Source organism: Aricia agestis, chromosome 11 (genome assembly GCF_905147365.1).
Source record: "Aricia agestis chromosome 11, ilAriAges1.1, whole genome shotgun sequence".
In the NCBI taxonomy this organism is placed as follows: Eukaryota; Metazoa; Arthropoda; class Insecta; order Lepidoptera; family Lycaenidae; genus Aricia; species Aricia agestis.
The window spans coordinates 26,034-98,122 of NC_056416.1; the positions used below are offsets into that span (position 1 = coordinate 26,034).

General features: G+C 41.7%; 6 protein-coding genes across 7 annotated transcripts in view; 3 read left to right on the forward strand and 3 right to left on the reverse strand.

Annotated features, from left to right (window-relative positions):
- Window positions 1–8,347: 8,347 nt before the first annotated feature.
- On the reverse strand, window positions 8,348–13,770 carry LOC121731828. Its single transcript, XM_042121493.1, has 2 exons — window positions 11,539–13,770; window positions 8,348–11,455 (listed from the first exon to the last, which is right to left on the reverse strand). Exons 1-2 carry the CDS (start codon window positions 13,768–13,770, stop codon window positions 8,348–8,350), a joined length of 5,340 nt encoding a protein of 1,779 aa, XP_041977427.1.
- Window positions 13,771–25,227: 11,457 nt separating this feature from the next.
- LOC121731979 lies at window positions 25,228–36,962 on the forward strand. Its single transcript, XM_042121694.1, has 3 exons — window positions 25,228–25,581; window positions 34,486–34,686; window positions 36,356–36,962. Exons 1-3 carry the CDS (start codon window positions 25,295–25,297, stop codon window positions 36,924–36,926), a joined length of 1,059 nt encoding a protein of 352 aa, XP_041977628.1. The 5' UTR covers window positions 25,228–25,294; the 3' UTR covers window positions 36,927–36,962.
- A 4,404-nt stretch (window positions 36,963–41,366) lies between these two features.
- On the forward strand, window positions 41,367–43,459 carry LOC121731932. The gene is made up of 2 exons (XM_042121630.1): window positions 41,367–41,568; window positions 41,649–43,459. Exons 1-2 carry the CDS (start codon window positions 41,446–41,448, stop codon window positions 43,230–43,232), a joined length of 1,707 nt encoding a protein of 568 aa, XP_041977564.1. The 5' UTR covers window positions 41,367–41,445; the 3' UTR covers window positions 43,233–43,459.
- Window positions 43,460–47,014: 3,555 nt separating this feature from the next.
- On the forward strand, window positions 47,015–50,370 carry LOC121731829 (ubiquitin-conjugating enzyme E2 S). Its single transcript, XM_042121494.1, has 2 exons — window positions 47,015–47,440; window positions 49,862–50,370. Exons 1-2 carry the CDS (start codon window positions 47,293–47,295, stop codon window positions 50,368–50,370), a joined length of 657 nt encoding a protein of 218 aa, XP_041977428.1. The 5' UTR covers window positions 47,015–47,292.
- Window positions 50,371–52,692: 2,322 nt separating this feature from the next.
- Window positions 52,693–57,410, reverse strand: LOC121731817 (aquaporin-like). The gene is made up of 4 exons (XM_042121478.1): window positions 57,334–57,410; window positions 55,712–56,262; window positions 55,128–55,208; window positions 52,693–52,925 (listed from the first exon to the last, which is right to left on the reverse strand). Exons 1-4 carry the CDS (start codon window positions 57,344–57,346, stop codon window positions 52,785–52,787), a joined length of 786 nt encoding a protein of 261 aa, XP_041977412.1. The 5' UTR covers window positions 57,347–57,410; the 3' UTR covers window positions 52,693–52,784.
- A 14,551-nt stretch (window positions 57,411–71,961) lies between these two features.
- LOC121731818 (probable aquaporin TIP4-2) overlaps window positions 71,962–72,089 on the reverse strand; it is a 7,428-nt gene continuing 7,300 nt past the window's right edge. For both annotated transcript variants that reach the window (XM_042121480.1, XM_042121479.1), the window contains one exon: window positions 71,962–72,089. This exon is cut by the window's right edge and continues 67 nt beyond it. The gene's annotated coding sequence lies outside the window, so the exon portion shown is untranslated.

Consider the following 72,089-nt stretch of genomic DNA (forward strand, 5'->3'; position numbering starts at 1 on the left):
TGGAGACACGTTCGACTATCCCGTGTCGAGGACATTAACCAGGTGCCGCGCGCGAACACCTTTGGTTATGCTTAATGCTCCCGAGTTCCCTCGAATGCAGGGTAGCACCGCGCGCGTCGCGAAGCAGCCACCGGTGGGCTGCCGATACCATCGCCGGGACGCTCCCAGGCGCAGACAGTGATATTGGTGAACAGACAGTGGAATTAGTGTTAGTGAGTCGCAAGTTAACATCCGCGGCCGCGTGGAGTGATACACGGTAACGGACGTGTCTCCGGTAGACATCGGTTACACGCGGTCACAGATGAGACCGAGTGTAGCCGGGTGTGACCGACTTCGGTTACATCACAAATTTTTAGTAACCTTCTTAAACCCATGGAGACACGTTCAACTATCCCGTGTCGAGGACATTAACCAGGTGCCACGCGCGAACACCTTTGGTTATGCTCAATGCTCCCGAGTTCCCTCGAACGCAGGGTAGCACCGCGCGCGTCGCGAAGCAGCCACCGGTGGGCTGCCGTTACCATCGCCGGGACGCTCCCAGGCGCAGACAGTGATATTGGTGAACAAACAGTGGAATTAGTGTTAGTGAGTCGCAAGTCAACATTCGCGGTCGCGTGGAGTGATACACGGTAACGGACGTGTCTCCGGTAGACATCGGTTACATGCGGTCACAGATGTGACCAAGTGTAACCGGGTGTGACCGGGAGTGACCAACTTCGGTTACATCACAAATTTTATGTAACCTTCTGAAACCCATGGAGACACATTCGACTATCCCGTGTCGAGTACATTAACCAGGTGCCGCGCGCGAACACCTTTGGTTATGCTTAATGCTCCCGAGTTCCCTCGAACGCAGGGTAGCACCGCGCGCGTCGCGAAGCAGCCACCGGTGGGCTGCCGTTACCATCGCCGGGACGCTCCCAGGCGCAGACAGTGATATTGGTGAACAAACAGTGGAATTAGTGTTAGTGAGTCGCAAGTCAACATTCGCGGTCGCGTGGAGTGATACACGGTAACGGACGTGTCTCCGGTAGACATCGGTTACATGCGGTCACAGATGTGACCAAGTGCAACCGGGTGTGACCGAGTGTAATCGGCTGTGACCAACTTCGGGTATATCACAAATATTTTATGTAACCTTCTGATACCCATGGAGACACGTTCGACTATCCCGTGTCGAGGACATTAACCAGGTGCCGCGCGCGCACACCTTTGGTTACGCTTAATGCTCCCGAGTTCCCTCGAACGCAGGATAGCACCGCGCGCGTCGCGAAGCAGCTATCGGTCGGCTGCCGTTACCATCGCCGGGACGCTCCCAGGCGCAGACAGTGATATTGGTGAACAAACAGTGGAATTAGTGATTAGTGAGTCGCGAGTCAACATCCGCGGTCGCGTAGAGTGATACACGATAACGAATGTGTCTCCGATAGTGACCGGTTACATGCGGTCACAGATGTGACCAAATGTAACCGGGTGTGACCGGGTGTGACCAGGTGTGACCAACTTTGGTTACATCACAAATTTTATGTAACCTTCTGATACCCATGGAGACACGTTCGACTATCCCGTGTCGAGGACATTAACCAGGTGCCGCGCGCGCACACCTTTGGTTACGCTAAATGCTCCCGAGTTCCCTAGAACGTAGGGTAGCACCGCGCGAGTCGCGAAGCAGCTATCGGTCGGCTGCCGTTAACATCGCCGGGACACTCACAGGCGCAGTCAGTGATATTTGTGAACAAACAGTGGAATTAGTGTTAGTGAGTCGCGAGTCAACATCCGCGGTCGCGTGGAGTGATACACGTTAACGGATGCGTCTCCGGTCACACTCGGTTGCATGCGGTCGCAGGTGTGGCCGGGAGTTGCCGGATGCGACCGACATTGATTAAATTACAAGTTTTATGTAACCTTCTGTAACCCACGGAGACACGTTCGACTGTCCTGTGTCGAAAACATTAACTTGGTATCGCGCGCACACACCTTAAGACTCACAGTCACCTAACGGCTTGAGCAGTCCAAACCAGAATGCAATAACCCAAATAACTCGTGAATTCCTTAGTGTTATAGCCACCGGAATCAACACTGACGCCCCAGAGGAACAGGAGGCGGTCTCCGCTAGGATGCCTGACGAAAACAACGAACCAAAGAAGTTGACACAGAAGAATCAAGATTCAACATAGCATAAATGACATTGTAAACAATTGATATTGTATATTATATTACAAATAAAGAAGACAAAAAAAAAAAAAAAAAAAAAAAAAAAAAAAAAAAAAAAAAAACCCAACCGATATCACAACCTACCAACCCAATGCAACCAAATGCAACCAAATTATTATTCTAACACGCCACGCCACTACTACTATATACTCAATACCATATACAAAACAACCAAAACACAAACACCCAACAACTCAGCACTACAATCAAAACTATCCTATGCACATCAAATCTTATTTATATATACAATCAAAACACAAACATCCAATAACCCAGTTACATTCGGATACACTCAGTTACGCTCGGCTACACTGGGTCACACATGGTCACACTACCAACCCTATACAAACTACGTCACTAACCCAACTCATATTCATTACAACCAAAAACAAAAATAAAGCAATCCACACACACAACCTACCCAACCCAATACAAACTTTGTCACTAATCCAAATCGTATTAATTACAACAAAAACAACAAATAAAACAAACCAATCTCACAACCCAGCAACCCAACACAATTACCATTAACACTCAAATCACAGTAATTGCAACAAAAAACAACAATAAACAAACCAATATCACAACCTCATAACCCAATCCAAACTTCATCACTAACCTAACTCGTACTCATTACAACCAAAAACAAAAATAAAGCAATCCACACTCACAACATACCCAACCCAATACAAACTTTGTCACTAACCAAATCGTATTAATTACAACAAAAACAACAAATAAAACAAACCAATCTCACAAACCAGCAACCCAATACAATTACCATTAACACTCAGATCATAGTAATTGCAACAAAAAACAACAATAAACAAATCAATATCACAACCTACCAACCCAATACAAACTTCATCACTAACCCAACTCGTATTAATTACAACAAAAACAATAAATAAAACAAACCAATCTCACAACCCAGCAACCCAATACAATTACCATTAAAACTCAAATCATAGTAATTGCAACAAAAACAACAATAAACAAACCAATACCACAACCTACTCAACCCAAAACAAATCTTCTCACTATCAAACCGTGTTAATTACAACAAGAACAACAAACAAAACAAACCACAATCATAACCCAGCAACCCAATACAAATACCATCAACACTTAAATCATAGTACTTGCTACAAAAACACTTATAAATAAACCAATATCAAACCTTTCAACCCAATACAAACTTCATCACTAACCCAATCGTCTCAACTGCAACAAAAAACAAAATATAAAACAAACCACACTCACAACCTACCCAACCCAATACAAACTTTGTCATTAACCCAAATCGTATTAACTACAACAAAAACAACAAATAAAACAAACCAATCTCACAAACCAGCAACCCAATACAATTACCATTAACACTCAAATCATAGTAATTACAACAAAAACAACAATAAACAAATCAATATCACAACCTACCAACCCAATACAAACTTCATCACTAACCCAACTCGTATTAATTACAACAAAAACAACAAATAAAACAAACCAATCTCACAACCCAGCAACCCAATACAATTACCATTAAAACTCAAATCATAGTAATTGCAACAAAAACAACAATAAACAAACCAATACCACAACCTACTCAACCCAAAACAAATCTTCTCACTATCAAACCGTGTTAATTACAACAAAAACAACAAACAAAACAAACCACAATCATAACCCAGCAACCCAATACAAATACCATCAACACTTAAATCATAGTACTTGCTACAAAAACACTTATAAATAAACCAATATCAAACCTTTCAACCCAATACAAACTTCATCACTAACCCAATCGTCTCAACTGCAACAAAAAACAAAATATAAAACAAACCACACTCACAACCTACCCAACCAATACAACCATTACTCAACCAATTCTTATTAACCCCAACTCGGCTCACGTTATAAACTCATACCAACCAAACAATTCAACAATCAACCCAAAACCAACCTCACACCTATCAACCTAAAACAGCCCGGTGGAATGTGTAAACCGATAGCGCTGAACACCGGGTTGCACTCCCAATGACTAACCCTCAAAAAAAAAAAAAAAAAAAAAAAACCTAACCTAACCTAACCTAACCTAACCTAACCTAACCTAACCTAACCTAACCTAACCTAACCTAACCTAACCTAACCTAACCTAACCTAACCTAACCTAACCTAACCTAACCTAACCTAACCTAACCTAACCTAACCTAACCTAACCTAACCTAACCTAACCTAACCTAACCTAACCTTTTTTTTTTTTTTTTTTTTTTTTTTTTTTTTTTTTTTTTTTTTTTTTTTTTGAGGAGGGGAAATACGTTACGTATCCCCCGCCCCCTCGGGGGAAGGGACGGGGGTATGTGGGACTCCCTACACGAGGTTTACCCACTAAAACCCCCCCATGCCCTCCTTCTGGCTATCGTGGGGCGCGGGCACTTAGCTGGACTTCCGCACCCAACACGGCCGTTCGCCGCATCCGGCACTACTCCACTGCGGCGGCTGGTGTTCTGCCGCCGCCTTTCTTCACCGAGAGCTCCCCGGGCATCTAGGGAGCTTCCTTCTCGGGGCCCTTCGCGCGGGCGGTGATCCCCCGATCAACCGCCCACGGGCCTATGGCTCCACCTCCATGGCGGGCTGGGGCTGACTAACCCCAGCACCACCGGCTCCAGGCTCTTTTGGCCGAGCCTTGTCGGAGGGAGCTCCGCGTCTTTTCCGGTGCTTGGTGCTGGCGAGCGGCTTTGCTGTGACGCAGCCGCTACTACCCAGCACGTGGTCCTTCTCCTTGCCGAGTGCCTCACAGAAGAAGCAGTTGGGATGCTTCTCCCGGCACTCGGCGGCCTTGTGCCCCGGTTTCCCACAGCGGAAACAATTCCGGCTGCGGTCCACCGGGCACTGGCATGTCGTCGCCAGGTGGCCGGTATCAAGGCATCGATAACACCGCTTAGGCCTCGCGGCCAGCAGTGTCACCTTCGCCGAGACCCAACCTACTCGCAGCCGCCCCAAGCTGAGCAGCTTTTTGGCTGCCGCGACGGGGACGCTCAGCCAAAGCGAGCCGTCGCCCCACCTTCCTTTCGTTATGGGGCCCGACCTAATTGAAGTTGTCGGGCATCCCCCTTCTCTGACGACCGCCTCGATGACGTCGGCGGTCGTTGCCGAGTCGTCCAGCCCGGCGATGCGCATCTCTACGCATTTCGCCGGGCGGCCGATCTTGACCACCTCCGGATCCAACACCTCGCGCATTTTTGCGGCCAGTACATCCGCCTTCTCTTGTGCGCCCTCGCCAGGGATGGTGAGAACGCGAGCGCCGGTCTGTGCCTGCCGGAAGCGAAACCCGACTCTGTTGATGCCGAGTTCCTGCACTGCCCCACCGACCGCGTCCTTCGCCTTCAGCAGCACGTCCTTGTACGTGACCCCCTTCTCCGCAGCACTCGCCTTCAGTGTGACGGTGATTGCCGCGGTGTTGGGGGCACGGAGCTTGGCCTTCTTCTTCTTCCTAGGGGCGGCTTTAGATGGAGTAGCCGCCCCTTTCTTCTTTTTGGGCCTGCGCGGACCGACGGTGGTCCACGGGGCCTCGGCGGGAGGGGCGTTGGTGTTCTGCCCCCCTTTTGCCGCCTCCTGAGCGGCCATTGATGGCCGCTTCTTCTTCCTCTTTTTCTTCGGCTTTGCAGCCCTCTCCTCAGTTGGTGCGGCGGGCGGCTGTAAAGGAGCCGCCGCGTCGTCTACCAGACTCTTGTCCGGTGCCTTTGCCGTCGCCGCCTTTTTCGGCTTCGGCGTCTTCTTTGCAGCCGCTGTTGGTTGGGCGCCGGCTGATGTACCAGTACCGTCAGCCGCCAGCGGCGGTCTCCTTCGGGGCTCCGGCAAGAGCCTGTCCTCCAATCCGGCAATTCTCGCGTTGAGCATGTTACCGAAGGTCTCGATGTTGGAACGCGAGACCTCCGATAACATCCGCTGCAAGTCATCGGGTGCGGGTCCAGTCACGCGACGACGCAGCTCCTCCAGCTCCCGACGCATCGCGTTGACTTGGCGCAGGAGGCGGTCGTTCTGCGCCTCTAGTGCCCGCATCTCCTCCGTCTGGCCGCGACCTCTAATCTCATTGACGGCCGCCTTGATGGACGCGACCGCCTCCTTGAGGGCACGCTGGTACGTCCCTTTCAGATTTGAGGACCTTGTGGCGACCATCGTCACCATATCCAAGGCCCTCTCCACGCCTGCCGCCAGGGCCGCGCCTGTCTCTTCCGTGTCCTCGGCCGGGGCAGGGCTTGCGCGAAGGGCGGCTCGCGCCTCCCTCGCCTCTCGCTCCTCCCGTGCCCTCCGGGCTACCTCCTCGACTTTCGCCCTGAAGGCAGCCCGGCGTTCCTCCTCCTTCTCCTTGTTCAGCTCCGCCTGAGCTTTTCCAAAGCCGACGTATTGGCCGGTGGTTGGTGGTCGGCCACGTCCCTTCTTTGCTTTGGGCACCGCCCCTTTACTGATGGGCGGGCCCGTGTCGTCATCGGAATTGCGCCTTTTCAGGCGCGTCCTGTCCGGTGTTGAGGGCAGGCCCTCGGAGTCCATCGATATGTCTGAGGCAGTATCGTCGGAGTCCGCGGGCCAGTCCTCACTGTCACGTCCGGTGGAATGGTCTCGTCCTTGTGGAGGCGGTATCGAGAATTCGCGCATCACGTCGCGCAGGACGACGCGAGGTGAGCGCGTCAACTCTCTACCGACCTCTTCGTCATGTCCAGGTGTGTCGGGTTTCGACTCGTAAACGTCCCGCCACTGCAGCACAGGCGGCAGGTTGGGTACGTCTCGAATCGGACAACCCCGCTCCTTCTTCCTTTGCGCCAATCTCCTTACCCGCTCCGAGCCGTTAGGCTGGTAAACGGAGAAGTCAACGTCCTCGTCCGTGATTGCGTCCGCCGCCGGCGCGGTTAGGTGCGCCGGTTTTGGACTTTGGCGCGTTGTCGCGCCCTCTCCACAACTCGCCACCGCAGCGGCCTCCTCAACCTCCAACGTATTTTGTGCCGGCCCCGTATACGTCCGACAGACCCCCTGGTTAGAGGGGGTGTGGGATTCCCTGGTGTCCACCGGACTACCAAGACCCACCCGGGGAGTATTTTTCAAAGTACGTTCCGCCATGTTTCGATCTTTAGAGGGAGATTCTGCCCTAGTGCCCTTGCGACGTAAGCCACCTGCTCGCCACGCATCCCAAGGCCGGGCACCACAAACCGGGGATTAGGGACCCACGGGCCCATCCATCCACAAACACACACACATATAGACGCAGAATCACACGCTGATGTAGAGAAGAGTTAACCAAAATGAGAAAGATAGAGTAGAGAAGGTGGTGAAAAGATAGACAAAATTAAATAAACAACAAACGAAGAGTAAACTATAAAAAGAGAGAAAGACAGGAAAGACCGGTGTTCAGCCATCCTGGATACGTCGCTCCGTGTAAAGGGCGGGGTGGCGTACCCAGGCGCCCAGGGACACGAACGTGGACGGACCGGTATCGCCCCCAACCTAACCTAACCTAACCTAACCTAACCTAACCTAACCTAACCTAACCTAACCTAACCTAACCTAACCTAACCTAACCTAACCTAACCTAACCTAACCTAACCTAACCTAACCTAACCTAACCTAACCTAACCTAACCTAACCTAACCTAACCTAACCTAACCTAACCTAACCTAACCTAACCTAACCTAACCTAACCTAACCTAACCTAACCTAACCTAACCTAACCTAACCTAACCTAACCTAACCTAACCTAACCTAACGCATCTCGCGGGGATTGGGGACTCCCCAGCGAGTATGTGGGGCTCGCTGCGGTCGTGAAGATGGTGAATTGACCGCAGCCCTACCCACTAAAACCCGACGGTACTCTTCATCGCACCACTTTGCAGGGTCACGAGAACGCGCGAGCTCAACTCCGCGGCTCTGCAAGCGTGTCTGCCCGCGTGCTAATAGCAGGCTCCTCTTCGTTAGAGCGAATCAGCTCCTACCGCCGAACAGAGGCCCTACCAGGGCTTGCATAGGCAGTCCGTTCTCTGGTGTCGCGATGCGCGAAGAGTACATAGCGCATCGCGACCCTCTCAGGGGCTCGTTCGTTGGGCGGCGGCATCCCCATACCGTCGCCCGAGCTCCCCATCTAGGGCGGTAAGTCGTCAATCTGAATGACATGTTGTCGCCTAGTCCGTCTTCGTCGTCGGGGGTCGAGCGCCTCTCTCTCTCTCTCCCGCTCGGCCTCCTCCTTTGCGGCGATTACTTCCTCCGCGAAGTTCTCGACCGCCTTCCACTCCAGTTCACTGCGTAGCATGGCGCGAACCATAGTTGGCAGTGATATGTCCTGTCCAATCGCGGCCGTTAAGGCCGCGCGTTGTAGTATCCATGAGGGACAGGCCGTTAAGGTGTGCGCGGCCGTGTCCCTGTCCTCTCCACAGTGGTGGCATCGCGTCGTCTCCTCCCTCCCGGCGATCTCGCACAGGTACCGACCGAAGCAGCCGTGCCCGGTCAGCACCTGCGTGAGGCGGAACGAGAGTGCGCCGTTCTTCCGACCCAACCACTCCCTGAACACTGGGCGGATGGCCAGTATCAGGTCCACGCTCACTCTTGGCTCCGCGAGCCGCTCTTCCCATTCTTCCAATGCCCTGTCGTTGGCCTCTTCCCTCCACCGACGCACGGCTTCCGGGAGGGGGTTGCTGCCCCCCGCGCGGACCTCTGCGCTACGCCAGTAGACGTCGGCGAGGGTTTTGGCGTCCAGGTCCCATGGGACGCTACCGGCGAGCAGGCACGCAGCATCCCTGGAGATGGTGCGATACCCGCGCACCGCTCGCGTCGCCATTATCCGTTGTAGCCGTCCCAGGGCCTGCCTGTTCACAGCTGCCAGATCTTCGGCCCATATCGGCGCACCGTACATCACCATAGAGCGTATCACGCCCATGTACAGGCGCCGACAGGTAAGGCTCGGGCCCCCGAGGTTCGGGAGCAGCGAGGCCAGGGCTCCTGCTGCCTTTGTCACTTTCTCGGATAGCCGGCGGAAGTGCTCTTTGAAAGTCCACCGGCTATCGAGGACCAGTCCGAGATATGTCATGGTAGACGCAATCTGGATCGAAGTCCCTCCAACTATTATTGCCAGGCCAGGCGGCGGCGCGTTACGGGGCCCGTGGAAAATGATAGCCTCCGTTTTGTTCAGCGCCACCGTCAGGCCCAGCGCCTGGATCCTGCGCACCACCTGCGCTACCGCTGCCGTCGCCAGGATTGTGGCTTCGCGGTGCGTTTTGGCGCGACAGACCACCGCAGTGTCGTCCGCGTACGCGACCAGTTCGACGCCGGGTAAGTTGGCACCGCGAAGCACATGGTCAAATCCAAGGTCCCACAGTTCCGGACCGAGAGCCGAACCCTGTGGGACGCCGCAGTCTACCTCCTGCTCTTCCCATCCATCTTCGGTAGGGTACTGCACCGAGCGCTCCGACAGATAATCACCGATGGTTCGGCGTAAGTATCTGGGCACTCGGTGGTACCTCAGGGCCTCCTTTATTGTTTCCCAAGGCAGGGTGTTGAATGCGTTGGTGATGTCCAACGAGACAACCAACACCACCCCGCCTTGAGAGATTTCCTGCTCCGTGATTGACCGAATCCGTGCCACCGCGTCTATTGTTGATCGACGAGACCGAAACCCGAACTGAGCATCACTCAGGTTGGGACCAACGCTCTCAAGATGACGGTTGAGGCGTGCGACGATGATCCTCTCAAACGTCTTGCAGATCTCGTCGATCAACACTATGGGACGATAGGCAGACGGCTGGTCTTCTGGTCGCCCGGCCTTTCTGAGTAGCACGAGTTTGCCCGTCTTCCAGCGACGTGGAACTCGCCCCTGTACCAAACACAAGTTCAGTACGGCGAGCACACGCGCTTCCATGTGCTCCATCGCTAGCACCCAGACACGACCGGGGACTCCATCCAAGCCAGGGGCCTTATTCTGAAGGCTCATCTTATGTACCGCCGCTGCCAGTTCTCCGGCTGAGACTGGGGGGATTTCCTCCTCCTCTTCGGGTTCCGCAGTTGGTGGTGCCATGGATGGTGGGGACCACTCGGCCCTAGGTGGAAATAGGGCCGAAACAATGGATCTGCAGAGATCCGGCTGCAAGGACTGAGTGAGGGGTGGGGCAGCAGGGCGAAGCTTTTGCCTCACCCATTTGTAGGGTCTGCCCCACGGGTCCTGCTCCAGAGTTCTCAGGAAATCCTCCCAAGCCTCTCTCTTCGCCGTTCTGATGGCGTCGCGCAGGTGGTGTCGCGCTGAGCGGTATCCATCATAGATGGCGTCTTCCTCTTCCGCATTTCGGATCCGCCGTCTGCGGTACCGTAGGTAACGGCGTCGGGCCGCTACACATTCCTCTCGAAGGCGTTTCAGGTCCGGGCTCCACCAGTATGTCTGGCGTCTGGGCGGAACCGGGCCAGCGCGGGGCATCGAGGCGTCGCAGATGTTGTGCGCCGCCTCAGTTAGCCACTCCACGCACTCCTCTACGTCCTCCGATGGGAGAGGTGCCCACGATGCGACAGCCGCTGCCTCCTTGAGGATGTCGCGGTCCAGCTTCTTCAGGGACCACCTCGGGCCAGCACCAGGTGAAATTGTGCGGCCTTGCTCCGTCAAGTGAGAAATGACGAAGCGAATGTAGAGGTGGTCCGATAGAGTCTCAGTACGACTCAGGACCCTCCATTCTGTTACGTGTTGAGCGATGGCAGGGCTGACTAGGGTCAGGTCTACTATGGACTCTCCCTGCCGCCGGACGCATGTGCTGGTCGCCCCACGATTCGCCAGGACCAAACCGGTGGCAGCCAACCATTCCTCCATCAAGCGACCTCTCGCATTCGTCGCCGGGGAGCCCCACAACGGTGACTTCGCGTTGAAGTCTCCGGCGACGACTACGGGTTGAGTCGACCCCTCTACGACGGCGGTCAGGCGGAGCAAGAGCGCCTCTAACTCGACGATCGGCCTATTCGGGGAAAAGTAAACCCCCACTACGGTGAGGGTCCCCAAGATGGCGACAACAAATCCACGGCCCCTTATCGAATTCCTCGACGAAGGAGGCACGATTTTGGGACCAAAGACCAAGGCGACCGACGAGTTGACATCTCCCAACCAATCACCCCTTTCCAGGACGCGGTACGGCTCTGCAATAACGGCCACGTCGATTTCCCACTGCAGAAGAGCCTGAACCCAGAGATCCTGCGCCTGGGCGCAGTGGTTCAGGTTGCCCTGAAGAAATCGTATGGTGGCCGTTATTGGGCTTCCATAGGGTCCGCTCTGGCACTAGAGGCCGCCGTAGGTGTTATGGCGGCCTTTTCCGGTGCTTGGCTCTTTTCAGGGCCTTTCCGTTTCTTCTTGCTGGGAGGGGCAGACTTGTCGCAGCGACGACTGCCTACGATGTGGTCCGCCGGCTTCTCTCTTGCCTCGCACAGTGCACAGTGAGGAGGATTCCCACAATGCTTGGTCGAGTGGCCCGGTTGTCCGCAGCGGAAGCAGAGCTCACTGCGATCGATCTCTGACGAGCACGTCGCCCGGGTGTGGCCCTCTTCTTGGCACTTAAAGCACCGCATTTTTCGCGCGGAGAGCAGAGTCACCTGCACTACGGTCCAGCCGACATAAACTTTAGCGTTCGGCGCCGTCACTTGTTTTGCGGCCTCGACCGGGCATTTGACCCAGGCCGAGCCGCGACCTCTCCTGTCAACGCGAATCTCTCCGACTCTAACATCTTCAGCGCGACAGCCGCCCGTTCTCGCTACGGCAGTCGCGATTTCTGCCGCCGACGCCGAGTCATCGAGACCCGCAATTCGTAACTCAGCACATTTCTGTGGCCGCGATACGTGTACCATGTCCTCTCCCACTATTTCTTTCAGTTTACCCGCCAGAGCGTCTGCCTTCTCCTTGCAGGCAGTACCCGAGACCTCGTACATACGGGCCCCGGTCACGGCCCGCTTGAATTTGACCGCTGCTATGTCTAGCGCAGTCAGATCCAGGTGCTGCTTGGCTTTGTCGATGACACTCTGGTAGGTGACACCGTTCTTCTCCGCGTCCGGGCGCAGCGTTAGCACTACGGCTGCAGTTTTTGGAGCGCGGAGCTGTTTGTCCTTCTTTTTCTTCTCCTTTTTCTTTTGCACCTTTTTCTTTACTTCCACCGTCCTTGGTGCCTTGCCTTTCCCTCTTTTCACTACCTCTGTCCATGAGGGAGTGGCGGCTGGCTGTGACCCTGCTGCCGTTGTCACTGTGTCGCGCCTCGCGGCTGCAGCCTCAGCGGCGGCGGCAGACTTTCGCCCCTTCTTCGTCCTTTTCGGTTTCGGACCCGGGTTCGTCGGAGGCATCAGGGTAGAAACTGATGGCTCCGGCGGAGGCGGAGTCTCACTTTCTTTTCCAGCCTGCTGGGGCCTAGTGCCAGATAAGGTCGAAACGGCACTATCCCTCTTCTTGTCTGCAGCTAACGGGGGCCGCAGGCGAGGTTCCGGCAGGAGCCGAGCCTCAAGCCCTTCCAGTCTCGCGTCCATGCGGGCGTTCATAAGAGACACCGCCTCGCGCATCGCTCGCTGCAGTATCTCCTCCATATTCGGCTCTTGGATGGTCTTGGGAGCCGTATGTGGTTGTGCGTCAGCGAGCTTGCGCTTGACGGCCTCCAACTCCTTCTTCATCTCGTCGAGCTCTCTGGAGAGGCGGGTGTTTGCTTCTACCAGGGCTCTTGTCTCCTCCGATGCTGACCTGCTGAGGAGGGCGGAGCTCGCCTCCCGTATAGTGCAGGTCGCCTTTTTCAAGGCCGCAATCGATGTCCCTTTTAAGTTTTTGGACTTTTGGGTCACCGCGAGGATGGCATCCAGACTCTGGGTTATGGCCGAGCCCAGTTTCGCCGCCGTGACCACTTCGTCCTCTGTCATCGCACAATCGATAAGTGAAGCCTCCGAGAGCCGGTGGGACCGTAGCTCCGGTAACTTCTTCGTCATTTCCAGGACCTCCTTCTCCGCTTCCATCGCTATCTCCTTCTCCTTGAGTTCGAGGTACTCCCTCTTAGACTTGGCTAGACCAACATATTGCCCTGTGGTGGGCGGTCTGCCTCTTCCTCTTTTTGATGAGGGCTTTAAAGCCACTCCTTTGTCCTTTTCAGGGCTGTTCTCCAGATCACTTCCACGCCTCTTGCGCCGGTAAGTGGCCCTTATCTTCTCTCTCTCCCTTTCACTGCCTCGGTCCTGGCTCCGAGAGGCGGCGGTCTCGTTGCCGCTCTCGTCGCTTCCGCTCTCGGGTCTTCCATAAAATCGCGAAGGACCCGCGCCAATGGATGCGGGCGTTACCGCTCGCGATCCACCATCACCCTCACTCGCCGTCGTCATAGCAGCCAAGTCAGATTGCCTCTCATCGTCCAGTGATACATTGCCAAAGTCGTTTTTCTCCTCACTCCTCCTACTCTCCTTCATTGCAGCGGTGGCGCCCCCCGTATACATGGGCCAGACCCCCTCCTCTGAGGGGGTGCGGGATTCTCCAACATTGTTGGTACCCGCCCGGGGAATATTTTTGTCGATGCAACCTTCCATGTTTTGATCATTGAGGGGTGAGTCTGCCCCACGTCCTCGATGCGTAGTCACCGACTCGCCATGCACCCCGTCACCGGACGTTACCAGTTTAGGGTTCGGGGCCCACAGGCCCATCCATCACAGAATCACACACAGATTTTCACACACAAACAAACAATAATGTATAGAAGAGTAAACAAAAATGAAGGACAGGGTAGAAAAGATGGTGAAAGATAGTAATACAAAAACAAAATAACGCAAGCGAAGAGTATACTATAAAACGGGAAGAAAGATAGGAAAGACCGGCGTTCAGCCATCCTGAGTGCCTCACCCCGTGTAAAGGGCGGGGCGGCGCACCCAGGCGCCCAGGGACACGAACGTGGACGGACCGGTATCGCCCCCAACCTAACCTAACCTAACCTAACCTAACCTAACCTAACCTAACCTAACCTAACCTAACCTAACCTAACCTAACCTAACCTAACCTAACCTAACCTAACCTTTTTTTTTTTTTTTTTTTTTTTTTTTTTTCCGGAGGGGGAAATGCATTACGCATACCACCCAGGCGCAGGGGGCGACCCGAGCGGTTATGTGGGACTCCCGTAGCTAATGAGACCACGGTATACCCACTAAAACCCCCCCCCATCTTCCGCCACGCCGCATATTGACGGGGCCACAGGAACGATACACACATCTGCGACCCCGCCAGCGGCCCGAAGACTTCACGATGGGCGCACAACACATGCGCCCTCCTCCTCGGCCCCCACCAAGGCTGTAGCAGACGCCCCCCGAGTCTGCTACTTGGAGGCCATGTGGTAGATCAGGTCTGTGGCTCTGCCACCGACCACACCTCGGCCGCAGAGGATAGGGCAAGCGGCGCACCGTAATACCTACTTGCCTCTTCCTCTGCGGCCCCACCAATGCCGTTCAAGCGGAACGGCCCCGCCAGCTCGCAGGGGGGGTAGGGAAAGCGGCAACCTACCACAATGCCTCTCCCCCCCGCGATCCGTCCTCGGCCGCAGAGGATAGGGCAAGCGGCGCACCGTAATACCTACTTGCCTCTTCCTCTGCGGCCCCACCTCGGTGCGCATCCGCAGCGGACTCCTCCAGTCCGCTGGGAGCGCCCTCCTCGGGCCAGGCGGCGACACCGGCCGGCCCTGGTTGCCTCTTTGCTTCACCGCGGTTGTCCATGCCGCGGTTACTAGAGCCCCACCGCCACGACAAGGCGTGCAACCATCGGGGGGAACCTAACCTAACCTAACCTAACCTAACCTAACCTAACCTAACCTAACCTAACCTAACCTAACCTAACCTAACCTAACCTAACCTAACCTAACCTAACCTAACCTAACCTAACCTAACCTAACCTAACCTAACCTAACCTAACCTAACCTAACCTAACCTAACCTAACCTAACCTAACCTAACCTAACCTAACCTAACCTAACCTAACCTAACCTAACCTAACCTAACCTAACCTAACCTAACCTAACCTAACCTAACCTAACCTAACCTAACCTAACCTAACCTAACCTAACCTAACCTAACCTAACCTAACCTAACCTAACCTAACCTAACCTAACCTAACCTAACCTAACCTAACCTAACCTAACCTAACCTAACCTAACCTAACCTAACCTAACCTAACCTAACCTAACCTAACCTAACCTAACCTAACCTAACCTAACCTAACCTAACCTAACCTAACCTAACCTAACCTAACCTAACCTAACCTAACCTAACCTAACCTAACCTAACCTAACCTAACCTAACCTAACCTAACCTAACCTAACCTAACCTAACCTAACCTAACCTAACCTAACCTAACCTAACCTAACCTAAACCTAAACCTAAACTTAAACTTAAACTTAAACCTAAACCTAAACCTAAACCTTAACCTAAACCTAAAGCTTGTATAGGCTTCTGACATTTGTCTTGTTATCATTGTATAGAAATCAGATTTCTCACTTGGTGGGTATTTTTTTTTTTTTTTTTTCAATATTGAAATGTAATCGAATCTCCCAGATTAAGATAGGGGATGTTTAGTATACCCCAAATAAGCTTCCATAAAAAGCAATGACGATTCAAAGGTAAGCCTGTAGGGACATTTTAAAATATAAAAAAAAAAAAAACAAAAAAAAAAAACATATTTTCGTAGCTAAGCTTCGCAGACATTTTATTTTGCACTAAACTAAATGATTTAGTTCTTGTTGTCTTAAATATATTTATAATTAACCTAAATAAGGAATTTTCTGGACATATTTTCTTTTTTAAAACTTTAAAATGGCTGCAGTTTCTGAACCCACCGCTAAAATAAAAAAAAAATAAAAAAAAAAAAAAAAAAAAACGCTCTCTATTTTTTTTATCAGTTTTACCTAATGTAAAAAAAACCTAATAGGTCTCCATGACGCTCGAGTGACTACAAAATTAGCACCTTCCCCTCCCCTACTACAAGTAGTGTGCGTTTATTTCGTTTTTTTTTATTTCTATTTGTCGATCATTTCGAAGCACATTATGATACAAAAAAAAAAAGATTTGTTCATGATATCGATAAACTATATTTCAAGTAATGAGAATCCGTAAACACATGTAAAAAGCTATGCAATTTTTGTAGCCAAATTATTAATTGATGTGACATTTTTAGTAGGGTTGTTGAGGAAGTGATTATGAGGAAGAGGAGGAGGAAGAGGAATTTTCACGCGCAAATTTAGAGGATGTGGATGAGGAAGAGGATATTATTTGAGGAAGAGGATGCGGATGAGGAAGCGGAAGAGGAAGCGGATGAGGAAGAGGATGATAGGAAATTATAAATACTAGCGGACCCAACCCAAAAGTCTTTGTTCTGTCTGTACATAACTAGGTACATACATTACACAAAAAAATAATTAAAAGGGCATTTTCCAGTGGACCAAACTATGAATCTGAACCATTCTCACACACACAATAAAGAATCATCAAAATTGGTCCAGCAATTAAGGAGGAGTTCAGTAACATATAGAATGGCTTTATACAGCCGTAGTGAGACCGATTACCGCATATTATGGCTGCGTAGTGTGTCAAAAAAAGGCTGAACAAGTAAACTGTCGCAAAAATCTGAACAGCGTCCAGAGACTGGCATGCCTAATAATCACGGGTGCGCTTTCGTCAATACCCACCGCTTCCCTCGAGGCCCTGATCAACCTAACTCCGCTTCCTCTGCTTGTTCAGATGGAGGCTAGAAAGGCCAGGGCCAGGACGGCGGGCAGGACAAATTAGGCCTCCACCCCATTTAGACATCTGGAACAGTCTCTTCGTGAATCACCCATCATGGACAGACTAGGCTTGGGGCCGAGAGTCTCATATATGGCCCAGAACCGGTCTGCGGAATATCTCCCAGTACTACAAAGCAAGTGCTCGAGGAATTGGTTCGCGAACTAAGCAGAAAGCAATAATAATAATAATAATAATAATATCTATGGACGCTTCACACCACGTCAGTCTGGCCCCGTGCTAAGTACCTGAAGGACTTGTGTTACAGGTACCAGACAACGGAAATATATTTAATACTTTTATACTATACATATATTTAAGATTTTTATTATATCATACACATATTTAATACACATCCAGACCCGGGAACATTGAAAACTTTTTGTTCCGTCGGCGGGATTCGAACCCGCGACCCCCGGCTAGAGCTACCAACGCGCTCACCACTGAGCCACAGAGGTCGTCAAAAAAAAAGGCTTGGGGCCGAGAGTCTCATATATGGCCCAGAACCGGTCTGCGGAATATCTCCCAGTACTACAAAGCAAGTGCTCGAGGAATTGGTTCGCGAACTAAGCAGAAAGCAATGGGTTGAGTCCCAGGCCTTGAACACTCCAAGGCACTAATTGCTGGCTTTAACAAGAAACTATCAAAAATAGTGCTCACCATGGGTAGGAATCAATTAAGAATCCTTACCAGAAGCCTAACTGGGCACTGCAAGCTCAATAAGCACCTTAGCAGAATAGGTGTTAGTAGCTTAACGACTTGCAGATTCTGCGAGGAGGAGGATGAGACACCTATACACCTTCTCCTTGACTGTCCTGCTCTACTACAGAGCAGGAACAGGCACCTTGGTCGCTACGAATACTCATCCACAGAGGAAATTCGTGGCATCAACCATAACCACATCGTTCAATTTATGAGCAGCATTGGGTTGGGGACCGTACTCTAATGCGAAGGAGTCACAATAGATGACCTGCCTTCAGCAATAAAAAAAAACATACACAACACACGCACACAAAAAAAAGATGAGTAAATAATACAATTCTCTGGCTCTGGCGTGTGCATTGCCATGATTGGATACGCGACGCGCATGCGCAGTGAAATTCCTCATAAATTCCTCTTAAATTTTGAGGAAGCGATAGCGGAAGAGGATTTTTTTATTTTTATTTATGAGGATGCGGTAACGGTTGAGGAACCCAAAATATTGCGGAACTTCCTCAATATGAGGAAGCGGAAGAGGAATCCTCAGAAACCCTAATTTTTAGCACTAATGCCTTAAGGTGCCCATACACGGGACAATTTGTCGTTTCGATTGATCGTCAAGAAAATCGTCCAATCGATCTTTTGAACGTAAAATCGTTTGCGATATTGCTACACACGTACAATTTGTCGTTCGATTTTAACATCGAGGAGATAAATCGTTACGATAATTGTCCCGTGTATGGCCACCTTTATAAAGCACGAATAAGGGATTATTAAACTTGACGGCGCTGCGGAAATAGTTTTACTTCAAATGTTATAATATTAATCTACCAAAACAATGATTTTTGGTAGATTAATATTATAATTGGTAATTTCCAAACGAAATAAGAGTTATCGCTCTGACGTAACGCTAAACACTGAATAGGTGGCCAATTAAAATGATACTGGCCGAATATGGCAAAACTATGATTTATTGTCTGTGGATAAATAAATAAAAAAGAAGGAGAAGAAGAAAATGGTTCGGACGGAGTTAGGTCGAACGGAGTTAGGTCGAATGGAGTTGGGTCGAACGCAATTAGGTCGAATGGGGTTAGGTCAAATGGAGTTAGAATCTAGTTAGGTTGAGTTTTTTAAAGCGGGCTTTCATTAATAGAGCTTTTGCTTATCGGTTAAAGAGGGGTAAGGTTAAAATGGGTTAGTTTAATGACGTTAGATTAAATGAGGTTAGGTTAAATGAGGTTAGGTTAAATGAGGCTAGGTTAAATGAGGTTAGTTTAAATGAGGTTAGGTTAAATGAGGTTAGGTTAAATGAGGTTAGGTTAAATGAGGTTAGGTTAAATGAGGTTAGGTTAAATGAGGTTAGGTTAAATGAGGTTAGGTTAAATGATGTTAGGTTAAATGAGGTTAGGTTAAATGAGGTTAGGATATATGAGGTTAGGTTAAATGAGGTTAGGTTTAAGGAGATTAGGTAAAATGAAGTTAGGTTAAAGGGTGGTTAAAGGAGGTTCGTTTAGTGAAAGGTTGGAAGAAATTAGGTTATTCTAAATTGGGGTTTTGTTAAACGGTGTTGTGTTAAAAGGTGTTAAGTAAAAAAGTGTTACTTTAAAAGGTGTAAAATTAAAAGGTATTAGGTCAAAAGGGGTTAGGTTTAAATGGGTTAGGTTAAAATGGGTTTAATTACGAGGGGGTAGGTTAAAAGGGTATAGAATAAAACCAGTCGTGTAAAGGCAGTTAGGTTAAAAGAAGGTTAGGTCAAAAGAGGTCAGGTTTAATGAGGTTCGGTTAAAAATTGTTAGTTTAAAAGAGGGTAGGTTAAAGGAGGTTAGGTTAAAAGAGGTTAGGTTAAAGGAGGTTAGGTTAAAGGAGTTTAGGTTAAAGGAGATTAGGTTAAAAGAGGTTTGGTTAAAAGGGGTTAGGTTAAAAGGGGTTAGGTTAAAAGGGGTTAGGTTAAAAGAGGTTAGGTTAAAAGAGGTTAGGTTAAAAGAGGTTAGGTTAAAAGAGGTTAGGTTAAAAGAGGTTAGGTTAAAAGAGGTTAGGTTAAAAGAGGTTAGGTTAAAAGAGGTTAGGTTAAAAGAGGTTAGGTTAAAAGAGGTTAGGTTAAAAGAGGTTAGGTTAAAAGAGGTTAGGTTAAAAGAGGTTAGGTTAAAAGGGGTTAGGTTGATCATAGACAAATTGTATGTTTTATAAAAAGGTATGAGAGATTGTATATAATAATTATTATTATACTTACATTAATATTGAAAGGTTAGGTCTGAATTTTTTTTGCGTAGGTTCGCCTGTATATTAATCGTTGGGTTAGCGGTCCCGGAGGAACCTATCTTAGGCATCAAAGTCACTTTGACAACAGCTGTCAAACTAACTTTGACTTATGTCAACTACCGAAGCAAAGGGTAAATAAAGAGACTTTCGTGTGTAATATTTATTATCACAATAACGACGTTTTCTAGGCAACTGCAGCACATCCGCACGTCTTGCCGCAGCTTGCAGGAGCGCTCATAAACAGGCGACAAGAATCTTCTGCTAGCGATCTCCGTACAGCGTTCCACCACACGATTGCAACGCGTACGTGCAAGAAATTACATCACAAGTTTAATTTTCTGTTGTCTCATATAATATAACCATGTCTCTACATAAATAAGATATGAATTAGGTCAGTTTTTAACTGCCGACCAAAAAGAGGGGTTTTATCTATATTGTACAATGTAGTTTTAGCACCGAATATAACAAACAACGTAGTCGGGTACAAAATGAACTTACGTACGTTACCTTTCAGATTAGTCGTATTCGTATGGAACAACATCACATTGTTTTAATGCTGCAGCTGATGTTTATTACGCCTTTATTAGCGAATATTATTGTTACCTGCAAAATAGTTAGCTTCTACCCGTAATACGTAAAACAGTCGATACTGGGTACTTGGTTCATGCTAAACCATTCGTGATTCGTTTTTATCACTTCACAATCTCTAATATGTTCTTAGATTATTATTAGAATGGATTTTTTTAGACATCAAAATATAAAGCTGAAAAAAACTATGTTGATAAAAATGCGCAAACTTGGTGAAAATTTTTGACAATAATGACATTGACGTAAGTCGTTACCATAGACTAAAGTTTGATGTCAATGTTTTTGTCTATGATTGTGTCTATACCTGAGTGTTGCCATAATATTCTGGAAATGTTCGTTTTTATTCGACCTTAAAACGGAAATAGTGTGGGAATTGGGAATTACGATTCATTATTCGTAGGTCGTAGGATTATTTGATAAATCGAATTATCGCGTAAATTCTAGGGATTTCGCGAAAACACGCCGGTTTTCTGTAAGGACGTGGTATTTCTCCGGTCGAGCTGGCCTATTCGTGCCGAAGCATGGCTCTCCCACGTCAAAAGTGTTATCAAATAAATGAATTACATTTAATTTAATAAAATTAGCAGCATAGATTGAAATACAACCTAGTTGCCTAGTGAATAAAGTTGCATTTCATTAAAATTTATTTATTTAACGAAATGACTTAGCGCAAAATGATATCTATTATCGTGTTAATAAAGTTTCATTTTACTTGAATTTTTGTCGGCGTGGCGCGGCTTGTGATATCACGCGCCGTGAGAAGGGGTGGCTCGTGTTCGCCTGTTTGCTCAACCCGCGCCTTTGAAGTTACCGACTTTAATCGGATCAGGACGCGCCTGCACGAGCCGCGCCGCGCCACCCCTTCACACGGCGCGTGGCTCGAGCGGGCGCGGCGCGGCTTGTGGTAGCACGCGCCGTGAGAACGCAACCACGCCACCACTTTCTTCGGGCGCGTGGCTCGAGCTGGCGCGTGATATTAAACGCGCCTGCTCGAGCCAGCCCGAGCCATCCCTTCACACGGCGCGTGGCTCGAGCGGGCGCGGCGCGGCTTGCGATAATACGCGCCGTGAGAAGGCACCATTACGAGATTTATACTCGCGCCTCGTGGCTCGGCGCGCGCCGCGAGACGAGCCGCGAGCTCAAGTTTACACTCAGGGCTCGCGGCGCGTCTCGCGGCTCGCCTCGTGGCTCGCGCGCAAGTGGTAATCGAGTATCTCGGACACTTTCGGTCCGGTGTCGGTATTTTGTGCCCGAGACAAAGGGTCACGCGAGGAAAGCGAGCGCATTACTGTACACTCTCGCGTTTTTCACTACTAGTCGCGCCGCTAGACAGTGCAGAACAGAAAAATAACAATAATAAACGCACGTGAATAAACGTCTAATGCGTAATAAAAAACGTGAATAGTGATCTATGATCATTGATCGTAGATATGTTTTCGCCATTTTTTTATTTTTATTGTGTAAAAACAGCTGCAAGAGAAGTGTTTTCGTCCATCTCATAGAGAAAAATAATGGTCCATCTTCTCTGAGTCAAAACTGCGATTGAACTAAGCGAGAATGTACCATCGAGGAAGTTGATTCCTATGCAATTGACAGACCAACGTTATTTGGCCGAATATGTCAATTCAATGTTAATTGTGATCTGTCAGCTGGGTTTGACGTAACGCAACCAAACTACTTAGGTCCCCGATTTGCATAGGAATCAACTTCTCTGATAGGACATGATCGCACTCGGGCAAGGGGCTCTCGCACGAGACTCTTGCCCGAGATCTCTCGGCGAGAGTGTACAGCCGACATAAATTTAATACCTAGCGGAATATCAGCAACAATCTCGAGCTGTCAGACTCAGACGTAACCAAAATTGGTTTTCGTCTGTGTGAAAAATATGTGTACGTATACACTTACACAAGCATGATTGAACATTTAAATTGTGCAGCACGTGCCGACTGGACGTCAAAAAAGTGTGCTGCTGTCATGTATCACACGTCTCTTTTTACCACGCAGTGTTACTGATAGTGACATCTCTCTTGCTCAGGCCTTTGTTTCTCTATTCCGCTAGGTATATTAACTTTATGGATGAAACGCACTTAAACATAATTCATTAAAATGGAGAATGTTACCTAATTTTGATTATTAGCAGTCCACATTATCTATCAAAAATAAAGAATACTAGCTGTTGCCCGCGACTTCGTCCGCGTGGACTTTAGTTTATAGCGCGCGGTGTCAACAAAATTTGTGTCAAATTTAAAAACTTTTTAAAACCCTGGTAAGTGGTACCCCTCTTAGGGCCGCGCTACACCGGAATGGCAGCGCTGAAAGTGCTCGCCTCGCATGGCAGCGCCATTCCGGTGTAGCGCGGCCCTTAATTAATCAAAATACCCAAAAACAGCTGTGCAGTGTGCACATAATCTATACTAATATTATAAATGCGAAAGTATCTCTGTCTGTCTGTCTGTCTGTCAGTCTCGCTTTCACGCCAAACGCCAAAACTACCGAACCGATTGTAATGAAATTTTGTATACAGATAGTCTAAAGCCTGAGAAAGGACATAGGCTACTTTTTTACTGGAAAAAAGGGTTGTAAGGGGGTGAAAATGCGTAAATTTGTTCAAATTAAGTTAGTTCCAACAATTCATAATAGATGGCGCCGTGCGTCTTCTACATCGCGCTGCCGCTTGCTCAAAAGTCTTCCTATAAGACGTGGTATCATCTTACATTTAAGTTTCGATTTTTTTCGATTGTTATATCTATTCTACGGTATTAAATAACTCAGTACTTTATCTGTGCAGTGACGTAACCTTAAATCTATCAATGATAAATAGTTTATGGGTAAAGTTGTGTAATTGGAGGGCTAAATAAGCTTTAAAATTTGGCATAAAATATAAAATTTAATATAAAAAAATGTAATACTTATTGTGTGCACACTGCACAGCTCTATTGATTTAAGGGGTACCAGGGTTTTTTTATAAAAGCTTTTGATACCAATTTTGTTGACATCGCGCGCTATAAACTGAAGTCCACGCGGACGAAGTCGCGGGCAACAGCTAGTTAAACATAATATTCTAACGTATTAAAAACTATAAACAAAAACATACTAACTAATAAGTATGATTAGTTCTATGTTACAATAAAGTAAAAAATAAAACGCCATCTGTTTAATCGTATTAGAACTAAAATGTTCATTGCATCGATATATTTCTGGATTTTTTATAATATTATACATAAAATATATTTAAGATTTTTGAAATTTTATTTTAATACACATTCAACACCCAGGAACATTGAAAACTTTTTGTTCCGCCTGCGGGACTCGAACCCAGGACCCCCGGGATGAGCGCTTGCCACGCGCAATGCGAATTCATTTTCATCGATATTTTCATGGAAATAAGATATTTTCCCACATCAAAATGTAGCCTATGTCCTTTCTCAGACTCTAGAATAACTGTGTACAAAATTTCATTGCAATCGGTTCAGTAGTTTTGGCGTGAAAGCGAGACAGACAGACAGAGATACTTTCGCATTTATAATATTAGTATGGATAGTATGGATTAGAAATGCAGTAGAAGTTCTATAAGATAAGATAGATTGATTATTATTATACCAAGTGATAATATTATTAAACATAATATTCTAACGTATTAAAAACTATAAACAAAAACATACTAACTAATAAGTATGAGTAGTTCTATGTTACAATAAAGTAAAAAATAAAAGGCCATCTGTTGAATCGTATTAGAACTAAAATGTTCATTGCATCGATATATTTCTGGATTTTTTATAATATTATACATAAAATATATTTAAGATTTTTGAAATTTTATTTTAATACACATTCAAGACCCAGGAACATTGAAAACTTTTTGTTCCGCCTGCGGGACTCGAACCCAGGACCCCCGGGATGAGCGCTTGCCACGCGCAATGCGAATTCATTTTCATCGATATTTTCATGGAAATAAGATATTTTCCCACATCAAAATGTAGCCTATGTCCTTTCTCAGACTCTAGAATAACTGTGTACAAAATTTCATTGCAATCGGTTCAGTAGTTTTGGCGTGAAAGCGAGACAGACAGACAGAGATACTTTCGCATTTATAATATTAGTATGGATTATTATGAATTATTGAAGTACACATATAATTAGGACCTTGGTGAAAATTTCAAGTGCCTACCTGTTGCCGTTCTTGAGATAGAGCAAAAAATCACGTTTATTGAATGGGGCTCGCCGCCCGCGCGGTGGAATTGTGATATGACGTCACAAGCGGTCACGGGACTGTTAGCGGGAATCAATATTTTTCGAAACTTTGAATGCCTATAAAATCAAAACTACTAGGTATTTTTGACTGCAACAAAAACTAGTGTATTTGTATACATACAGGCTTTACTGTGACAAAAATTCAAGCAATTTGGCATACCTAGTAACATTCTCCATTGATGGAATTGACTGTCGCTTGCATGAGCGTGTAATGGATGCCATACAACAACAGACAATAGTCAGTTAGTTAGTACCTCAATGAGTCAGTTCCATTATCCATATATACTAGTAATCTGTGGTCAGTTCAGTACGCCAATGATTTTTTTATGCACTGTGCTGTCAAAGTGTGCTGTAAAGAATAAGAAGAAGATAATAATATTACTTACCTACTACTTTAGCTCAATTTCTATTATTTAATAATTCTACAATTTTCTAATATTTTCCTAGTTGATAAGTGGCCCTAACACATTTTGCAGACAAAAACTATATTTTAAATAACCATGCCGATGCCGGCATATCGGGGTGTTTTCAAAGATTCCATTAATCGTGAAACAGAAAATATAATCTCCAAATCAACCTACCGCATCAGTGTATGTCTGAAAAGATATTTCAATGATATGAGAGCGCTTTGTTATGTTCTTATATCTAGAAAGAAGACAGTAAAATGGTTAGAAAAGAAGATAAAAAAACTATTCAATGTTAACGGAGAATTCGTTCTTACATCTCGTGGACATTTGCTACCACCATCGGAACGGTTAGGTTTGCTGAATGCTGATGATATAGTTGAGTGAGTTGTTCATTTTTAGTATGATAAGCAAAAGCTTAATGTTATGTTTTATTCAAGAATCAGGAATTAAGCTTAGGCCAAACCTACGCGACCAGGCGACTGCGAAGCGGAGCGTCAAGTTGTCAAATGTGTTTTTTGTATACAAAACAGCCTAAGCTTAATGAACTGCTATGTCAACAGTTTAAGGGTCACAGCACACATTGATATCAACTTGAAAAGGGATCGTCACCGACCACCGTACTATCGCCTTTCGCCTAGCCGTCAACCAAACGTATGCACGTAACCAAAGCGTATCAGTAGCGCCTATACGTCAACTCGGCTACGGCTAGGCGACGCCTCGCTTACGGCTAGGGGAAGGGGAAAGGGGTAAGGGTGGACGAAGAAACGTAAGGTTGAGTACGAAAAGACGTAAGCACGGGTACAACGAGACGTAAGCTAGTTGACCACGTTTCGCATCCCGGTTTGGAGCCTGTTCCGATGCGAGGAGATTACGTTACGATTCCGTTTAGTGTGCGTTGCAGTAGGGCGTTTCGACGGGTAACGGCTCGAGGCGATACGGTGCCGATCCCTTTCCGAGTCGATATGTGTGATATGACCTTTAATCGAACCCCTATATTGATATACAACTGATTCCTATATATTATAGGTCTACCAGAATCTGATGGCAAATTTTGACGGCAGATTTTCAAAAATATCCTTGATCATTGGATAAATTTTTATATTTTCACACACAGAATAAGCCGCTATAAGGAAAAAAAAGGATCAAAATGTTTTATTCTAATTACCCCGGTATTGCTACAGTCAATTTAATTTCTCACTTTTTGCCATCAATTTCTGGTAGACCTATATATTACCAACCCATCAGTTACATTTATCACATGGTATAGTCTCAAAAACACATTGCCTATAATATCTACATCAGGTATAGCAAAGTAAACTCAATAATTCTATTAATATATCAGATTTTGATCCAATCTTATATCAGCGCATAGTATTTAAAGTTTATATTGACCAATTTTACCAATATTCATCAGCAGTAACTACTAAATCGCATTATTCTTTTCTCAAAACCTACTTCAAAACCAAGTTTTAGTGACATGATACAAATGTACAAAAGGATATAGCTACACACTTTCTTTCGACCCCATCTGAAAAATCTTGAACCCCTTTCTGCATTTTGCACAATGACAAAATATAACTAATCATGTTTAACAATTACTTAGGTACTATATTGTGTTTATTCAAGGCACTGATTTAAAGGGGCAGCTGTTGTAAATAGCAGTTTTGGTAAGTTAAAAATTATAAATGGCATGTTTAATAACTAGTTTAGCAGTAAAAACTAAGCAGTAAAGTAAACAAAAAAGAGTAGTAAAAAATAATGAAATGGATCATTGAAAACAATATTGAACAGTAAAATAATTAAATGGGCGGTAAAAATTAATGAATGAGCGGTTTTGTGTGTGGGCACTTCTTTAAACAATGAGGTGGTAAAATAAAATAAAATCGGCCAAGTGCGAGTCGAACTCGCCCATGGAGGGTTCCGTGCCGTTATAAAGCGAAAGTAAGACGGCGCCGGCTGCTACTCACCAATCCAATCACTACATATTCGACTTTAGTATGTATGGGCAGGACACCACAATATTTAAACAGACCTAAAAGGTTGTGCGAGTATAGATTTTTTATTTTAGGGGCTACAATCAATTTTAAAAGCCTGTACTGAATGTCAATCTTACGGTGTCATATATGTATATGTCACCGTAAGATTGTAAAAACCGCGAGATTGTAATATGACTAAGTGATGGATTGTAAACAACCAGTTTTCCGGTGGTTTTAAATTAATTATTTCGTATTTAAAATAACTTCAATTGCCTGTCAATTTGATGTATAACATTGAATAAAATTTAGATATATTTAAAGTGCAGTTTGAATTATAAATAAGTAAATTTTACTAACCGAACATTCAAACAGCACTTTAAATAGGTAAGTATATCTAAATTTTATTTTATGTTATACATCTCATACCATTGGGCATTGAAGTTATTTTAAATACGAAATAATTAATTTAATTACCCTTAGAAACAAGAGTAGAAGTTATTTGAAGTCATTTTATTTAGGTGCGATCCACTTAAGAAATAAAACGCGCTTAGTATACACTAAATTATCTCTACACGTATAAACGCGTTTATAGCACCAAATTGCATTTCACTAACATAAAGTTCACAACAAATCCGAGTTTTATCTTCATAACATCCAATGTTGCACGGTTAAACTTCATTAAAGCCGTTAAAGTCCTGCCAGTGTAGTGTCATGGTGAATCGAAAATCATAGACGAAAAAAATGATGCGTTTGGGTAGTTTATATATCGTTTCTTGCTTTTTTATTGATCCCCGTAGGAACGCGTTTAATGAGAACTAAGTTTTAGAAAACGAAGTTGTGCGATTGGTGAAATCCTCCCTTAGACATACTACTGAACGACGTACTACTGAAAACAAAATCAGTAATTGCAGTATATTATTTTTATGGGAGACATGGACACGACCGCGGTCGAAGTTCAAAATGAAATGACTAACACAGATTACTAGTATATATTTGTAGATTACTAGTATGACTAAGCAAACTTGCAGTTGACGTCACATTTTTTTTTCTCCAGAAGGCGTTTTGCCACTAAACCTGAAAAATATACTGAGGGCCGCAAGAGTGAAGCTTACGGGGAAGTGGGCTAGATAAGATTCTAGCAGGGTAGGAACGGTCTAAGTCCTAAGAGATTGCGTGTCCAAAAAAAAGAGTGAGGCGAGATGATTTACAAGATAAATCTCACAAAATATATCCTAAGATATCTTTTAATCTCACAGTCAAACAAAATTCTTCACTAAATAAAGTTCACACACAATATAAAAAATTTATCATAGCATTTACTAAATCGTTTGTTTGGGAAACATTGTTAAAATAGCACGTAATTTGCAAACAGTTATATATATTAAATAAGCCTGCTTTTATCGTAGAAATAAAATTCAATAATATGATTTCGATAAAAATAAGTTAAGACAATTTAATGAAAATAAAACGAAGTGCTAATTTTTGATTTGGGACTAATCTGGAATACATAATCTCAAAACATGATTAAATAGATGGTGGCGAACTGAGCCAGGGCCTCGCTGGCAAGCAAGCTAGAGTTAACTGCGAAGTTTACCGAACGATGCATGAGTTTCGGTTTCGGTTTCGGCTATATATTGGCCGAAACCGAAACTAAGGCCGAAACTAGATTTTTTGGCCGAAACTGGCCGAAACCGAAACCGAGGGTTCGGTCGGTCACTACTAATAATATATTACGCGGTACAAAATGTTGTATTATATAACATTTAGAAAGTATAATTCTTAATTTATCACAAACTTTGTTTATGTGGTTTTACCAATTAAATTTGTGGTCAATAACGAGGCCTAAATAGGTGTGTTCCGTGACTAGATTTATTTTAATGCAGTCTTCAGTACAGAGTGAGTTGGGTGTATGGAAACATTTATGATAGTGTGCTGTAGCCTCAATAATTTCTTCATTTTTATTAGGATGCAGTACTAGGCCTGAATCGTGAGACCATTTACAGATTGCTGAGAAATCTTTTTTTAAAAAGTTATGTCATCGTCTGACGCAACAAGACATGTATCGTCAGCAAACTGAAATAGCTTGCAGTGTTTTACGACATTTTTCAGGTCATTTACGTAAGCTAGGTAGTGTTTAGGTCCTATTACTGAACCCTGGGCGGTTCCATCCTCAACTGCGGGGCTAAAATGGTCACATTTAGCAATTCCTCTCAATCAATTTAGCAAATGAATTGTCAAAACTGTCAAACTGACAAATGTCAAATCAGTACAAAAATACAGAAATGAATTGCAAGCAGAGTAGCATTTTGCGATTTTAGAAAAATTAATCATATTATGATTCATATCATGATTCTTCAAAGCGACTAATATCACTAAATATACTGTCAATTAGTACTTGATAGCTTCTATCATCGAGGTAGTTTTTACACCACTCTAAGATTTTACCTCTACTCTCTAATCTCTTAATTAGCAAATCGTGACGCAAGTTATCGAAGGCTTTACTATAATCTATAAAAATTAATATTACATGTCTTTTATTTAAACAGGTGTTAATTTCATCGGTGAAGTGAGATAGTAACAATGTTATACTTTTATTTGGTTGAAACCCGAAGCTCAGTGCATAAAATGACATTTTTAGTATAGAATTGTTGTATTTTATCGCAAATAAACTTTTTCACTATCTTGTCTAATACGGGCAAGATGGTAATCGGCCTATATTGAGCGTAATCTTAGGTACTTCTAGGACGGATAATCCTAGTTTTTAATGCGTTCGGGTAACGTCCTGTGTTAATACTAGTGTTAATAAATCTTTCAATCGAGTCCACTATTCGATCTGATAAACTTATAATATCCGCGGCACGTATATTATCAACCCCTAGAGATTTATAGGGATTCATTTTCTTAATTATATTGTATACATCCCTATTCATTGCTTTTGGAAAATACATTGATCTATCAACTTTCGTAGTATAATCCTCTTCATCAAGAAGCTTTTGTGTACAGTTCGGTATTAAGGCTTTAACATTTGATTGAAATTGGTAAGCAAAATTGTTGTTACTAATTTTCCATAACTTTCTCCCGTTATTTTTATATTTAATTATTTCAGATTTTAAAAAGCAATTTTTGGTTTTATTAATTATTTCTTATATTGTTATATGTATTCTAATCTTAATTCTTTATTTCCCATATCTTTTATCCAATTCGAATACAATTGATCCCTTTTTTTAAATTAGTATTACATTTGATTGAAATTGGTAAGCAAAATTGTTGTTACTAATTTGCCATAACTTTCTCCCGTTATTTTTATATTTAATTATTTCAGATTTTATAAAGCAATTTTTGGGTTTATTAATTATTTTATTAGTTTTATTTCTTATATTGTTATATGTATTCTAATCTTAATTCTTTATTTCCCATATCTTTTATCCAATTCGAATACAATTGATCCCTTTTTTTAAATTAGTATTTAAATATTTGTATTCATCCACTTATTATTGTTTCGATTTGAGTTAGAAACTTTCTGTATGTACTTAGATTGAGCGTAGGCACTATTAAAATTTTTACTGATAAAATCATATATTTCATTAGGACAGTCCATGCTATTTGTGTAATCCCAATTAACGTTATTTAAGCAATCAAATATTTTTGTTATCTATGCGAGTCATATATGATAGATCACCCTGTGTATGACTTATGAGTCCGCCGCTTATTATTGTCGCTACAGTTATTCTATTGTCGGCCAGTACGCTGCATAGCGCGGCCGTGTAAACATATTTCATGCGAGATCTCACAAAGATATAATCAATGCAACTTTTAGTTGTATATCCATTAATATTTTCTATCCGTATAATCCATGATCCCACATGAAAGACCAAGCCCGCTCATTATGTTTAAGTATGATTTTAACAGGATTTTCAATCTTAGTATTAATGTTTATGTCCCCTATAAAAATTAAGTCTGTGCTATGCCTACATAAAAAAATCTCTATTTCTTTATGGTATTTATCGCAGTTGGTGGTCTGTATACAGCACATAGTGTAATGGTGTAGTTTGTGTTTGTGATTGTGCCCATAAGACATTCACAGTGCGCTGTTGTATTTTTATGGCGAGTAAACCTCTATATTTTATTTTTTACATATATTATAATTCCACCTCCTCGCCTTCCTACCCTAAGCTCTGAGTGCATTGTATAGCCATGAATATTATACAAAGACTTAATTTTTTCAGATATATTTACTTCTGTTAAAACCAATATATCAATAGATGAATTATTATAAATTGCTAGTTGCTCAATCTGAGAAAAGTTTTTAATTAGTGACCTGATGTTTACATGCATGCATGTTTTGATTTGATTTTTTGGCAAATATTTTTTGAAATTGCTATAATCAGTACAATTATACAACTCTATTACATTATTTGGTCGAGCCTAGCCCACCTAGCTTAGTTAGCAGGCATTCTACGACTTTATCTCCTTTGAGTCAGGATTACCTCAATACAATTACTGAGTAGTTGCTGCTCCAAATCCATGTTACGTTGCTCCAGGTAATCGGTTCTAAGAATTTAAGACTTGTTTAGGTTTTCTAGAATAACCTTTTTCTCCATGTCCTTAATTTTATTAGTAAGGGCGTCGAGTGTGACAAAAAAGTCATCCACCTTCTCACTACAGTAATTTATAGCAGTTGCAATGGATATAATTTCTTGAGTTACAATGGACATCACTTCTTTCCTTATATCCGGTAGTACCTGCTTCATGTCATTACCATCTTCAAAATCTTTTCCTTCGTCCTCTTCCTCGCGATCGGCCAGTGTAACGAAAGACTTTCTGCGCGACGAATTTGTATCACACTCAGGCAGGTCCATTCCAGTGGCTTTGAGTGCCGTAAGTTGTTTAGCACTCAGTACAAATTGAAGTAGCTTGTACTATCTTCTGACAATAGCTACATTCTAAAATCGTGGATTTTTTATTCAAAGTTTTATCACAACTATAACATTTGGCATTTTTGAAATTTTGAGGGTAGAAAATAAATAATGGCGTACGTATTAACTCAACGACGTACAGCTGATAACGATTCAGTTATTGGACTGCTCAATTATTTTTTTATTACTGTGTGTGTGTTTTACAGTCGCAATAATTAAATCAACCGCCATAAAATTAAATAACCGCTCAATATTTTTTTGAACTGATCATAATAACATCTCAAATATTTAAATAGGTAACTGCTCAAAAAATTTGTTTCCCTTTATTCAATAAATTTATCAATCTGTAAACATCAGAACTAGTATTGTTATGATGGCGCATGACTATTTCTGGCTAAAAAAAATATTTTCAAAGTATGTCGACGGAGTCCCGCTAGGCGGGGCTCCTATTTCTGGTTGTTGTGGTCTACGTTCCAACCTAACCTAACCTACCTTTGGACTTTCTGGATTGTGTTAGTTTTTGTTTTGGCGGGCTTTGCTTAGGGGGCTGCCCCCCCCCCCCCCCCCTTCCCCCCCCCCCCCGTCCCTTTGACCACCCCTTTTTATTCAGTCACGGATACCGAAGCGGTGGGACGGGGGGGCGTAGGCCCCCATAAAGGGGGCTCGGGGCGCTCAGCCCCCCCGCCAAAACAAAATCATACACAATCCAGAAAGTCTAAAAGTAGGTTAGGTTGGAACGTAGACCACAACACCCAGAAATAGGAGCCCCGCGTAGCGGAGCTCCGTCGACTTTCTTTTGCCAGAAATAGTCATGCGCCATCATAACAATACTAGTTCTGATGTTTACAGCTGATTATAACGCGACTGTAAAAAAAAACGGCCTCAAAATCGCTGGTGGCGCGATACGGAATATTTACCATATTAAGTATTAAAATATATTATTATGCTATCCAAAGTTGGTAATTGAATAAAAAAACAGGTTACTTTCTTCTTCTTAAAAAATTGTATATTGTCATTGCGCTTGATAAAAAACCTTTATGTGTATTCACTATTCAGTCAAGTTTTCAGGGGTAGACAATAAACTATTTTATTGAATGATTGATGGATTTATCAATAAATTTAAAAAGTCGTTCAGGCATAAGATTTGCTAATATACTGCATTTTTAATTTATTGATAAGTTCAACCATCAATCAATAGTTTATTGTTATCCTCTGAAAACTTCACTATAATATACACAGAGGATTTGGCAAGCATAACGGCTATATTTATACCTATTGTTCTTTCTTAATTATTTAAAACTACCGACGTTAAGTGGTTACACCTGTAGCACTAGCACGGTCACCAGTAGAAATGCAAAAGTATAGACAAACTGTGGACATAAACTAAAGGTGCCGTTCCGATCTTTACCGCGGCCAATCGCGACCGACAAAAATTTAATTAAAATGCCACTTTATGACAGACTATAGTATATGTCATAGAGTAGGTTATAATTGGAATTTTTAGGACGATAGTCTGTCATAAAGTGCCATTTTAATTGAATTTTTGGGAACGAAAAAAGATCGGAACGCTGCCTTAAGTTTATAGCTCCACAGTTTGTCCATACTTTCGCATTTCTTCTGGTGGCCGTGCTAGGGCTATAACTGATGATGATTTATATCGAAACCGGTCCGTATTAAAGTTAAATTTGTAGTACTTAATTAATGAATATAGTGGAAAAAGTGCACGTAATATTGTGTTTTATTTGTGTTTATTGTTCTTTCTTTCGTTTTACACATTTTTTTAAATATGTTTGCATCTAATAATTCGATTACCTATATTATATGCTTAAAAATAATACAATAACGTTAATTTAACAGTTGATGGACTTGTGAATCTTAACCAATCATGAACCTCCTCAAAACACATTTTTTTTTAAATAACAATAAGAGAGATAGTAGTAGCTTATACAGGGTGGAATTAAACCTTCCTGCCAAATTTTGATAAATTGATCCTTTTTAAAATCACTTTTTCTTATATAATCACTTTTATCAAGTAATCACTCAGTACTAAAATGTTGAGAAATAGCTTCCGAAAGTTATCCTAAAAAACACTACAATTAATGGACACGACGCGTCACCCGCGCGTGACGTGCCGCCGCGTCACCCCCGATCATTACCCCGCGCCGAGAGTGACCGTTCTGCACCTATTTTAAATGGGATAAAATATGTCATTGAAAAAAAAATAACACCCATTTTTTTTGGTTAAATGGGTTCTCCTAATGATACCTAAGCCTTGGAAAAAATTTGGCAGGATGGTTTAATTGCACTCTGTATAATATAACTAAAAAGTTCTGGTTTCTGTAGTTTTTTTAACTTTAGGTTTAACTAATTGGTTTTTCCTTATTTTTTACAGAGTCGTACCAAATGAAGTAGCCAATGAACTTAAAAATAAAATGAAATGTGTTCATGCTGTGACTAATAATGGTAGTAATGTTGAAAATGATAGTATTTCATTTGATGAGAATGATTCTGCTGTAAATAAAAACCAAATATACTCCACTACCATAACACTTGGACAAAAAGACACTTTACAGGAACTTGAATTGGGACAAAGGTACTAAAATGTATTATTACGAGTCCTAAAAATGTATCAACTAAAACATTTTTAACAAGAGAAAAATATTTTGCTCAAACTTTTGTACTGTCTAGGTCAGTGTTACTCAACCTTTCTTTCATGCGGGCCACAAACATTATAGTGTTTGTGTTGTGACTTGTGGCCCTCTACCAAAATTATTTGTACTTATTACATTTCAAATATTATTATAATTCTGGCACATTTTATATTTGGTTTAATCAAGTTTTTCAATATTTTATGTAATTTAAAATGGGAACAAATATAATGACCACCAAAAAATGCACTGATACCCTAAACTTGTTTACCAAAAAAAGATAATTAACACCAAAAAAATATAGTCTAAAATTGCAATACTACCAGCTATTTTAGTCATGACAACACTTCAAATTGTAATCGAACACCAAATATAGTAATGATCACCAAATAAAGTAAATGATCACCAAATAAAGTAAATGATCAACAAATATAGTAAATGACCACCAAATATAGTAAATGATCACCAAATATAGTAAATGATCACTAAATATAGTAAATGATCACCAAATATAGTAAATGATCACCAAATCCTTGTGAGCAAATCAACGCGATATTTTTGTCCAAATAAATCACTACGATTGACAAAACATGTAACAAGCATATTATTAACAAAGTAGTCGGCCAAGTGTGAGTCGGACATGGAGGGTTCTGTACCGTTATAAAACAAAATTAGACCTAAAATTGTGTTTTTGTATGGGAGCCCCCCTCAAAATAATAATTTTATTTTGTTTTAGTACTTGCAACAGATATACACAATCTGTACATTTTTTAAGAAGTCTAGCTGGAGTGGTTCTTGAAATACAATACAGCCTAGGCCCTAGAGATAGACAGACGGACGGACAGACGGACAGACATAGAAGTCTCAGTAATAGAGTCCCGCTTTTAGGGTTCCGTACCCAAAGGGTACAAACGGGACTCTTTTACTAAGACTTCGATGTCTGTCTGTCCGTCTATATGTCTTCTTCTCTTTAATAGGATATTTACTAAATAAAAAATATATTTAGTTATAATTCTACATTAAAATACTAACGTATAATGTTGGTGATCGTTTAATACTTTTGGTTTAAGTAACAATGATTTATTTGGAGTCATTTTGCATAAATTGGATATCGAGATAATAAATCTTTGGTGATCATTTTACATTAAAATGCTTACTAGCATTTTAATGTAAAATGATCACCAAAGATAAAGATAGATATAAGATATAGTATAATGTTGGTGATCATTTACTAATTTTGGTGATCATTTTACTTTAAAATGATAGTATAATGTTGGTGATCATTTACTAATTTTGTTGATCATTTACTTATTTTGGCGATCTTTTACTATTTTTGGTTTTAAGATGTTAAATCTTTGGTTATCATTTTACATTAAAATGGTGGTCTGTATGTTATAATGGTGAAATGTTACTATTTCTGGTGATCAGTTAATTATAAGCCATTTAAAATTTGTGTTTGGTGTCTACTCTTTTTTGACAAGTTAATATAGTTTATTATTCTAGGTCTATATCCCAATATAACTAAGGTGAATCAAAAATTACAAATATGAGTGAGCCCTGCCTTGTTTTATCTTGCCATGGTAAATGCATTAATAATTTGTTTTTTTTTTACAGAATTATACGAGATAATCAGTATCAAAATGAGACTGATTCTATTTGGACTAGCAGTAATAGTACAGCAGCAGCAGATGTTGTTGATGTTGAAAGTGAATATAAAACCACTGAGAAGTGTGACTCGGGTGCCAGTGCCAAGAAGAAAAAATATTCATTTGAACAAAAGGACCCTTCAAAGGTGGAATTAGAGAAAAGTGCAGAAAATGATATTTCAAATAACAGTAACATACATTATTTGAGTACAGATGAAGTTCAAGATGAATTAGAAGTAATGAAGATAAATGCTTTAGCCCTACTAGACAGCAGTTTCAGTGTTTGCTCCAATAGAAGTCAGAACAGTAGCAACATAGGAGGTACCCGTAAAAGAAAGAGAGTTCGCAGGAAACGTCAACAAGTCTTATTACCAGAAGAAATGTCTGAAAATAACATCGAAAATGATAATTTCAAGGACATTCTTCCTCATGAAAACGAAATTAACAATGTGACTGAATGCCCTAAGACTCTGGCTGTTTTACATAATGAGGAGATATGCATTAGAAAACCTCGCATTGTAAAGTCTATATTAGAATGAACTTAAAAGCAGACAAAAAAAATTTAATATCTACATATTATTAATTATTATTATTCATTTACTCATTAATAAAGAATATTATGATCAATTTAGTGTCTTATTAATTATGATGATGCATGTTGTATGTGTCTATAATATCTTCCGGTAGTTTTCGTTTGGGTTCGATAAGCCACTGACATAGTATGTACTACGTACTAGACTCAACAACGCAACGCAATGCTTGGTCACATTCAACGTAATCTATATAGCAGCAGTGCACTTAGTCGCCCGCAAGCTCTTCTGCACGCCAGACGTACCACAATCAAAAACGAAACCAAAAAAAGTCGCAAAAATGCCTAGTTTTGGGTTAAGATACTGCAAAAATGATTCCAGTAACACTTCCAAATGCAACGGAATAACATTTCATCGGTATCAGCATTCTTATTTAATTATTTTCAATTAAAATACGAACATTCAATTACTAGGCGAAGACGCGCGCCATTTTGCATTGTCATAGAGTAGTGTAGATTCAGAGTGTAATGTAGGCAGAATACAGATCTATGATAAGACGACGTTGAGTTTTTGGAAGAATGTGAAAGAGTGATGTTGTGTTTTTGTATAATTTTCCTAAAATTGTGTTATCTGGGTTTTTAATGTGTAATATTGGTAGGATATTAACCATTAAATATTCGTTATCGTGCACAAGTGTGGGAAAGTGATGTAATAACCAGAAACGTGCTCTTTTGTGTTCCCTCCAAAACTCCATCAAAAGTTTCAGTAAAGCGTCCTACCACTTTACTGAATCGACCGACTTTACTTCTTGACTGTATTGACTTTATACTTAGACTTTAACTAGACTTTAGACCTGACTGACCTGACGATAATATAGAAAAAATTGTATAAAGAATATTGTTTTCCCGCCATAATATTATACTCGACACTGGCCATGGTTATAGCCGAAGTGCCATTATATGAAAAAAAATAAAAATAAGACGACGATGAATGAAGTACTTACCCACGTAGACGAGTTTGTATTTTGGTAATATGTATTTAAAATATTACGTATATTATACATGCGTACATTATAATAATTTTATTATGGTACATATTTGAAAATATTTAAGTAATTTAAATAAGGTAATTAGCTATAGTGGACTATGGATCCATATTAATTATACATTTTATAAAAAAGTAATTTTTTATTTTTATTTTATCCACTTACTCAAATAGACTCTGCACTCATACGAGTGTAGGCACTAAACTGTGTCACTTCTGCGGTACTGATCTATAGCAATCACCGCCCCGCCTCCCACCCCGCTCATACCTCAAGTGCGACATGTTTTTTGTTCGCAATAGCTGCTCTAGTACGCAGTAGGTGCAACCTCACTTCAGATTGGCTTTACGTCACCCCGTTTCTTCCATGTGATGATGTGCCGAAGGTCGTCATCTCTTTCTTTAGCCTTTCTCAAAGCATCATTCCTCAAGAGACCCAAGGGACTTGTTCTCGTTATTTCTCCGCTCCGTGCCTGGGAGGTAACAGTTACCGGGGCTTTCTCCAGTACTCGCCCTTTAGTCCTGGATTCTATTCGTTTCCCCTTATCCCAGGCACGGGACGAAACTGCTTGCTTCCTCAGCTCCTCTATTTGTTCCTCGACCCTTTCCATCCTTGCCATGTGGGTCAACTTCTGCGGGCAGTTAAGCTGAAGATGGCCCCTCTCACCGCATTTGTAGCACATGACTTCAAATCTTTTCCTTGTGGGAGCCTTAGCTTCTTTGACTTCCTCAAAGACCTTACGGATCTTATGGGACTGCCGTATGTCATGGCGAACAGCCTCGACCTCCAAAGCGTGTGCCAATGCTTCCTTCAGCGAGGTATGATGAACAAGCCTTACTGCAGCTCTGACCTCTAGGTCTTTGATTCCGTCGACAAATCTTTGAACAATATTCGTGTCGACCATCTTTGTGTCAGCTCCTGGGTATGCCTTCCTGACAAGTTTTTCAATTTCCAACGCCCATTGTTGTAATCCTTCTCCTGAGCGTTGGACTCTGTCACGCAGTTGGGCACGAAACGAGTGCTCCAGGTGTCGCTCCCCGTATCTGGTCCATCAGGTCTTTGAACCCATTTCCTGTATGTGCTTCCAGGATCGACAAGGCTTGCCCTCTGAGCGCGACAGTGAGAGCGGTCAGGCATTGTTCGTCAGACCATCCATTGGCAGAAGCAACAGCGCTGACGGTAAGCGTTCCAAGAAGTAGTGCCGTCGTATGGCGGTACTTTTACTCGTGGCCCGTGTGCCACTCCGGAAGTTGCACTACACGTCGCGACTCCTATGGTTTCCAGGCGCACTACTTTTTTTTGTAGTTCAGTGAGGCCGGTTTTCACATTTTCCACATCAACCCCTAACCCGGTGACTCGTTCGTCGATTACGTCGATCTTTACGAAGCTTAGTCACCGTGTCACTGACATCCTTTATAGCCAGAAGCGCTTTCTCTTGGAGGTCATATTTTTGCTCTTGTGACTCTTGCAAAGCGCCGAGCTTGCATCTTGTGACTCTTGCAAAGCGCCGAGCTTGCATCTTGTGACTCTTGCAAAGCGCCGAGCTTGCGGTCTTGTGACTCTTGCAAAGCGTGAATTTCAGCTCTTTGAGAATCTTGTAAAGCGCCGAGCTTGCGGTCTTGTGACTCTTGCAAAGCGCCGAGCTTGCGGTCTTGGGCCTCCATCATTGCCTTCATTTCAGCTCTTTGCAGCTCCATTAATTCAATTAGACTTTCTAAGTGAAGAGCCATTTGAGGGGCTGTAGAAGCTACAGGCGAGGCATGGTGGCTGGAGCCAGTAGGCAGGGCTTGAGCAGGCAGGGCCCGGTGGGCGGTGCCAGTGGCCGTAGCCTGAGTGGGCGTGGCCTGGTGGGCGGGGTCAGTAGGCGGGGGTACGCCCAAGTGGGTGGAGTCTGAGGGGCGTGGCCAGTGGGCGTATCCCGGTGGGTGGAGCCAGTGGGCGTGGCTTCACCCAAAGTGGGCGGAGCCTGGTGGGCGTGGTCAGTGGGTGGAGCCAGGTGGGCGGGGCCAGTGAGTGGGGCCTGTCCCTCAGTGGGCGGAGCTTGGCCCCCAGTGGGTGTGGCCTCCGCAAGTCCTCTCTCGGAGTCAATGGCAGCAGCTCGCTGCGCCCTTGTCCTGACACTCCCCTTAAAGTCCTCTCTCGGAGTCAATGGCATCTCCAAATCCCACTTATGACACCAGTTGTTACGTGCAAGGGTTCGAGGATTTGGAGAGAAAGACCTGCTGAGTGCTGACTCTCTTGAAGACTTTATTAACACTATGACTAGCACATTACTAATCCTAGGTCCAAACACTAAGCACTAAGTCCAAACACTGTCGGCACTATCACTGTCCTAGGTCGTAGCCAAGTCGTAGGTTTCACTGGTTCACTCACTATTGATCACTCCGAAGTCGCCTTGATGATCGCTCAGACGAAACTGAACTGAACTGCCGGGCCGTCTACCTGCGGCTTTTTATATGGCGAGACGAATTCCAGAAAGTTCCCGATTCACGTAAACAAGTAAACAAGTGGAACTTTCTAGAAGGCTCGAGAATGTACCGATTTATGTGTAGTGTGTCCCCTGATCAGCTTCGTTGGTTTGCCGCTAGATGGCACCACATGTCCGTATACCGTGTACCGTAACAATATTTTAAATACGGTTAGGTACTAAGTATATAAACTATTTTATAGTAACTTAAACAGAATCAAATCATTCCCAGTGTCAACAAAAAAGCGGGAACATAGAATCACAGATTATTGTAATATTTTATGTAATCGAATACTCATGGTTATAAAACTTCTAAAGTTTTATAACCATGAGTTAGTTCAGAACTTTAGAAGTTTTATGACCATGAGTCATAGATAAAGTATTATAGTATAGATGTAGTCTTAGCCCGTCATCGCGTGGCCATTTTGTGCATATTTTCATACAAGGAGCGTGCGTTTATTTTCTTGAATATTTCTATTTGTCGATTATTTTGGAGCACATTATGATACAGGACAGAAGGTCAATTAGTTCATGATATCGATTAACTATAGTTCAAGTGATGAGAATCCGTAAACACACGTAAAAAGCTATGCAATTTTTATTGCCAAATTATTAATTGATGTGACATTTTTAGCACTAAGTCCTTATATAGCACGAATAAGGGATTAATAAACTTATAAATTGAGGCATGGAATTTACAAATGGGCTAAGTGCCAAAAAAAGCAAAATTTAAATTTTACCTTTCAAAGGATCTATGTTGTGCTGCCATTTCATGTCATAGGTGCAAAGTGCCTACAACATTTTATTCTAATTTTGGTAATTTTTCATAGATGGCGTTGGGTATAAGTGCCAAAGATTTTTTCTTTACAAATGGGTCGCGCGTGTATTTGATCGTAGTAAATGTCAAAGTCAAAATAATCGTTTGGTGGTGATTTGTCAATGAATAAAAGTTTCTTTATTCATTGTGATTTGTTTGTTTGTTAAAATTTATATAATAGAGACTAGAGAGTATTGTGAAAATGAGTGATTCTAGTAAAACTAAAAATAAAACATTAATAAGAAAATCTTTGAAAGAAAGAGGAAAGAGTTATGTTAGCAGGAAAGGAAAAGTCATGCCGCCAAAAAAACCACCTTCTATGCTGGTTAGTACATTGTTTTTGTTTCTTAAAGTTGTTTAGTTTAATAATATCTTATCTTCGCTAATCAACTATCTTTGTTGCAGAAAATATGCAAATGTAAGAACCAATGCGATACAATAGACCATGACATGAAATTAACTTTATTTGACAAGTTCTACCGAGAAGGTTTAAAAACACAAAGAACATATTTGATGGGGCTGTTGCATCTGCATAACATTAAGCGACGCCGACATGGTAATTATGATGTACCATCTGAAAGTAGACGACAAGCTACTATTTTTTATTTTATACCTAAAGGTGATGGCACATTAGTACCAGTTTGCAAAAAAACATTCATGGATGTTTTTGCGATTTCTAAAAAAGAAATAGAGACAATGATTCGTAAAAAGAAGCATGGCGATACATCATTTACTGACAAAAGGACTTCACACCAAACATCAAAATATACTGAATTAGATGTGCTGAGAATTAAAGATCACATTAATATGTTCCCCCGAGATGAGAGTCATTATACACGAGCAAAAAGCTCAAAAGAGTATCTTAGCCCTGATTTGAATATACATAGGTGTTTTAAATCCTTTAATGAAATGCACCCTGATAACCAAGTATCATATAAGTTTTACAGAAAAATATTTTTGAGAGATTTTCCTAATTTAAAGTTCAAGAGACCTAGGACTGATACTTGTAAAGTTTGTGATCGCTTGTCGGCAACAGTGCGTTCTCAAAATTCAGGTAGTCGGTCTGCAAAAATTGCTTTAGAACTACATCACCGGAAAGCAGAAAAATCCCGTGAGCAAATGGGCATAGATAGGCAGCAGTCTCAACTACCAGGTAGTACTACTGTCACACTAGCCATAGATCTTCAGCAGGTGCTCTTCGTGCCCACTCTAACTCACTCAGAGATGTTTTACAAACGGCAGCTTAGCTGTTATAACCTATGCATCAATGTGGCTGATATTGGGAACTCTTTCATGTGTCTTTGGCATGAAGGAATCTGTAGCAGAGGAGGCAATGAAATAGCGTCATGCCTACTGACTTTTATAAATAAAGGAATAATTACAAAAAAGGACCATCTTATAATATGGTGCGATAACTGTGCCGGCCAAAATAAAAACAGAATGATGCTTTTCTTATTGATGTATTTAGTGGCAAATGGCCACTTTAAATCAATCGAACAGAAATTTTTAATAACAGGTCATAGTTTCCTACAGTGTGATAGAGACTTTGGAATCATAGAAAAAAGAAAAAAGGTTATGAAAAGTTATGTACCTCAGGACCTAAAAAAAGTAATTTCTGGTGCAAAAAATACAGCAAAACCTTTCCAGGTGATTGATATGACAAGTGACTGTTTTTTTGACCTCCAAGCTGCTGCAGATGACATAATTGTGACTAAAAAACTGAATATCTCAACAGCATCTCGGTTGTTAGTAAGGGAAGATAAGCCAGGTGTAGTGCATGTAAAAGAAAATTTAGGAGACTTGGAACCATGGAAAGAAATAAATGTATTGAAAAGAGGGAAATCTATTTCAGACTTAAAAAATGTGGAGTTACGTCGACTTGTGGCTAAAAATACTATAAGCAGAGAAAAGAAGAAGGACTTAGAAAGTATGATTGAATACTTGCCAGAAAATTATCAAGAATTCTACAGGAATTTGTGTAATAACTAATTATTTCAGAATATTGGCACTTAGCCCCAACAATAATTAACATGGTAATTAGCCCATATGTAAAGCAAATATCTTGTCATTTGACCCATTTCTTTATTGATTAAAATAATATTGATTTGTTTTCAGAAATAACTTACTACTAATATTATTAAATGGTACATGTGTAAACAGTACCTATTTGATTTCTGTTTTCATATTATTAATCCAAATAAAACGTTGATTGAAAAGCTAATGCATTTTTATTCAATTTCTCAATAATTTTATTTTGGCACTTAGCTCATTTGTAAATTCCATGCCTCAATTATCTTATTAGCTTACAAAAATACCAATTGAAAAGCCCAAAAAAACGTTGTTCAAAACTTACGTATTTAATGTTAAATCCACGTGTTTGAGGCATTTTTTGATTATTCTTATGGTTTATTATTTAGCGGAACCATAAAACTCAACAATATATAGCATTAAATGTTCACTAAAAACCTTTATTAACACTTTTATTACATGAAATATGCAGACCGACTCCTTTTTTTATGTCCTAGTAAGTAGGACATAACATTACACGCTTTTGAGGCTTATACACCGATATAAGCCTCTCTCCAGTCTATAGTACCTCAATGGCATGAGTATTCAATTTTCCCGCTTTTTTAAGTTGACACTGAGACTGACGGCCCGGCCGCACCTGCGTCTATAAAATTGCATTGACTTAAGTGGGACGCGGCATAATGGTCTCTATCAAATCAAAATACTGTGGCCGGTCCGCCATTTTATGTTCCGGTTCTCAGAGGTACATAAACTGTCAAAGTGTCGTATTATAGGGATGTCGAAATTGAAAGAAAATATCGATATATCGATACATCGATATTTGAAAAAATATCAATATCGGTCTCGATATATCGCGAAAAAAATATCGATATATCGGTCAAATTTTTCGACCAATTTGCTTTTTTTTTTTTATTAATTTATAGTCTATCAAAAAAGTGAAGAAATTTTAAAAAGTTTGTCCTTGGATCAGTGCGTTTATATTTTTACTAAAATTTTTGTTATTTTACCGATGGCTTGACTTCGTATGTGCTAATTTAGTTAATAATTAGACAATAAATAAGATTTGTGATAGAATAGAATACAACATGGCTTGATTTTCGATATTTAATCAACATAGAAATTAGTAGATTTGACGTTTAGTGATGTACTTTTTTATCGAATTCAAAAAATATAAGGTGAAAAATGTCGGATCTACTGGCCGCCACACCGACTGGGACCTCACCGTTCAAAGCATTAATATTATTATTATGTAATTTATAAAACAATAAAAATATATATAATTATATATATTTATTATTTTTTATATATATATATATATATATATACAGTGTGTAACAAAAATAAGTGATAATACTTTAGGGTGTGTACGTGTTCCTTGTAGAGAGTTCACTGTGAAAGTAGCAGCTCTGAAAGACGAATTTTTTTTTCACTTTTGTATGGGCAAGGGCCCGAGCGTCACGAGTTTCCCCATACAAAAGTGAAAAAAATGTTTGGTCTTTCAGCGCTGCTACTTTCACAGTGAACTCTCTACAAGGAACACGTACACATCCTAAAGTATTATCACTTATTTTTGTTACACCCTGTATATATATATATATATATATATATATATATATATATATATATATATATATATATATATATATATATATATATATATATATATATATATATATATATAATTATATGGTCAGTCCATAGACGGACCCAATTTTATAAAAAAAAAAAACTTAATAGCTCACTTATAACATCTTACTTATCGATATTTAATATCAACCGAGTGTCCCATCACTATAGACCGCCATGTTTAGTTTTAACACAGATTAAGTAGGGTACAGGGATGTTGCGGATCCCGATTTTTTCACATCCGCGGATGTAAATGCGGATGCGGATTTATAGAGGTTCACATCCGCGGATGCGGATGTTTCAGTTCCTACATAAATCTAGATTATAAAATGAAAAAGTATTATTTTAATTTTTATTTATCGTTCGATCGTAGATTCTTGGAAATCTATTGTTCTAGCGGCCACAGTTCAAGCGTTAATGTGTTACAAAATATAATATTACAGGTTCCCTAGAACAATTTTTTTTATTAATATCAAGCAAATTTTTCGTGAGTAGCTTCATTTTGTATCGCATTTTGAATAGAGCAATCGATATTTTAGGACCATCAAATCGAAATATTAAATTATATTTATCTCTGTTAGCTACCACTTTCGCTGAGGAAATTGTTGTTCGTTTTATTAAAATGAAGCTGCTTTTAATTTATTGAACGACAAATTACCTTGACAGTAATAATAAAAATTGTTCTGGGAACCTTTACTATAATAATACTTTTGTATTAAAGAGATAATAATTTTAAATGAAAATTACATTAATTCTACTGCATTAACCTCTATCACTTGTTGGTAAGTACCTACATGAAGTTATAAATAGGAGCATAAAGCATTATACATAAATTATTAAAAAGTAATAATGCCGCTTTTTATTAAGTATGAAGCACAAACGTTGTTATTAATTTACACAAGAAAATTCCACTTCAATAAGCCACTTCAATAAACGCGTCAGATCCTGTCACCGTTTTTAGGGTTTCGTAATCAACAAGGAACCCTTATATTTCGGTCCATCTGTCCATCTGTCTGCCTGTTTCTCCGCGGTTTCGCTCAGAGAATAGCCTACAAAGCCGAAATTTAGCATGAATGCACATTATAAACGATGTCGACAAAACGGTATATAAAATCTTTAAAAAATATATGGGACCTCCCTTAAAATCGAGCGGGGATAATTCTTTTTTTTTTTCACGTCCACTCCACTGTGTAGTGACGTTGGATAGGGTTTTTAAAACTATTACGAATATTCCAAGATCATTTTCCGATTTAGGGATCCGTTTGTGAAATATGAAGTTTTAAAGTGGAAGGAATCGTTAGTGTCCAGTGTCTCCCCCTTCTACCACCTATTAGGTAAACGGTTGATTCTGAAAAATATGTGGAAAAATTCACGGGAGTAGGAAATATGCTAAATTTAAAAAGAAAATTATCACGGCTAAGAAGACTTCATAAGTGAGTAAGTACAGAGGAATTTTTCATTCAAATCCCTTTGAATGTTAACTGAGATGATGTTGTTAGTAGTGTAAAACATGTTATAATTGTACATTCATTGACGATACAAAACTTATCAAAAACTGGCGATACTACGGAACCCTCTATTGTGCGTGGCCAATACGCACTTGGCCGGCTCCCATTGGTTATTTGTCACGCGCAAACGGCACGCGCCATTCACACGTCCTGCCGCTTTTAGTTTTTTATTCTTGCCGCAATTCGTATGACATTCGCATCCGCATAAAAATCCGCATTGTATTATTGCAAATGCGGATATCCAAATATGTGCGGATGCTCCGCATTTGCGGATGCGGATGTGGATATCCGCAACATCCCTGGTAGGGTAGGACTAGTACATTCATACACTGTACAGTACTAGTCATTGGACAGAGCATAAAAACACAATATTTAATAAGGTTGCCTTAAAAACTGCCTGTTTTTTAAGTAATAGAACGCCTGATTTTTAAGAAAAACTGGTAGTTTTTAAAGCAACCTTAATAAATAAAGTGTTTTTGTGCTCTGTCCAATGACTAGTACAAGTACTGTCCAATCACTAGTTCACTTTTGATTGTCTATACTCTATAGTCTATATTCTATAATAGTTTATTCATTATTGTTATCTATTATTTTTCAGAAACTACAAAACGTAAAAACTGCCAATAATTTCGTTATAAATATATCTGAAAAAGAATACGAAGAAATAAAACCGAAAATTATATATTTATTTGCTCACTTTTCTAATTTTGTAGTGATCTTATAGTTATTTTATTCTGTAATCTGTGAGTCTATTCTCTGGTAATCGCGTAACAATAACATGAAGCTTTGAATTGTGACGCTATGGTGTAGAAGACTGGACACTGAGCTGGGCTCGGTCCGTCAGAGAGCGATCGTGTGAGGCGCGAGGAGAGAAGAGAGCCAGTGCGATGTCGAACGTGGAGAACGTGTGCCCGCAGGTACTGCGCGGCGTGGGGCGGGAGCTGCGGCGGCTGGCGGCGCATCCGCCCGCGGGCATCAAGCTGCTGCTGCGTGACGACGACTTCACCGACGTCGTGGCGCTTATCGAAGGCCCGGGTACGCTCAAAACATTTTTAATTCTTATTAAGTAGGCCCATCATACAGCAAAACCATCATCTGTGTGCCGAGATGGCTACCTACTATTGAGTTTTAAATTAAAATAATGAATAAATCTCCTTAGAAGTAGCCGCACAGGTTCCACCTATTCAGGTATTCACCTATTCAATTTCCAATGGTCCAAAGACAACATGCCTTAAGTTTAGAGTAATATTATGTCATGTTTCTATAAAATCTATACAAATACTGTAGAAATGTTTCTATTTTTGTATATTAGTTTTGACATCACATAAGTTCTGGATGAACTGTACAGGTTGCAAGAAAACAACTACTAAGTGATGGTACTTTAGGGTGTGTATGTATCCCTTATTCGCGCAACAATATAATAAATAGCATTTCCGAGAATCCCCGATCGAAGGCTTAAAATACTGTATCATAAAAAAAAATGTATCAGCCCTAGTACTACAGTAAAGGAGGCAAATTGAATGATCTCGATCATGAGCCCATTTTTTTTTTATGAAATAAGGGGGCAATGAGCAAACGGGTCACCTGATGGAAAGCAACTTCCATCGCCCATGGACACTCGCAGCATCAGAAGAGCTGCAGGTGCGTTGCCGGCCTTTTAAGAGGGAATAGGGTAATAAGGGAGGGTAGGAATTGGGGAGGGTAGGGAAGGGAATAGGGTAGGGGATTGGGCCTCCAGTAAACTCACTCACTCGGCGAAACACAGCGCTAGCGGTGTTTTACGCCAGTTTTCTGTGAGAACGTGGTATTTCTCCGGTCGAGCCGACCCATTCGTGCTGAAGCATGGCTCTCCCACGTTTAAAATATTATCCACGATATTTTCTTATGTGTGTTCAACGATTACTTCGCCACTTGTGAACCAATTTTCAAAATTTTTCTTTTGTTGTATGGGGTATATTTTGTTACGATTGATCCGGTTCCGAGTAGGTACCAGGTTCACAAAAGTGGTGGTTTGATGATGGGAACCATGAGGAAATAAAAAAAAATATATGAACTAGCCAATTCCATACATAAAAACTAAGTTTTCTGGATATAATATTATATAGATTTTTGATTAATTTTATAAGCACGATAATTGGGTCCCAGTAATAAAGCATTAAGGTACAAAACCACTTTTAACCGCAGGGAAACGTTTTATTCCTATGGATAAGGAAGTTTGCGGAAACAGCTATTTAGAAATATTTTCGAAAGAAACAACTTAGATAAAAATCGTTAGTGGATTAGTAATACTTTGATGTCAACGTAAGTATTTTTCTACATTATTGTTTAAAAAAATTACGAGAACTTGAAAGTTTAAAATAATATAGAATAATATGGGCCCTTAATATTACTTCTTTATTTTCTTAAAAGTTTACTACTAAAAAGCCCGGCCGTACATTATCCGAATTTCTGATCAGAAAAATACATTTTGACATGTCAGAATTCTGATAGTATGCAGGCTCCACAACAAAATGTATGAACATAGTGCGTTCCGGCGGGGGTCCGGCGGGCGTATAGCCGGGCTAAAAAAGAAGACAGCCCCTACTTTTTTCAATTTAGAGATTATTCAGAAATGAAGCCTATAGGCTTGTTTATGTGGAAAATTAGGACAGTTTTGTTCGGAGTACAATCTTCTAAAGTATAATTTGAGGGAGATACAAGCGCTTTCTAAATGACACGACTCACGTGTCATACGCCACATGTTAAAAACCCGTATAAGACGCAGCTGCCGTGTAATCCGCAATGAATGCACTTTTATAAAAGGTTGACGGCCCCTACTTTTTTTCAATTCACAGAATATTCAAAGGCGAAGCCCATAGGCTTGTTGTATGTGGAAAATTAAGATGATTTTGTTTAGAGTAAAACCTTCTAAAGTGTAATTTGAGGGAGATACAAGAGTTTTTTAAATGACACGGCTCATGTGTCATACGCCACACGTTAAAAACATGTATGACACGGCTCCCATGTCATCCGCACTGAATCGGTTAAAGTACAAATATAACTAAGGATATTTATTTATTTTATTTATATTTTGTGATATTATGAAAACGAGCAAAAAAAGGCCAAAAAATTATGTTTGTTGTATGGGAGCCCCCCTTAAAAATTAATTTTAATTTTGTTTATAGTATTTGTTGCTATAGCGGCAACAGAAATACACAATCTGTGAAAATTTCAGAAGTCTAGCTATAGCGGTTCTTGAGATATAGCCTGGAGACAGACAGACAGACATCAAAGTCTCAGTAATAGGGTCCCGTTTTTACCCTTTGGGTATGGAATCCTAAAAAGAACTGCTTCATGATGGATTTACTTTCCTAATTTATGTACTTATACTACTACTTCTTATACCTCTGCCTCATGACCTCGAATAGATCATAGAGGCTGAGAGTGTTATAATGTAGTCAATGTGGTGTTTTGCAGCCGGAACGCCGTACGCGGGCGGGGTGTTCCGAGTGCGGTTGGCGCTAGGGCGCGAGTTCCCGGCCGCGCCGCCGCGCGCCTACTTCCTCACCAAGATCTTCCACCCCAACGTGTCGGCCGGCGGCGAGGTGTGCGTCAACACGCTCAAGCGCGACTGGCGGCCCGAGCTGGGGCTGGAGCACGCGCTGCTGGCCGTCAAGTGCCTGCTCATCGCGCCCAACCCTGACTCCGCGCTCAACGCCGACGCCGCGGCGCTGCTGCACGAGCGCTACGACGACTACGCGGCGCGCGCCCGCCTCTACACCGACATCCACGCGCGTCCCCAGTCCGCCCAGTCGCAGCAGGAGGCGGAGGGCGCGGAGGGCCGCATCCCGGAGGCGGACGCGGCCGAGGCGCCGGCCGGCGGCGAGGCTGCGGAGGGGCCGCGCGCCAAGCGCGAGCGACGGGGCGCGGGGGCGGGCGCCGGGGGCGCGGCGCGCGACCGCCGCCGCATCCTCAAGCGCTTATGAGCGGCGCGCCGGCGACCGGCAAAGCGCCCGGCGCGGCGACCCGCACCCTCCACCGCGATATGTTCCACCGTACGAGTTTCACGACATAGGACTGTAAAAAAATGTTATTTAGATTTATTTGATAAGAATAAATTATGTGAATTTTAGTACTAATGTATTTTCAAGATTGGTGACTCTTCCTCTGTCTTTTTAGCTTTTACGAGTTTTAGTTTTAAACCAGAAACCAATATTTTAAATTGTAAAAATATTGTTTTCCTTAAATCAAGTCTATTTCAAATTTTTACATTCTAAATGGAGTCTGACTCCTACGAGAAGTAAATTATGTTTGCTAAATAATTTACTGTTTACTCAAACAATAATTACTGAATATTGTTGAAAATATAATCTGTACATTTGTAATACAGAGTATATATATAATAGTATGGATTATTAAGAATTGAGGAGAGAGGATCGACAAAGGCTTAGCCTGCTGGCCAAGTCTTCCTCGTTGTCTACTCTTCCATAATATATCTGTCATCAGGTTACTGTCAAAAATAATGTCGTAAAAACCACTGCATTAAGAGGAGTCCACACCGCAGTTTTTCCATACAAACGTTATCCCCTGTATCCTCCCTGGATAATTCCGGTAGAGTTATGATTTTTTCCTGAATATCTATGGCCACTATTAGCATGTCTCTATGTTTTCTTTTTTTCATAATTTTATTATTAAAAAAGATAAGAACGTCCAAAAACCCAAAAAAATGGCCCGATTTTCCTTTGTGTTCAAACACCCAGAAAACAAAATTGGGTAGAATATACAAAATAACTAAAACATAGAAACACAGCTCAAGCCTTGCTTTAATTCTTAATGAAGAAAATACTTAAATCGGTTAAGTTTTGGAGAAGGAATCAGCGGACAACGAATCGAATATTTTCTGTTCTTTTATTAGAACTGTTGTCGTGCTGTCTCTATCGCGCTCTGCGGTGGGAGACTTGAGATTGGTGAGACAGCAATACATTTTCAAATACCTATTTTCAATTTATCTCGCCCCTGGTGTATCCTCTTAATTACTTCATTTATTAAGTTTTTTAACTTGTTTATTGGAGAACAACATAATAATAAGGGAGTGCCTCCGCTGCCGGCGCCGTTTTCCGAAGTTTGCCGAAGTCACGCGATGTTTGCCGAATAGGCTCCGGCGCCTATTCGGCAAACATCGCTTGTCAAATAACAGAATAATGATCAAGTTATGAATTATTAGGATAAAAATCTATTAGCACTAAAAATACAATCTAAAATATACAGATATATACAAACTTTAAATATAAAACTATAAAAAAAAAACTTGCCCATCTGGCAGAGTGCCCAGCAAACTGAAAACATTGCCACGTTGGATGGCAATTATTGCTATCCGCTGTGCCAGGTAGCTCCCGCCTCTGGGGTCTCGGGTGGCTTTAACAAGCTTCTTAGATATTCCTCTAAAAAGCTTATGTGCCCCCGGACCCCATGCGCCTAGAGTTTCCACCCCAAACTGTTTAAATATTATGAAATCTCTGCTGAGGTTCTCATATCTGCGCCACTTTAAGTTTTCTGCCTGGTTTGCGGCTGCGCCCGCACAGCTCGAGGTGCTCTGAATAATATGGGACGAGGCGAGTGTGTCGACACAAGTAGCGTTCCACACAAGGGCCCGTCCCACATTTCATGGGTCCAGGGTCATTCCATCGGGTCTCTTGTATTTTAACTTTACTGTATTTTAGAAATCGAAAAAAAAATATTTTCTTAAAAAAATTCGGCAGTAGTAGGCGGCAGTATTTTCAGTCTTGCTCCACTTCCCGGCCCATTATAGTAGTAGAGCAGAAATATTCCATACAATATATTTAGCCATTTAGACAAAATATTTAAAAAATCAAAATTCTCTGAAGAAATCAAGTTGAAAAAAGTATTTTGATATGTTTGCAAATATATTTTTTTTCGTTTTCAAAAATACAGTCGAAAAGCTCACAAACGAAGTAATCATTCCAGTTGTGAAATTATTTAAATATAATTTTTTTTCAATCTACAATCGGTTTCGAAGCACTGAATGCCGATCGTTCCGTTCGAGTGGCCTATAGTGGGCCTATATCTCGGCCGAGGGCACTGTCTCGCCAGTCGCCACTCTACCACAGAATAGATAATAGCACAAAGTAACTACAAGGTACTCTGTAGGTTCGATCGTGCCTAGGTTGAGCGGCTTTATGACACGTAACATTACTTAATTATTTACATATTTTCTTTTTTAAGCATGAAGTAGCAAAACAGCAGATTTTAGGTCGAAAATTTCATTTCAGGCATTAAATGAAACAAAATTAAATTACGTAAAAATGTATATTACAAAACGATGAAACATAGACGAGAGGTAAGCGAGGCTCGAGTTGAACCGAGCGGCGAGCGGGCGCGCTCACGGCTCGGCCTTGTCCTGCAGCGGCAGCGCCTCGGTCAGGCGCGCGTCGGCTGGGGCGCGGGGGGCGGGAGGGCGCAGCGCGTACCGGTGCAGCAGCGTCGCCAGCGCCGACCCGCCCAGCGGACCCACCCAGTATACCTGCACACCGCACGCGTTCGTTTTATTAGGTGCATCGATTCGGTCGTGTGTGAAATTATAAGTCCCCCGGCCGCCATCTTAGAAAAGGGGGCGCAAACATTTTTTTCGCGATGTGTCGAAAACTATGCGTCCTACAAAGACATAATTTACAGAAAATCGCTTTGCCTACCTAATCCATACTAATATTATAAATACGAAAGTGTGTCTCTCCGTCTGTTACTTCTTCACGAATCACGCCCAAACCGCTAAACCGATTTTGCTGAAAGGTATGGAGATACTTTGAGTCCCGGGTAAGGACATATTAGGATACTTTTCGTCTCGGAAAAATGTAAGGGTCCCGGGCGGAGTTGTATGTATGTTTATCTAACTTTTCACCTACCCTAAATAAAAAAAAATAAAATCATAAAAATCTAAAGCTTTATTATTTTAAAATTTAAATTATCGGTGCTTTATGTTTGTTCTGTTCACAGGTTCTGTTAATGTACCCCACATTAATTAATGTCCCCTATCTTAATCAGATCCGATGACATTCCAATACTAGAAAATAACTTTTTCAATGCATCAACGAAGATATCTGATTTTATACCATGACAACTAGAGACATATTGTGGGAAACCTATGCTTAACTGACACGCTCGAGCATGTCGCAAAATCCCCTCTGGCACAGATGACAGAATAGATAATAGACAAGTACGAAGTCTCTGTTTTGATATTCACAAATGCCGCCGTTTTGTGCCTACATAATTATTATTTACAAACGGACCGCACGCGAGCAGCTGACATTGAGCATTGACATCGGCCAAGTGCGAGTCGGACTCGCGTACGTAGGGTTCCGTACCATTATAGAGCAAAATTAGGCAAAAAATTGTGTTTTTTGTATGGGAGCCCCCCTTATTTTTTTATTTTATTTTAATATTATTAAATATTAAAGTACACATATAATTAAGGACTTTGAGAAAAATCAAGTACCTAACTGTTGTCATTTTTTATATAGAGCAAAAAAGGCCAAAAAAATCGTTTTTTGAGAGCCCTTAAGAGTCCATATACGTGCCGAAATTTTGAAGAAAACGACAGAAATAATCTTAAATATAGATAAAATTCTATAAAAAAGAAAAGCAAATTGTGCCAAAAAACACGATTCAAAACAACCAAAATCTCACTGGCCGCAAGGCAGCCTTGATATAATGTGAGATTTAGGTTGTTTTGAATCGTGTTTTTTGGCACAATTTGCTTTTCTTTTTTTTTCTTTTTTCTCGAATTGGATAGAATTTTATCTACAGGGTGTAACAAAAATAAGTGATAATACTTTAGGGTGTGTACGTGTTCTCTGTACAGAGTTCACTGTGAAAGTAGCAGCGCTGAAAGACCAAAATTTTTTTTCACTTTTGTATGGGGAAACTCGTGACGCTCGGGAGCTTGCCCATACAAAAGTTAAAAAAAAATATTCGTCTTTCAGAGCTGCTACTTTCACAGTGAACTCTCCACAAGGAACACGTACACACCTAAAGTATTATCACTTATTTTTGTTACACACTGTATAGATTATTTCTGTCGTTTTCTTTTTATGAATTACAGCTCCAAGTAGCCGAAATTAACAGCAATTCTTTGCCCATTTTCTCTAAAATTTTGCCGAGTTACATATTTTTTTACTCAACTATTTCATATTAAAGTGGTAAAAAGTAATTCCAACATTGTATAGACGACTTTCTCAAGAGTACATTGTACTTTTTTCATACCGTTAAGACGTCAATACAATCCATAAACAGGTGATAATCTAAACCTTTTACAGCAAAAATCACAAAACTGTCGCGGGTTTGAGTTGGATTATTTAAAAATACTTAAAAAAAAAACAAAAATCTAGCTCCAACATTAGATTATAATTGAAATGATCTTACATGTTGTGCATTAAAACTTATAGAAATACTGTATTTTAATTGTTAAATCACGTCTGTTAAATCAGCGAAATCGGCAAAATTTCGTATACGGACTCTTAAATATTAATTTTATTTTGTTTTTAGCATATTTTGTTGTTATAGCGGCAACACATACACAATCTGTGAAAATTTCAGAATTCTAGCTATAGCGGTTCTTGAGTTACAGCCTGGAGACAGACGGGCAGACATCGAAGTCTCAGTAATAGGGTCCCGTTTTTACCCTTTGGGTAAGCCCTAACCCTAAAAAGTATAAAGTGCATCGTATTACCCAGTGGTCTGAGTTGAAGTGCTGCAGCAGCGCGGGCGCGAAGCTGCGCGCCGGGTTGAGGCTGGCGCCGGTCATCTCACCCTGAAAACATTCAAATACCATTTTATTGCACGACCTACGACTACTACCGACTACGTTATATGCTTGCGGCAGCCCCACGAGGATTCAGTCATCGATTCAATATTAAATACGTAAACTCAATGTAATTTTTACATTTGCGTTGATATCGTTTAACCATAGAGTAATAAATATCTGGTCTCTGGTTTAACTGAGGTTAAACAACTGAGGTTTTTACATCGATAGATGGCGCTTTAAAGCTCCTATAACAAAATTAGATTAATTGTTTGGTCTTATATTATTATTTATCTAATTTGATCAGCTAGGTGATTGAATGACTAGCGCCACCTTAAATGAAAATGTATTTTAATAACTTTGCCGAACGATTGAACCATCGTCGTCATTAAATCTTGAAAAGTATCAACGACTACTAGATGGCGCTTTTGGCGCACTCGAATCGTTTCGTTTTGTTTGTTCTACAATATTAGGTGGTCGCACTAGGTCACTAGCGCGGGACGGCGGCTCACCCCGGCGTAGATGAGTCCGGCGACGGTGAGGCCGAGCTTGACGGGGGCGGCGGGGTCGCGCGCGCCGGCGTCGTGCGCCGCCCACAGCCCGCAGCACAGCAGCACCAGCACGCCCGTCAGCAGCGCCTCCACCACCGCTGCCGCCGCCGGGCTCACCGTGCCGGCCGCCGTGCCGCCCACCGCCGCGCCTGCCGCGCCCGCCGCGAACGCCGCTGGCGCCAGCGCCATCAGCGCCGCGAAGCCGAGCGTTGCGCCCAGCAGCTGCGCCAGCACGTAGAGCGGCGCGGCGGCGGCGGGCAGGCGGCGGTCGAGCAGCGCGGCCAGCGTCACGGCGGGGTTCATGTGCGCGCCGGACGCCGCGCCGAACGCCTCCACGTTGGCGACGATGACGAAGCCGAATGCGAGCGCGGGGTGCGCCAGCGGCGGCGGCCGGCCGTCCTTGGGCAGCAGCGCCGCCACGCCCAGCAACACCAGCAGCGCCGTCGCTACGAGCTCGGCGAGCGCCGCGCGCCACCAGCGCCGCACCCACCCGCTCACCCCCTTAGTTGCGTCTGAAACGTGATTGACGATTGTAGTATGGACGTTTTTTAAACGAAGATCGATAAGCTTAAATCTGTGACGTCACGTTGCGGTTCAATCGGAGAATCACCTCGGAGGGGCTAGAGATCGAATGTTGTAGAGTTTTATACATTGATATTGAATATTGATAAAGTTCTTATTACAATCGTCATCGAGGCAAAGACTTCCAAAGTGAAATGCTTCGTGTTCAGGAATGCCAGGCGTTCTTTATCCTTCATAATCCCCCCCTCCCCTCCTAGTCATAAGCTGACGACGCGACGCCCTTTTGAGCGTTAATAAGAAATCATCAAGCTGCGGTGAATTTTAATTCGGACCGATCTAACATTTACATTCGGCGATATAATGGTTCCACAAGTAAATAGCGGAAATATTCGCCGAATAATTAAAATATATAATGATCTCTAACACGTCGCCATAATTTCCTGTCAATTAAACGTAAGTACGTCTCGTCTTAAGCCTTACTTCCTGCGCCCCGAAAAAGTAACGCCCGATTATAAGGTAGGTAGTTAATTAGTTGGAACTCGAACACCGACTGATTTATTTAAAATCGAGCGCACCGGCGCGGCGCGGCGCGATATAAATTCGTCGAAAACAAGCTCGTAGAGTAGGTGTACGGGTGTTTGTGTCCCTGCGGCCGGCGGCGGGGGCCCACGAGATCGAGTCCGGCTCGATATATCGAGCCCGGCGCGACGATCGCGGGCCGCGGGCGACTGGTATTTTGAGATAATGAAGTAGCAGCGTCTGCCAAGATTCTTTTTAAATAAAATTTGGACGCATCATTTTAATAATATCTAGCGACAATCATAATACACCAATAAACGGGCCCACGTGTTAACGAAACGCTACCGCGCGTGGGCTCGGCGGCCCTCCGCGTCGCCCGTCGGCAGCGCGGGCTTCCGAAAGCCGAAAATAAACAATATGTTTGTAAACAACTCATCGGACGCGACGGAACGTTCCGGGGAGGGGGCCGCGGGCGGCCCGGGGCGGGCTCGACTAGCGGGACGATACACTGGGCGATGCCGACCCCGGCGGAGAGTACTGACCGTCGTTGGGCATGTGTGCGACTCGGAGTCCGCGGCGTGTAGTGGTGCGAGCGTCGCGGATCGCGCACTGCGGGCTACTGCCGGCGCGCACGCCGCGTCCGCTGCCGCCCGGCCCGCGCGCCCCACGCGCCGCCCCAGCCTCGCACCCTCCTCGTGCTACGTTCTCTCCGAGGCGCCCCGACTCGGCTGCCCCGGCCCGCCCGGCCGGCTGTTTGTCCGGAACGGGACCTCCCGGGGATCGTGTAGCTTTTCAAACGTTATCGCAGTCGCAGACGTGAGATGATCAGGTGACGCCGCGCCGTGATGTGCGCCCCCGACTCGGCCGAAGGTTCGAGTGTATTTACCGGGGCAGACGTACACGGTAGGACTGATTCGTTATCTCAGTAGCTTCACCGACTGTTTGTCGCGGTGACGGGTTCAATATTTGCGTAGCGCGATGACGAGCGACGAGGACTACGGTCATATTGATCTAGTCTACTATCGAATACACGAGTAAATAATAATAATATGTTATTATTATTGTTATTAACTCTATAGAAGATAGAAGTAGGCCAGGGAGTCCAGGGACTAGGAACCCTACTATATATAAGTTACTATATGCTAGGAACTCCGATCGACGAATACGAGCTCCGGAGTTCCCTCACGAGAACGTGCCAACGTGCCGTTACAATAATTATTTTTCCCCAAAAACTAGGATATTCGGTATCCGAGCTTAGGTAATTTGTGTAAATTACACCGGTTTACCGTTAGTAAACCGGTGTAATCTCACAATGACCGGTCTGTCGTCGGTCAGCGGCAAAGACTTCTATTCAACCTCAGTTCAAATAGAAGTCTTTGGTCGGCGGGGCCGGTCCGGCCGCCGCCGCGCCGGCCGGCCCGGCGTTGCGAGTTGCGACACCACACCGACCGGACGGAGTTCGCCACCCAGGGGGACCGTCGTTGAAACATTTTAATTACTCTGGAGTTCGCCGACCTTCCACGGTTCCTATAGTACTTACGAGCGATCGTTTGGAACTAAGTACACGCCTAGAGTAACTTAAGTGGGCACATTTTGTCACGTTCGCGTCTTTTTACGTTTAGCCCTGTTGGAGTAAATGGTCAAAGCTGAAAAAAGCTTTCAATGGCCAAAGCATCTAGTTAGGTAGGAAAGACATGGGCTTAGATAGGTTAGGAGAAGACAAAAGCTAAGAACTAATATTAGCTTTACTTAAAAATGGTTCGACTGATGTAACTATAATATAAAGTCTAGACTCATTAGCTTACTGCCAGTTACGGAAGTGCAGGTAGACCGTAGAAGGACGACGTATGTCAATAAACGTCCTGGGTAACGACTGCTAATGGATTAGTGCACACTAAACAGCAGTACCGGGAGACGGGAGTAATTGTGTGACGGCGACAGGAGCCCGCGGACACACCTTCGTTGCCACTTCCGAGTTCCGCCCAATCAATTTGGGGAAGTAATAACTGGCGTAGTAAACTAATAAAGCTGTAACTTATAGCGCTAACGGCGCCGAGCACCTACTTAGTATCTACTTCTGTATAACGACAATAATCACATCGGTACCTACCCTTAGTGGCACGGTTTTAGTTATCGCCATATTACGTGCCCGACTGCTGGCTGAGAGTTGAGACTGGTATGAATAACGATGTAAGCGACCTCGAGCTTTCTTTACGTCATCACTAGTTACTTATTTATTATTATTATATATATATATATATTAGCTAGGTACTATGTAACGCTGTTGAAGCCAGGCGCGGTCCGAAGGGGGGGGGGGGGGGGGGTCACAGGGGACGCGACCCAAATCTAAGGTCAAATTCAAAAATCTAAAAATCTTGCCAAATTATAAAAGGAAATTTCTAGTTATCCTACAGCGATAAATTTTTAGTGTAGTGACTAGTGAGTGACCCCCTCCAAAAATCGATCTACATTAAATCAACAATGTATTTAGGTAAGTTATATAATTGGATAAGGATTAACGCTGTAATTTATTACAATTGCTTTCAAAATTAGCCATTATTTGTCGTAAAATGTAAATGACAAAAAATGTTATTGTGGGATATCCATAAGAGATAGACATATTATACCGTCGCGGAGTTTTCTGTAGGACCTAAATATTGTGTACAATACTTGGTACATTATTTTGATAAATTTCAGCCTGCGTTTGCAATGTAAGCGGAAAAAAATAAAATTATTTACGACATCACATTAGAAACCCCAACAATAACAGTATTTCTCCACTATTTAATGAATGTTATTATACTTAAATAGTTAATGGAATCAGGCGTTACTTTGCGGAAATCCATAGTTTAAATTTAGTTTGTTATTATTTTTAGCAATATTCCGCGAAAACAACTTCCACCTTTAAGTAAATGAGTGAGTGTACGCATAGACATGCGTACAGCACCTCCCTCCTCCCACACTGCCTATGCGTACACTCGCATGCAAGAACTTGCAAACACCACCACCACACAAGCAATAATGTTGGCAAATCCGTGCAAGGCCCCTCACCACCATGCAGGTTGAAAACCTCGACGCGCGTTTCGCCCCAACACCGGAGCATCCTCAGGATGTGGACTCTACGAACAACGTCCGTTAAGTGCCGCCAACGGCCAAAACACCGCCTTTTATACACTATCGAGCCCCGCTACTATCCCCACTACCCCCACTACTCTCACTAGTACCCCCGAACATATTAATAAGCGGTGACGTAGTCAAGCAAGTTTGGTCATTCAACAATGCAAATCTGTTATTTTTCTTTTCTTTTATGATCTCTAATTGTTCCAACACGCTCAGCCGAAAGCCTTTGTCGCATTTATGTAAAACTTTATAGGAATGGCCATCGGGCACAGTATGATTACTATCTAAAAGATGTTTAGCAAAATGTGACTTATCAGGATGACCATTTCTATAAGCCGCGATATGTTCTTTATACCGAGTCTCGAAGCTGCGTCCAGTTTGACCCACGTATACACTATCGCATTCAGGACAATCGATCTTATAGACACCGGATTGATATTTTTTATCAATCTGGTCTTTATTATGACACAAATGATGTTTTAAAGTATTATTTGTCCTGAATGCGACATGCATATCGTTGCTTTTCATTATTTTGGATAAGCGTGCAGATACCTCTCCTATGTAGGTCAAACTGGACTTATATCTAACTATCTCTTTATCAATAGGACCTGCGTACAAAAACTTAACCAGTTCTTTCTTGTTTTTATTTTTCAAAATATTATTAATGATTTTTGGACTATATCCGTTGGATATCGCAATTTGGAAAATAATATTAAGCTCATTTTGATAATTATCTTTACTAAGAGGGATTGATAATAATCTATGAACGTAACTATGAAAGGCCGCGAGTTTGTGTTGCCAAGGATGACATGACGATGCATGAATAGTAGTATTAGTATATGTCGGCTTGCGAAAGATTCCAAAACTGTGTTTATTATTAACTCTAGTAATAGATAAATCGAGAAAATGTAGAGTGTTATTATCTTCACATTCTAATTTGAATTTAATTTTAATATGTTTTTTATTTAGTTCTTTTACAAATACGTCCAGTTGTCTCTGTGTACCCGTCCAACAAAGAAAACAATCATCTACATATCTAAAGTAATATAAAATACTTTTATTAACGACGATATTCCTTTGTTCAAAATCGTCCATAAATATTTCGGCCATCAAAGGACTTAAAGGTGAACCCATAGCTAGACCGTCTTCTTGAACAAAAAATTCGCCGTTAAATCGAAAGTAATTTTGTTCCATGCATGTTTTAGTAAGAGTAAGCAATTCATTACTTTCACCAGGAGGTAAACGTTTTTCTAGTGCATTCCTTAAAATACCCAATGTTTCCTTACATGGAACATTAAAATAAAATAAATAAAATAAAAATTGTTTTATTTCTGAATAAATTTGAATCAAATATTTTCAGAATGTTGAACTACATGTTGCCTACCACCGGTTCGGGAACTAACCCGGCGAGAAGAACCGGCGTAAGAAACTCGCACGGGGCCACTTTTTAGTAAAAAAGTGGAAAATTTGTCTTTTAAAAAAATAAAATTTACAATGTAAATAACTTAATCTATACAATATGAATACACAATTGTAAGTCACATATAATAAATGTAGAAGCAGCCTTGCAAGCAGCCATCCTACTCCCAAGATGTGCTATCGTTTAGGAAATCTTTGACCGTATAGTAGGCTTTGGCACACAAACGTTCTTTAATTACTTTTTTAAATTTATTAATTGATAGATTTTGAACGTTTTCCGGGATTTTATTGTAAAGGCGTATACATTGACCTTTAAAAGATTTACTTATTTTGCTAAGTCTGATCACTGGTATTTCCAGCTTGTGCCTATTTCTAGTGTTTCTACCGTGACTATCACTTTTAGTTTTAAATTTAGTTAAATTCTTTCTAACATACAATACATTATCCAAAATGTATTGAGAAGCAACAGTTAGAATACCAATTTCTTTAAACTTTTCTCTCAGAGATTCAAAAGCTGACATTTTATAAATTGAGCGTATAGCTCGCTTCTGCAGCACAAAAATTGTATTGATGTCGGCAGCGTTTCCCCATAAAAGGATACCATAAGACATTCTACTGTGAAAATAACTAAAATAAACTAGTCTTGCCGTGTCTTCATCAGAAATTTCCCTAATTTTTCTGACTGCATATGCTGCAGAACTGAGCTTACCTGCAAGATTAGCAATATGAGGACCCCACTGTAATTTACTTTCTAATGTAATGCCTAAGAATACAGTGGAGTCCACCAAATTCATTTTCTCATCATTTAATAGTAAATTGGTTTGAACTTGCCTAACATTGGGCAAAGTAAATTTTAAACATTTGGTTTTCTTAGAGTTTAAAAGTAAGTTATTAACATTAAACCAATGTACTATTTTTGAGAGAGCACTATTTACCTCGTCGTAATTTGACTGCCGTCGCTTCACTTTAAAAATAAGTGAAGTGTCATCAGCAAAAAGTACTATCTCATTATCCTTAACTAGATAAGGTAAGTCATTAATGTAGATGAGAAAAAGAAATGGTCCTAAAATGGATCCCTGTGGTACACCTAATTCTATTTTGGTCCCATTGGATCTTTTACTATTAACTTCAACCCTTTGAGTCCTATTTTTGAGGTAAGAAGTCAAAAGGCTGAGTGCTGAGTCCCTTATGCCATAGTGGTGCAATTTTTTGACTAAAGTAGCATGCTCGACACAGTCAAATGCCTTAGAGAGGTCACAAAAAATACCTAAGGCATCCTGTGACTCCTCCCAAGCTTCAAATATGCTACAAAGAAGACCTATACCAGCATCCGTTGTGGAACGACCCTTAGTAAAACCGTATTGGTTATTGTGTAATAAATTATTTAAATTAAAATGTAACAGTAATTGCTGTAAAATTATTTTTTCAAATATTTTACTAAGAGTCGGTAAAATCGAAATAGGCCGGTAATTAGTCGGATCACTTGGAAACTTGTTTGTTGGGTCAGAAGGAACAATTTCTAAGGGTTCCTTCTGACCCAACAAACAAGTTTTTAGCTAAGCTTAAATTAGCCATCAATAACAATCAATATTTCTTTCAAACTGAATCATCAAAGAAAAAACTCATCCCAATGAATCCTCGCGCACCATCACTGTACGGCTTGCCAAAGATTCACAAAACTGATATTCCCATGCGTCCAGTTGTCTCATACATAGGTGCACCAGCATACGAGCTGGCAAAGTCACTAAATTTCATAATAAAAGAAAAGCTCTCATTTCGGCCACCTTATGCCATAAAAAATAGTCTACAATTAGTCAACAAAATTAAAGATGTGACTTTGCCACCTCGTTGCAAATTAGTTTCACTTGATGTCGATAGTTTATTCACTAATGTTCCATGTAAGGAAACATTGGGTATTTTAAGGAATGCACTAGAAAAACGTTTACCTCCTGGTGAAAGTAATGAATTGCTTACTCTTACTAAAACATGCATGGAACAAAATTACTTTCGATTTAACGGCGAATTTTTTGTTCAAGAAGACGGTCTAGCTATGGGTTCACCTTTAAGTCCTTTGATGGCCGAAATATTTATGGACGATTTTGAACAAAGGAATATCGTCGTTAATAAAAGTATTTTATATTACTTTAGATATGTAGATGATTGTTTTCTTTGTTGGACGGGTACACAGAGACAACTGGACGTATTTGTAAAAGAACTAAATAAAAAACATATTAAAATTAAATTCAAATTAGAATGTGAAGATAATAACACTCTACATTTTCTCGATTTATCTATTACTAGAGTTAATAATAAACACAGTTTTGGAATCTTTCGCAAGCCGACATATACTAATACTACTATTCATGCATCGTCATGTCATCCTTGGCAACACAAACTCGCGGCCTTTCATAGTTACGTTCATAGATTATTATCAATCCCTCTTAGTAAAGATAATTATCAAAATGAGCTTAATATTATTTTCCAAATTGCGATATCCAACGGATATAGTCCAAAAATCATTAATAATATTTTGAAAAATAAAAACAAGAAAGAACTGGTTAAGTTTTTGTACGCAGGTCCTATTGATAAAGAGATAGTTAGATATAAGTCCAGTTTGACCTACATAGGAGAGGTATCTGCACGCTTATCCAAAATAATGAAAAGCAACGATATGCATGTCGCATTCAGGACAAATAATACTTTAAAACATCATTTGTGTCATAATAAAGACCAGATTGATAAAAATTATCAATCCGGTGTCTATAAGATCGATTGTCCTGAATGCGATAGTGTATACGTGGGTCAAACTGGACGCAGCTTCGAGACTCGGTATAAAGAACATATCGCGGCTTATAGAAATGGTCATCCTGATAAGTCACATTTTGCTAAACATCTTTTAGATAGTAATCATACTGTGCCCGATGGCCATTCCTATAAAGTTTTACATAAATGCGACAAAGGCTTTCGGCTGAGCGTGTTGGAACAATTAGAGATCATAAAAGAAAAGAAAAATAACAGATTTGCATTGTTGAATGACCAAACTTGCTTGACTACGTCACCGCTTATTAATATGTTCGGGGGTACTAGTGAGAGTAGTGGGGGTAGTGGGGATAGTAGCGGGGCTCGATAGTGTATAAAAGGCGGTGTTTTGGCCGTTGGCGGCACTTAACGGACGTTGTTCGTAGAGTCCACATCCTGAGGATGCTCCGGTGTTGGGGCGAAACGCGCGTCGAGGTTTTCAACCTGCATGGTGGTGAGGGGCCTTGCACGGATTTGCCAACATTATTGCTTGTGTGGTGGTGGTGTTTGCAAGTTCTTGCATGCGAGTGTACGCATAGGCAGTGTGGGAGGAGGGAGGTGCTGTACGCATGTCTATGCGTACACTCACTCATTTACTTAAAGGTGGAAGTTGTTTTCGCGGAATATTGCTAAAAATAATAACAAACTAAATTTAAGTTATTATACTTAAAAACCTTCCTCTTGAATCACTCTATCTATTAAAGAAAACCGCTTCAAAATCCGTTGCGTAGTTTTAAAGATTAAAGGGAACAAAGGGACATGTCACATGAGGGAAAAATAGCTACTTTTTTATAATATGTATAGAAGGCTAAAGTGATGGACTTATTATTTCCTTCTTGCTAAAACTAATTACAATTACTCATTAAAACTTTCTTCTAACAAGTGGGGATGTATTTCAGGACAGCTTTTTTTCATTCAACATTCGTCAAGTCAAGAGTGACCTTTGTAGCCTTTTAAATGTTTTTGAGCATTTAAGATAAAATTTATATAGCAATTAGCAGCAGGGGCACAGATTCAAGCGGGGGTTGAATACAAGTACATTATACTATTATTATAAGTAAGTATATAATAATACTAGCTGTCCCGGCAAACGTTGTTTTGCCGTATAAAGTTTTCGCCCATATTATTTTATTGAAGTGACTAAATAAGTATGTCACCATGGCAACGTTCATCGCTATCCCGTCACACAAACAATGGTCGCCGTCAGTCCCCAGTTGTAATAATTTACTATTATTTATTCAATAAATGCACTTATCAATATAAAAAGTAGACGCTGTCCGATTCTCCACCCTCGCCGATATGCTAGCTAAGATTAAAGATTCACAAAAATCGGTCGAGCCGTTTCAGAGGAGTTCAACTACGCACCCCGTGACAAGAGAATTTAAGTAAGTTTATTAAATAATGTTCTCCGTCGTAATATCGATGAATGCAAATCGAGCATCAACTCTACAAGGCGAGAGGCTCGTTGATTAATTATTTATTTAAGCCGACATTTAAGTTACCTACTGTACACCAATAAATATATATTATTATAGCGGTCGCGGTGACGTCATCGGCTCGAATCCGCAAAACAAACAAAGTTCGGGCGCGGGGTTATCGCCGAGCTACTTCACTCACGACCGGGACCTTATGCCGACGACATAAGGCCCATTCAAGCACAAACTCCGGGCAGAGTGACTCCGAATAGTCGCAACTCGCAGCCCAAACGATAGGTAGAGTTATATAACCGAGTCCGGCCACCGATGACGCTGCAAGTAGCCGCGACCTCGCCCGCCGCACGCCGCCCGCCGCCCGGAACAGGTTTGGGCGATGATGATGATGTAGCGACACATGACATCGACGTGTCTGCCGCTCAGTTACATGGCGGCGAGGAGACGGGCCCACGTGGAGGCGGCGACCGGCGCGCGGCATGCGGAGGTCGGGTCGCTAGTCGGTTATCACAGCGAGCGCCGCATTATATGATTGTACTAGGTACAGCATTCAGACGAGGTACAGGCACGTACAGGTAGAAGTTGAAGGTAGAGTGTCCGGGATAAACCAGGTTGACGGAGGAGGGGGGGTATAAACTACATAACTATCGAACCTTTCCTAGAGGCGAGACTTGGCGACATGCACAGAATACGCCTGACGACATGTCTCGATAATTCATTTTCCGGACAGTTCAAGAAAGCTCGGCGTTAATTTCTGATCGTGTCCGTCCTTATATTTTACTCTGCGATAGCGCGGTACCCGCTGCAGTATTGCCTGCGATAACCCCCGACTCCAACATAAGACGAGCACAAATTTGAAGCGCTAGAATTTAAAAACAAATAGTTATCCTGTAATTATGTAACGATATATTTATACTCCAAAGGTCAGCGGTCAAGAACCCAAGACTCAAGATAAGCGCGCACACTAGCTCGCCGTCGATAACAGAGGGCCCGGATACGAATAGGTATAACTGGAGGAATCGTAGGGAATTGTTGTATAATATATCTGCTAAGTGCTAGGTGTACGTGTAGGTGTACAAGGTGACGCATGCAAATGAGCAGCGACTAGCGAGTGGCGCATTCCAATAAAATGTATGAATGCTAATGGCAAGCCCGGCCCGCACCGGCCGTCACCGTGGGTACAGCGGACGCCGGCCGCCGCCAATAAGGCAGGGAGAGATCTACTTGCATGGACCCTCCTTCTCCCTTCAATTTCGACATGCTCGTCATAAAAGTTATGCTGTTTTCACTTTGCTTTTGGAAGGAAAACTTCCAAAAGCAAGGTGAAAACAGCTAAACTAAAAAGGAAGGAAAAGAGTCCTAAGAAATGGGCATGCCGCATGTCACTCGCGAACCACCCGAATCATGGCTGCTCGGGAGTCGGGAGCGGCAGCGATGGGCTGGCGGGCCCTCGACACCTAGTCGTAATAGTCGATACGGCGGGTACTCTGCACTCGGTAGACACTAGACGGTAGGACAGGTGGAGCGAGGTCGCCTTCGCGCCGCTCACAAATCACAGCCGACACGGAAATTATTATGTATTATTATTAAATAGCTTACACAACAATACGCCGTTTGTGAGGCACGTTGAATACCTAATTAATATTGGAAGTTACGACGAGGTACGACGGCTCCTAGCAGCTATAGGAGGTTCTCTCGTGTTTATCGTCTTAACAATACTAAAGTACGAGGCATTATTATCGTTTTCTCGCAGCTACTTACAATTTTAAATATATGAAAATGCATTTTAAATATAATATGAGCCAGCAGCGGCCACAAACACACATAGGACATGAAACTGGTTTTACTAAGCGTTTGCAATTTCTCGTTCGGTGTGCATATAATTACTACCAGAATAATTGAAAATAATTACAGTATTACAATGAATTAAGATTATACATCAGATAGACACTAGCGGCCGGCCTTTTCCTTAAACCCCGCTTAGCGAGAACTCAGAACTGCTTCTGCGCAGGAAACGCCGCGTTAATTATTGCGGAAACGTCATTCGGAGAATTCGGATGAGGACCGGATCTTATGGCGAGCAGGAACAATTGACAGCTACGTATTCGCAACTCTATCGAAAGAAAATTATGAGAGCTCCAATTATTCAACTTGACACTCGAAAAGTTACAAATACTGATATTATGTAGAATTTGTTGAAGTTAGGGTCGGTAGAGTTTGGCCGTGTAGATTCAGAACCATTGGCTCTACATAAGATTTGATATCTTTTTCACTGGGCAAACCTTCTGTGGTCGTCTTGGCAATATTTTACATGAAATGTTTTGGTGGGATTATATTAATTTGTTATTTAATACAAGTACTACATCGAGTTTGACCGCCACTTGAACGTGCTTATCTCAGGAACTACTGGTCCGATTTGAAAAATTATTTCAGTGTAAGATAGCCCATTTATTGAGGAAGGCTATAGGCTATATTTTATCATGCCAAGACTAACAGGAGAATATGAAAAAAACGGGGGAAATTATTTGAAAGGGCTTATCTCGCGAACTACTGGAGCAATTTTTATGTTATTTGGCACAGATAAGAAGTAGACCACGTGCAGGATTATAGGCTATCGATTTTTAACCATTTCTTCAGTGGCTACATATTTTATACCCGTGCGACACCTGGGCGGATCGCTAGTATTATATAATATGTAAATTACAGACAACGTGTTTATTATTAATAGTTAAAACAGTACTTGCAAATCGGGATAATATTGTACTATTATCTATTCTGTGATAAGATTGAGATATCCTCAAAATTGAATGTGCGGACTGCGGTCTGCGGTCTGCGGATGACCGATCTGTTAACAGATAATGATCTCCTTAACGTAATTGTAAAGTGTAAACGGACAAAATACACAAAACGGGTTCCGTAGTTTTCACATTAGGTGATGAATTTTAATAGTAGGTAGGTATACACATTTGATTATTATTAAACTTTAAAGTTTATGTTTCTCTAAAGTAAGTTATTTAACAAAGCATACTGTTACGTGCTAGGGTTCGAAGAATTCGGAGAGAAAGACCTGGTGACTATCTTGAAGACTTTATTCACTATGTCTAGGTCACACAAGCACACACTAGGTCACAACACTTAGCACTAAGTCCAAACACTAATCTCTAGGTCCAATCACTAAGCACTATCACTGTCCTAGGTCGTAGCCAAGTCGCAGGTTTCACTGGTTCACTCACTATTGATCACTTGTTGTCACTCCGAAATGATGATAGCTCGAAACGAACTGAACTACCGGGCCGTCTTCCTGCGGCTTTTTATATGGCGAGACGAATTCCAGAAAATTCCCGATTCACGTAAACAAGTAAACAACCGTGGGAACTTTCTAGGAGGCTCGAGCATGACCACAATAAACATAAACAAAATAAACCGGTAAACACGTAAACAAATGTGCTAATTTTAGTCTTAAAATATTCATAGAAGTCCAGGGAAGGTTTTTAAGTAACACGAAGTTCACCGGGACAGCTAGCAGCTAATATAATATAACTACTATAATATAGAGTGACTCTAAAACTAGAGGAATCTTTATATTTATATATCATAATCATTTGTTTTACAGATTCCCTCAAGATCCTCTAATAAGAGGAAAATAGCTGAAATTAATTGGGCGTGTTAGTTGGAATCCCAAGAAAAATTCAACAATATGTAGCAAACATGTTATTGAACATTTTTAAAGAAAAAGTAGAATTAATACTATTATGGTATATATATAATAACCATTTAGTAGAATAAATACTATTATATGGTTAAAGGAGCTATCCCAACTTTATTTGTACCAGTAAGTTTGACATACTGTTGCACTTGTTACTGAAGCAATTATTAAAAATAAGCAATTATAAGCAATTATTGCTTTTTAGCTTATTTAAGATTATACTTAAATGAACTTAAAAGTTTTAAATAGGTAATCCTTATTCTGTACTCAATCTTCATAATTTTGGAGTAGGTACCAGTCCTAAGTATATAAGTTATACCTATTCTGTCAGAAAACTGGCGATTAGGTTAGCTGGTACCGATTGCAAAATAATGAAGATTGAGAACAGAATTAATACTGAGTACAGAATAAGAATTATTTAATACTTTTTAGTTCATTTAAGTATAATATTGCAATTGTCATTACCTTGGAAGTCGGTTTTAATTTTTTGTTTAAAAATAATAATTTTACCCTTTTTTAGCTGTCCTTTAAGGTTTTCTATACTTACAGTAGGTGTTTTAAAAAATCAAAATCAAAATTGCTTTATTTCTGAACAAATGTAAAATAAAATATATTTTCAGAATACATGGTGCCTACCACCGGTTCGGGAACTAAGCCGACGAGAAGAACCGGCGTAAGAAACTCGCACGGGGCCCACTTTTTGAAAAGTGAGACAAAAAAATCTGTTAAAATAAAATTTACAATGCTGTAACTAAAAATTATACAATGTAAACATAGATAGATACATAATAATTGTAAGTCATGTAGAAGTAGCCTTACAAGCAGTCATTCAGCATTCTACTCCCAAGATGTGCCATCGTTTATGAAATTATTTTGGCTTTGGCACAAAACGTTCTTTGACTATTTTTTTAAATTTTCTTAACGATTTCTGGGACCATATGTTCCCATTTGAATATCAAGGAGTCACCTCGATTTCTCATGGTTTCCATCACCAGACCACCACTTTTGTGAACATGATACCCACTCGGAACAATACAATGTACAACAAAAGAAAAAATTTGAAAATCGGTTCATAAACGGCGGAGTAATCGTTGAACATACATAAAAAATATATCCACAGCCGAACGTCTAGACTCCTCCTGTTTGGAAGTCGGTTAAAAATAATTGTAATAAAAAATATTATGATATTTTATGATATGTATTTAATTTAAGAATAAAATATAATATACTATGTGTGTTGTTTACTTTCAACGTTTACTTTCAATGTAAGGGCTGATTTACCAGATAGATTTTACCTGAGTAATAAATAAGTAACTTTATAATGTGTTATGTGTATATTATTTACCCCTATAAGAACCTCATGTCATAACATATCCGACGATTGAAAAATCATTCCAAAAGAAAATGTGTATCTACTTTTCAATCGTCACCTTTTTTTGCCAATTAAAATTTATGATACATTAATTTGAAATACAAATCTGTCAAAGTTGCATATTATTTATTTCTTATAGAAACTGAGGTAAAATAACTCGAACGGACTATACTATCGATAGCAAAATACTATACTGTCGATAGTAAAATATTTTTATACGTGGGAGAGCCATGCTTCGGCACGAATGGACCGGCTCGACTAAAAAATACCACGTTCTCACAACAAACCGGCGTGAAACAGCGCTTGCGCTGTGTTTAGCCGAGTGAGTGAGTTTACCGGAGGCCCAATCCCCTAACCCCTTCCCTACCCTCAACTATTCCCCTCCCTTCCCTTCCCTACCCTCCCCTATTACCCTATTCCCTCTTAAAAGGCCGGCAACGCACTTGCAGCTCTTCTGATGCTGCGAGTGTCCATGGGCGACGGAAGTTGCTTTCCATCAGGTGACCCGTTTGCTCGTTTGCCCCCTTATTTCATTAAAAAAAAAAAATACATCACTAGCACACGCACACATTGACAGATCGAAAATGGTCACGCATTTTCGGGTTGTCAGGTGGTCTATACGACAGTATATATTAAGTCTATGATGTACCGTAACAATACGTTATATTTTAACCTAATAATCATAGCAACTACTTAATTTAAGGTAATACAAATATGTTTAATGTATATTAATTAATGTATGTGTGATAAAATATTATGTTGCAATTTTACCCCTGGTGGTAGACAGGGTAAAAGTATCCACAACCCGTATTACGTATCCCCTACACGTGTGACGTGAACTGGGATTGGCTTTTATCCAAAAAAAAAAATACAGATTTGAACATTTTGCCGACGTGGTAAATTCAATTGAGTGTAAACAAATTTTGTAAAATCACATCCATCATAAATAAATGATTATAATAGTTTAACATGAAAACATTTGATTCAAATTTATTCAGAAATAAAACAATTTTTATTTTTAAATCGTTCTAATAGAATGCGATGCTCATGAGTTATTTAGACGCTAACTACGGAGCTCTAACCATGCTCAACTAAAAGGAATATAAAATGCAAATTAAAGCCATTAAATTTTTTATACTGATACAAATTTATACGTCATCTCGTTTTTAAAGTGTTCAACGTTTTTTATAACAAATATATGTATATGTATATTTAGGTTTGCATAATTATTATCGTATTTTTTATATCAGTGTTCCTCAAACTTTTTGTGTCTAGAAAAATAAAAAAAAATTAGAGGTTAAACAAATTAATCAGCATGAATAGAGATGCTCTGAGGTGCCATCCCTTCGGCGATCGTCTTAAAACTTTCCTTTTTCTGGTTCTTATTAATTAGGAATTAATACACCAAGACATTTTTGAGGCACACCATCTGATGGCCACGGTACATCAGTG

Excerpts from the sequence above, each read along its gene's own strand:
- LOC121731828 (XM_042121493.1), bottom strand. The coding sequence starts at position 13,770 with ATGGAAGGTTGCATCGACAAAAATATTCCCCGGGCGGGTACCAACAAT. Across the intron at positions 11,456-11,538 it reads AGAGCCAAGCACCGGAAAAG|GGCAACCTGAACCACTGCGC; the intron begins GCCGCCATAACA and ends CGATTTCTTCAG.
- LOC121731979 (XM_042121694.1), top strand. The coding sequence starts at position 25,295 with ATGCCGATGCCGGCATATCGGGGTGTTTTCAAAGATTCCATTAATCGT. Across the intron at positions 25,582-34,485 it reads AATGCTGATGATATAGTTGA|AGTCGTACCAAATGAAGTAG; the intron begins GTGAGTTGTTCA and ends TATTTTTTACAG. Across the intron at positions 34,687-36,355 it reads GAACTTGAATTGGGACAAAG|AATTATACGAGATAATCAGT; the intron begins GTACTAAAATGT and ends TTTTTTTTACAG.
- LOC121731932 (XM_042121630.1), top strand. The coding sequence starts at position 41,446 with ATGAGTGATTCTAGTAAAACTAAAAATAAAACATTAATAAGAAAATCT. Across the intron at positions 41,569-41,648 it reads AAAAACCACCTTCTATGCTG|AAAATATGCAAATGTAAGAA; the intron begins GTTAGTACATTG and ends TCTTTGTTGCAG.
- LOC121731829 (XM_042121494.1), top strand. The coding sequence starts at position 47,293 with ATGTCGAACGTGGAGAACGTGTGCCCGCAGGTACTGCGCGGCGTGGGG. Across the intron at positions 47,441-49,861 it reads GGCGCTTATCGAAGGCCCGG|CCGGAACGCCGTACGCGGGC; the intron begins GTACGCTCAAAA and ends GGTGTTTTGCAG.
- LOC121731817 (XM_042121478.1), bottom strand. Across the intron at positions 55,209-55,711 it reads CCGGACTCATCTACGCCGGG|GGTGAGATGACCGGCGCCAG; the intron begins GTGAGCCGCCGT and ends GAATGTTTTCAG. Across the intron at positions 52,926-55,127 it reads ACTTCAACTCAGACCACTGG|GTATACTGGGTGGGTCCGCT; the intron begins GTAATACGATGC and ends TGCGGTGTGCAG.